At 38.1% G+C, this 69,436-nt stretch overlaps 1 protein-coding gene across 5 annotated transcripts; it reads left to right on the top strand.

Moving 5' to 3' along the window:
• Positions 1 to 12,446: 12,446 nt before the first annotated feature.
• TRAPPC8 (trafficking protein particle complex 8) lies at positions 12,447 to 60,124 on the top strand. Of its 5 annotated transcripts, none has more exons than XM_015855462.2 (31): positions 12,447 to 12,809; positions 18,322 to 18,516; positions 21,490 to 21,573; positions 24,610 to 24,699; positions 25,759 to 25,933; positions 26,328 to 26,481; positions 27,978 to 28,065; positions 28,810 to 29,057; positions 30,550 to 30,665; positions 31,768 to 31,918; positions 33,156 to 33,256; positions 34,573 to 34,678; positions 36,155 to 36,286; positions 37,349 to 37,573; positions 39,569 to 39,677; positions 40,484 to 40,678; positions 40,859 to 40,989; positions 41,949 to 42,023; positions 42,650 to 42,776; positions 43,766 to 43,923; positions 44,379 to 44,821; positions 45,729 to 45,876; positions 47,090 to 47,186; positions 47,950 to 48,018; positions 48,126 to 48,166; positions 49,463 to 49,648; positions 50,201 to 50,302; positions 55,731 to 55,778; positions 57,076 to 57,221; positions 58,629 to 58,718; positions 59,072 to 60,124. In XM_015855462.2, the coding sequence occupies exons 1-31, from the start codon at positions 12,488 to 12,490 to the stop codon at positions 59,304 to 59,306; spliced, it is 4,587 nt and encodes a 1,528-aa protein (XP_015710948.1). In that variant the 5' UTR covers positions 12,447 to 12,487; the 3' UTR covers positions 59,307 to 60,124. The 5 variants fall into 5 exon arrangements, with proteins under 5 accessions (XP_015710948.1, XP_015710950.1, XP_015710949.1 ...); XM_032442696.1 differs by lacking the exon at positions 12,447 to 12,809 and adding an exon at positions 13,236 to 13,259; XM_015855464.2 differs by lacking the exon at positions 21,490 to 21,573 and having other exon boundaries at positions 12,448 to 12,809.
• The last annotated feature ends 9,312 nt before the right edge of the window (positions 60,125 to 69,436 follow it).

The following is a 69,436-nucleotide window of genomic DNA, read 5'->3' as shown; positions in this document are numbered from 1 at the left end:
TGCCAGTTATCAGGAACAATATACAAAGATGCATTCTGCAAAACCTGATTTTTAACATACTGAAATTAAAATCAGTATTTAACTACTGTTAATATCAAGGTGTTCATGCAATTTATTGTTAATTTTTAAGCAAATCTTACCTGATTACAAAATCTATGGCAGAAAAAAAAATTTAAGAAAAGGTAAAGAACCAACAGCGTTAACAACAAAAACCATTTTAGCTGCTTTTCTTATGCTCTAATTCACGACTCTGCAAATAGCAGCCTTCCAGTAGTTCACACATTTGCTGGTGGTTTACATTTCATGGTATTTTCACTGATAGACTATCAAGATTGGAGGGTATTGCTTAGCAGTTAGCCAGACAAATAAAGTGATATAAGCCAGATGTGAATACAGTCAGAGGTAAAATGAGTCAGATCTAAGCAGTACAAAAAACCATGAGTGTGTAAAAATATGGGGAAACAAGAGGACTGAAAAGAGTTCATTACACAGAGGGAGGCACAGAAGTATATATTCAGAGATTCAAAGTACTCAATATGGGGCCTCACAAGAGCTGAGTAGAGGGGGACAATCGCATCCTTCTCCCTGTTGGCCACCCCTTTTTTAATGCAGCCCAGAACACAGTTGGCCTTCTGGGCTGCAAGCACACACTGCTGGCTCATGTCCAGCTTCTTGTCCACCAGGACCCCCAGGTCCTTCTTCACAGGGCTGCTCTTAAGAAACAAAACCATACCAGTTTCCCATCCAGGCAAAAGTCCTTACACCTCTGTGATAAACCTGCATGCGTGCCCCTCTGCCAAATATTACCACCCTGAAGCAAATACAGCAGGAGCAAAACTTGTCTGCAACTCCAGCCGCACAAAACTTCACTTAAGTGAGCTGCTGGCATTGCACTGAAACAAGTAAAAAGTTGGGATATCTGTATAGGCACTTCTGCTTGGTGATCTAAATGCTTAGAGAGAGAGACAATAATTCACATAAATCACCAGTTGTCACATTGAGTTAATTTTGAATGCTGCCGTTCTCACCCTTCTTTGCTGCACCTCATGGAAGACCACTCACCTTTTCAGTCTCCTATCCAGAAACACATTTCAGCTTTAACCTTTAGCAAAGGTGAACATTTTAACCTTTGCACCAGAGCTGCTAAGTCAAAGGTCCGCATTCCCCCATTACTATGCAGACAGTAACTCCAGCAGAGAACTGGAGCTGGAAGCAAAACCTTCTTTCAGCCACTATGAAACAGCCTGCCAAATTTGCCTGCCAATTTCCAATATGCCCAAGAACGTGATCCATCTACAAGAGGGTTCTAGATGTGATCTCTCCTTTGGAAGCCTTCTTCAGCTTCCCATGGAGCTCTTCAAAAGACAACCAAATCCCCAGTGAGACAGGTGATGTTTTTTTGTAGTTATTTTACAGGAGTACAAATTATTGCACTAAGTGCAAAGAGAGTACAGCCAAGACCCAACATGCTCTCTGTCCAAGGATAAACTCTGAATTGAAATACATGATTTGCCTGCAGGCAGGTTTTAACTTGGATTAGTCCTCTACTTTAGATGGGGCTGAAAAGGTTTCTTTGTGTTCTCTAAATATTCTATACAAGGACCACACTTGCTGTCTGAGAGCTTTCCCCTTTTAATGTCTCAAAACATAAAGACTACCCTAGGCAGTTTGTTAGCCATCCCCCTAAACTGTCAGTAGCAAGAAAATAAAGGTAATGTAAAGGATGCACAGGAAGATGCTTACACCTGAGTGCTGTCTGTTGTTAATCAATGATTTGTTCTACTGACTGTAAAAACAATTAGGATGTATTTCAGGTTCAACAACAGAAGATAACCACCCAGTTTATTTCTGTGCTTTATTTGCTCCAGTGAAAACCTAAAGAGGTAAAAAAAAAACCAAACCAAGCCAACAAACAGAAAGCCTTAAAACAGTTACAGAAGAAAAACCAAAAACTTTGTTTCAGGATATAATCCCTGACCTATACTTAATTTTTCCCCTTTTGTATTGCCTCCAAGCAACTGACCCAAGGCTCTAGTTAGAGGCTGCACAGACTCTTTGTAAATCCAACAAAAGCTAATGCCCTAGCTCTTGAAGACACTGAAGGTGCTATAGATATCTGCATTTAGACATACAGAAGTGTGCATGTCACAGTGCAGGAGCACACCAAACTTCATGAAATGGGGCCTGCAATAAATATTAAAACAAGCCTCCTCAGATGAACAGCAGAGAAAGTGGAGCTTAGCTAGGTTTCAATGGAGAAGGAGTTCTGCAAAGATGTCTGTCACTTCTGAGAGAAAGAAGTGGCTGTGGAAACTGGGATGGGGCACAGGAACACAATAATATGCCCTTTATCATTTTAGAGGGGAAAATTATTTTCTATACACTTGCTTACATCATATTTCTGACTGCTGTCACCACTAGAAGGATGGTTGTGCCAAGACCATGACTGTAAAGGGAGCCAGTTGTGAATGATTTTGCTGAAAAGAGTCTGGCTCTGTCCTCTCTGCATCCTGGCTTCAATTATTTACAAACACTGATGAGGTGCACTTGGGCCTCCTCTCCTCCAGGATGATCAGGCCCAGCACCCTCCCACAGCCCAGAAGCAGTAAAATGACTGCCAAGGGTGAATCCTGGCAGGAGCTAAACATACAAACATTACTTAGAGGCCGTAATGCAGCTGTCAAAGCAGCCTGCCAAAGAAACTGCTGGGTTATATTTGCCTCTCATAAGTAAAAGTAAGAACACATTCCTTTTAAGTATCCTCAATTATGTGAGCACCTGAAGAACATAAGTAGCATTGCCAACTATTTCTACAAGGACTGGAAATGTTACGATACATTTGGTGATGCATACAGCGGAGTTGGAATCTGTCTAGGTTTTCCTCACTTGACTGAAGGTTACACTTGCTCTAATAGGTACAGTTGGAATGTGTTTCAATATCTTTGGGGCAGTGTATCATTTATTATGAAAATATTTTTCTTTTATACTGGGAAAATTTGAACGCGGTATCACAGAGAATGACTAATACTCATACGTGTCTCAGTATATATTTTCCAGAATCCAATGCATATTTTGTTACTTAAATGCTTTCACTGAAGCAAAATTTGGTATGACCCACTTTTGAGTGGGTTTTGAGTGAGAAAGCAGAAAGGAAATGCAGTAGATTTGGCAACTCCGAGAAGAAAGCATCTGCATGTTCTGTATCTCTCGGTTTATATCATGCCTGCAGTAAAACTTGTAATCTCCTGTCAAGTGAGCTGCATGGAAATTTCCATCACAGATTTGCTTCTGGAGGAAGATATCACCCTTTTCTGAGCCCAGACTCTATAGTGATGATTATCTCTGCTGAACATTTAAATATAAACAGCTTTGACAGTCACGTTATTAACACACCAAATCAAATCCGAAATAACAACAGAAGGATAGCAATATTTCCTGTGCACTTTCTGTTTACTCACATTCTACCCGCTGAAGAACAACAAAAGCAAATGTAGGAACATCTTAGAATATCTTAAGTAAAACAAAAAATAATCTTTAACAAAAGTTAAACAACAGTATCCAATTTTTACAGAAACTGCAACAAAATGTGTTCCAGCATATGTGAAACCCTGTCAGCTGGAATCGAGTCAATGATTTTTCTTTGTCAGTTACTGCTTATCTTTATCACCAAATGCAACATGAAGAAAATTGTATTACCAAGGCTGAACTCTTATCTTGTCTATTGCTATGTTACTTTTGGTGCCACTTGGTTAAGATTTAGATTTCAGTTACACACAAATTTAATCTGTATCACTGCATTAATAATATGATGCAATAAAATATTATTAACCATTGAAAGAAAATGAAACACAAAAGCTATGAAAGAAAATCAATCAGTGACCAAAACTGTAGCTTTTCCGGTATATCACATACTTACAGTTTGATGCAACATAAATATGAATAGTGTATGGAAAGCATTTAGTCATCAATGCTAAAAGCAAAATGTTTTAAAAAAAAAACCACATAAATATAGCAAATAAGCCCTTAAGTGCCAGTCAGTGGTATGTGAAAATATAACTGGCATTATCACCGCTGATTTATGAAGAATGGAAGTGTCATGAAGGCAGTGGTAAAACTGCATTAGAGTTTTCAGGAGTTACCAACAATAATTTTTTAGCACAAAATAGGTACCGATCACACAGACCTGAGTGTGGTGGGTAGAGGTAGAACAATTGCAAGGCTGGAAGCTTGTGATGGCCTGAAGAAAAGTGGTCACAGCTAATTACATCAAACAAGGGCAGACAAAGCACAGGCTCAGCCAAGCCCTTTCACATGTGCATGTGATTATGTATGAGTAGGCATTACCTGTGTATTTGTACTTTTTGAGTGTAGCAATTGGACAGAACAATATGATGGGAAAGGTGCTATATCAGAGGTGTAATGAGGAAAGGGTAAACACAATAAAAAAGTTCTATAAGGGAAGAAGATTCCTCACTTGCATCAGAAGATTCTAGATTCACAGAGACAAGCTCCACCAAGGAGGGATCTTCAAAAAGAAATCCTATCCCTGTGGCAGTCAGCCCTTAAATGAAGTTTAAGAGAGGTGCAGCCAGGCTCCACCCCTCCTGGTCACACAGGAGAATTGCCTTCACCTGTGCTCCCAGGGCTGATTGAGTCCTTCCCCCATTTGCTCAGTCAGTGGTTCAGGCTGTAACTCAACAGTTACTATACACTGAGATACACACAAGCAGATAAACTGTCTACATCTCCCTGATTTATTTATTTATTTATTTTATTTATTAAGAGAAAACAAAGTTAAAAGCCATCATGGTATTAACAAAAATCAGGATGTACATCAGAAGATTTAATTATATGGTTCTACAATATTTTAGATATTACAAAACACTATTTTATTAAAAGCTCTTTCTGGAAAAGAAAGGAATGTCAATAATTAAAAGTAGATAGCAATCATAAGCACGACAATAAAAAACACCCAAATGAAGCCAAAGAAAATTCAAGTCTAGTAAAACTAGAGACAACAGAAGGAAACCTAAAGTATAAACACAATATACTTCTTTAATGGTGGGGTGATGAAGCACTGGAAAAGGCTGCCCAGAGAGGTGGTGGAGTCTCCTTCTCTGGAGATATTCAAGACCCGACTGGACGCCTACCTGTGCGATGTGGTGTAGGGAACCTGCTTTGGCAGGGGGGTTGGACTCGATGATCTCTAGAGGTCCCTTCCAACCCCTACAATTCTGTGATTCTGTGATATTGTTCAGTCAATAACTGTAGATCTAGCTGAGGAGTTTGCTGCCTTGCTGAGCGTACAGTGGAAATCCTTCAAAGCTGAGCTCAAACAACATGGTTGATCTCAAAATTTATAAAATGAAAAAGATGAAGTTCAGTCAATAAAAGCAGATTAACACCCACTAACAGTTTTGGAAAAAGGCCTTGTCAGCTGAACTCAGGTTCCTCTCTGATGAACTTAAAAATATATTGATGTTTGCAGCCGTGCTGAGGTAACACATTCAGGAACAGTATTCCACTTGATACTTTGTGGCCTTCAAACTAAAACAAATTAGTATTGTATAATTTTAATAAGGCACGTGGGAAAAAAAGAAATGCTACATTACAGATCTTAACAAGATAGCATCAAAACCTTAAAAACCCGATAACAAGTAATAATGTTATAAATAATCTGGAAACAAATTTTAAAAAATCAAATAATGTTTTGGCTTTTTTTCTGGTCTCTTTTTGCAGAGCCAAAAGCGCAGATGAAGTAATAAATGGTAATAGCAATAAACATTACAGAGTGAAATCCGGTTTCCAGGATAAACTGGGCTCATTCAACTAACATGCCAGATGCAAGCTCATATACTTTCGTTCTAGAAGAGTAAGAAGTGTCCAAACACAATGAAGCAGCAGAGTGGAGAAGTAGCGTGTGCTTCCATGGTAGTACTGCTACCAATGAAAGCAGATGTGTTCCAATGGGGATAACAGACACACACACAAAACACACACAAAAAAGAAGGGGGGGGGGGGAATTAGGGAATAAGAGAAAGACAAATGAGTCAAGAGATGGAACTAAACCCTTTGGCTTAAATGTTGTTTATCGGATACTGAGCTTGCATAGGTTTCCTCCTGCTGTGTATGGGAAGGATGCATATGGTAAAATTCCAACAAGAAATCTGATAAGAGGACATTCTGCATCCCCAGAAAAAGGCCTACAAAAAAGAGTAGAAAAAAACAGGGTGATGAAGCAGTGCTGCCCTTTCTAGAGCCTCCACAGAATCACAGAGCTGCTCTAATGTCTCAGGGAACACCTCGTTGCACTCTACAACTTCCTGAAGGGAGGCTGTGATGAAGAGGGCCTCTTCTCCCAGGCAACAAACAGGACCCAAGGAAATGGCCACAAGTTGTACCAGAGGAGGTTTAGATTAGACATAAGGAAAAACTTCTCTCAGAGAGTGGTCAGGCAGTGGAAGGGCTGCCCAGGGAGGTGGCGGAGTCGCCGTCCCTGGCAGTGTTCAAGAGGCATCTGGATGAAGAGTTACAAGATATGGTTTAGTAGCTTGTGGTAGCAAAGGTAATGAGAGGACGGTTGGACTAGATGATCTTGTAGGTCCTTTCCAACCTTGTGATTCTATGATTCTCTGAGCAATATTGAGTCTCCTCCCATATCTCCCCCAGAAATGGTCCCAGCTCCTGTGAGGTGAATTGTATCTGCTCCTATTGACACTCCTTCAGCATCCTCTGATGGGAGACCAGACACATTCACCCAGTGCTGAGAGCTGGAAGGGTGTCTTCCAGGTTGCAGATGGGCAGGTCTAGGGAAAGAGACAGAAAGAAAGGGTGAGAAGGTTCTAGCAGGCAGTAGCTTGAAGGTACTGATATTTGCCTTCTAGGATGACATCAACAACGGTTATCAGAACCATGATATTTACAGAATGTAGTCTCCTGTGAAGGTATATGAGTATCACCTTGACAGAGAAGAACTGGAAACATCATAACAACACAGAGCTGCATGAAAAAACACATTTTTCCCTCTTGATCCTAAATGTGACTTCACAAGTCCCTTCAGTCAAGGACTAGAATACTTCACTCAGCCTATGACCACAGACTGTCTGACTAAAATTGCATTAAGGAAACAGGGATAACAAAAGGGGACTGGATACAGAGAGACTGCTCCATAGCAAAGGCTCTGGAATAAATTTTCCTTTGCATACCTTGAACATGTATATAGTGAATACTGCTTCTGAACCACCGCACATTTTCCAACCCAGGTGAAATTACCTGTTGAAGTTCAAATATTTGTTGACAGGCCTATGAAGAGCACACTGAGCTGCCCTTCCTTCTTTTCCCTGTCATGCTTAAAAATGCTAAAATTGTAAAGGAGTTTCTCACTTGAGTTTATTGTCATTTATACAAGTCAAAATAAGGCAAGTATTTACCACTCCAAAAACATATATATGTAAGACAGTAATGCTGCTGCTTTGGAATAGGATATTCAGTTTCAGTGAGCTTCCTGACGGGATGACTCTTCCTCTATTTATCTGCTTTTAATGAAGCAATTATGTGAGAAAGTAATCTCCAACAATGAGATTACTCAGCATAGCCTTCTAAAACATTAATGTCTTAACCTTCGCTAAACCAAGTCATAAAATTAAGTAATTGAGTAAGATCAATTAGACGCATACTGCCAGGTGACGTGTGTTTCCATTACACTGGTTTTATAAAATAACTGTGCAATCTCTAATATGCCCTTGTACCTTGACAAACTACGGAGTTACCCTAGGGAAAATCCTGCTATATATTTTTTAATTGTTAGCATTTTAAGTATAAAATCTTTTTTGTTAATTCATGAAATTACTTTATTACCGTGCTTCTTTCGTGAAGAAGAGCAATGAAAAAAAAGCAGTACCTGAAATTTATTTTTGGTTGTCAGCATATAGAAAAATAATCTATTGAAAGCCAAATACCTTTAAAAACCTCCTTTAGTACTTTCTAAGTTCCTTTTGTCCAATGCAGAATGTATCTGGGGCTTCCACATAGAACCACCCAACATCCCACCTCAGCCACAAGGACTTCCCATCTGGTTCACTCTTTTTAACCTGAAACCATTACTATGCCCTGTCCATCTAATGGGAGATTTGGATCCAATGCTTTTTCCTGGCAGTACTGCCAAGATACAGCTTTATACATTGTTTTGTTGTTGTTGCTATTGTTTTAGCTTCCTATGTTGTCTCCTACTATTTTATTTATTGCCTGATCAGTAACAATCATTGCTTTCTTGATCAACTTGTAGAATAAATGATTTGTAACAAATCACTTGGTTTACTTTAGGACTTCGCCTTGCCATATCTAGTACAAAAAAACAAGAAGTGGAAGAAAGGTTACATCCTGTGGTTATGGTTTTCCAGTTTAGAAGCCAGCACTATCAGACTCCATCTAACATACTTTTCCTTCCTCTGTTTCCTTTCTTTCCCAAACAGAAAAATAATAATTATCTGTTCAGTTCTAGCTCCTAACAGTGTACATGACTCTCCTAAAGGCACCGTGCTATCTGGAAGCTGCTGAAAGAGGACACTGACTCTTTCTCCCTGCCTTCCATCTCTTCTCTAGCTGAGGACTACATCCCTACAAACACCAGAGACAAAATAATTCAGATCAGAATTAATTCCTTAATGCTTCAGATGATGACGCATCTCCAGAACTTGAATAGTACAGCAGAATATAAGTAATATTTCCTTCATGCAGCAGGTACACTTATGGGGAAAGATAAATATTTAATAAACAGTGTTACACACATTCTGCCTCTCTGTTGTCAGCTTTTTGGCTGAGCAAACTGCAGTAGTGCTTTCAGTGCAGACAGCAGTAAATGACTGAAGTTACCACCAGAATGGAAGTTATAGCTTTGTCTGTATTGGTAATTAGATAAGCCTGGGAGTGAATTTTGTGGACTGTATCAGCTGATGCTTTTTGGCTTTTGGTCTGAGTGAACACAATGTCTGCACCCATAGAAATCACTTATTAGTTCAGTTACATCTAAAATCATTCCTTCACATTAACCTAAAGCATGCATGCTTCTCATTCAAACCAAAGCAGTGACAAAGGTATATCCTCTGTGTTGTCGCTGTGTGCCCATTTCATGCCAAGTAAGGCTACATCAGCTCCCTGGTGTTTCTGCAGATGGCTGAGGTCGCTCACAGCCCAAGTTTCCTTTGCAAGGCCCTGTCCTAGCTCCTGCCCTGAGCCACCGCTTTCTTCTGTTGGTGAAACTCTGCTCAAGCAGTAAGCTGGAATACCTTTTAAAAACATGGTTTATTTTCAGATGCCTTAGTTCTTTCCACCAGCTGATGTTGCACTGTACATCCACTTGAGAAGCGGAGCCAGATTTATGGAAGTAAAAAGAGGACAGAGGTTTTGTTTTGTTTTATTTTCTTATATCAGTAAATGAGGCTTAAGTTGGTTTGAATTCCATTGTGAATCCACTCCTTAAGTAGATATGCACATGGTGGCTACTAAGATAAACAGGAACACCCTGTAGTTACTTTTGTTGTTGATTTAATTCAGCTACAACTAGGGCTGAAAGAATTATTAAACAGGATATAGCTCAAAGGTTTTACGTGCTATTTGGGCTGTTTCAGGCTTTCCCTTAACTCTCCAGACACACAAAATACAGGGAACACGGGACTTAGAAGAACTTTTTCCAAGAGAAGTGGGATCACGCCCTTAATCTGAAAAAGCTCCATGTTTTTCTTTCTCTTTTCTCATTTTTCTCCCCCGAGAAGTAATGATTCACACTTACAAGGAGTCTAAATACAGTGCTTTCAAGGAATGGTGCAAACTCAAGTAACAAAATGGTGACTTGAAAATATTACTTGTCCCATCTTTTGCATACAATAGAGGCTATTTTTTTGTTTTGTTTTGTTTTAATTTGTATTTCTTCCTCCTCAGTTGCCCTGAGGTGTGATAGATGAATTGCATCTGCCTGACTGTTAGGACTATTAAATACTGGTAATCTTGAGATGATCTTTCTGTGGCTGTTCAGTTGCTCGCAGTGTATTAAGATATGTTTTGCAGTCAAAAATTCCCCACTGCTTTAAATATAGATTTTTATATATTTATTTTAATGATAAGGAAAAGTTTGTTTAATCTGTTTGCTAGATTTGGTCTATTTTATTGATTGATTGATTTGTAATGCTGTGAAAAGTAATCTGTTTGTGGCCAGAAAGGAGATTCTTATCATACAAAACACAGGAAATCACAGATTGATTTTATCCCCAGGAGTAAAATCTGGTGAACAATAGAAAACTGCTGGTATTGTTCTGAGGCATTTATTATTACTGTAGGACTTTGCACTACACAGAGCTTTATTTACACAACTAAATACCTACAAAAATACCCTTTGTGATCCAGGAAATAGTTGATTGTTAAATGAGAATCTACTGTTTGAATCATTTTTGTCTTCTCCTTGTGCCTCCAACAGTACTTACTTAAATAAGCAGAAAAGGAGAACTAGAAAATCTGTTTCAGTAAAACAATAGTGAGATGCTGCTCCCTTTTCAGGGAAGGATTACTGTTAAGAAACCTTTGAAAGTTCCACTGTATTAAGCACATTACTGTCTTACTCAGAATATTAAAATTTAAATGAATAGCAAAAATTTGTAAGTTCAGCATCTCAAATCTTTAAACAAAGTTCACACAAATAACATGAAAATTTTCAGCTTCCCCTTGGACTGGAGTAGCAACAACGCAAATGCTACAAATACTATATCTGGTCTTAAACCACAATCAAAACTGACTATATTAACAACTACAGCATGTAGCCCAAGGAAATTATTTCTGCTGTCTGTCAAGGCACAGTGTGTCAAACTTAATTTTTGTCCCTGGGTGACAGGCACAAAGTCAGGATCCTGTATATGTGTGTTGCTACCTTCCTAAAGAGAAAGTGAGGCTGTAGTGCTGTATCTGAAATTCATCCCCACCGAGATGTGTCGATAGAACTGTTACGTCTCCTACAGAGGGCAGCAGGCTTATTGATAGTGGTTGCTCCAGACTGGCTGGGGTTTGTAGTTCTGCTTTGTCTTGAAGTAAAATACAAAACAAAGCAAAACCAAAACAAACTCCAACCAGCCTCCCCCTCCCAAATAAACTAACAACAAGCTTTACCTCTTCCTCTGTCTCACCTTTACAGTTGAGGGAGCTGGGATTGTTCAGCCTGGAGGAGGCTCAGGGGAGACCTTATAGCTCTCTATAACTTCCTGAAGGGAGGCTGTAGTGAGCTGGGGGTCAGCCTTTTCTCTCGTGTAGACAGTGATAGAACTGGAGGCAATGGATTCAAGCTGCGCCAGGGGAGATTCAGGCTGGACATTAGGAAGTATTACTTCTCGGAAAGGGTAGTCAGGCATTGGAATGCACTGCCCAGGGAGGTGGTGGAGTCACTGACCATGGGAGTGTTCAAGAAACGTCTGGATGTTGTGTTGAGGAATATGATTTAGCTGGGAAGTATTGGTAATGGTTGGACTGGATGATCTTCTGGGTCTTTTCCAACCTTGATAATTCTGTGATTCTGTGATTTATGTTTGCATGAGCTGTATCGGTTTCTTACCCAAATACTCATAAGACATATTGTCCTTTCTTGTCCCATCTCTAAACCTACAGACTCTTCAATATGAGGATGTGATTTTGAATGACTAGTCACGTACCCATGTGTATGCAAGACCTGCAGGTGCTGGGGCAGTGGCTTTGGCCCCAGCTTCGGCAGGGAGCAAATCCACAGTCCAAGCTACTGGCCCAGCTGCCTGATGGGGACTTGCTTGCAAAAGCACCTTCTAATGACTTCTGTCAAGTATGCTAAAGTGTGTTATCCACACCTGGCATAGTAGGGTGGAAGGGAGTGAGAAATCAAACAAGCGGCAGCAAAACAGTAGAGCTTATTGCACTTCAAGACTAATTTTTTCAGTAATGCTTTGTTTGTTTGTTTTTACAGTTGAGATTGGACCATGGGCACCATAGGAAATCATGGGATGTAAAACCGAATCTCTGCTAAAAAGGCTTCAGGATGTTCAATATTTAAAAACAGCTTTTAATGTCAAATCAGTTGTGATCAGGATTGGGGCTTGTTCCTTCAATGTCAATCTACCAGACGTAGTCTGTGCGCTGTTCAGAAGCACAGGACTAAGCGGAATGGGGGAAGTCTCCGCCCCATCGGAGCTCAGCCCCATCCCGGCTGTGTGGGGGTGAGATTAACCACCCCATCGGAGCTCAGCCCCATCCCGGCTGTGTGGGGCTGAGATTAACCACCCCATCGGAGCTCAGCCCCATCCCGGCTGTGTGGGGGTGAGACTAACCACCCCATCGGAGCTCAGCCCCATCCCGGCTGTGTGGGGGTGAGATTAACCACCCCATCAGAGCTTAGCCCCATCCCGGCTGTGTGGGGGTGAGATTAACCACTCTTCGGCCACCGTCGCTTCCCCCTCCGGCCCCGCCCCTCGCGGCCGATCACATGAGCGATCGCAGGGGCAGCCGGGACGGGCGCTACCCGAGGGGCTCGGCGGAGGCGCGACATGGCGGTGCGGGCCGCCTGCTGAGCGTTAGGCCGGCGAGAGGAAGCGGAATTCAGCGGAACGAGGTGACGGGTCCGGCTCGGGCTCCTCGACTGTCGGAGGCGATGGCACAGTGCGTGCAGTCGGTGCAGGAGTTCATCCAGGACTCGTTCGTGCCCTTGGTGGCCGCGCTGTGCAGCGAGGAGGCGGAGCGGCTGACCCGCAGGAACAACCTGAGCTTCGCCGAGCTGGTGAAGCCCTTCTGCCGCCTCACCTCGGAAGGTCGGTGCCGGCCGTGGGGGCGGGGAAGGCGGACGCGGCTCTCCCTTCCTCCCGCGGGGGCGAGAGAGGCAGGGCGGGGAGGATCAGCATTACCCTGCCTGCCGGTGCGGGGCTTGGGCGTACTGGGCTGGCCGGGTTGTCTTTTGGCTGTTCTGCATCCGTTTGTTTGTCGTTTTGTTTTGTTTTTCTGTTCTGTGTGCTCTTGGAAGTTAGGCGTCTTGGAGACATCGCAAAAGGCGGCAGGGTCGAGAGGAATGGTGCCTTTAAAGTGTGTTCGTCCAGGCTGCTGTCTGCCTTGTGTTTGGAGATAGCGCTCTGACCGTGTGCCTTCTTGCTACCCAGCTTCAGAAAGAGTGGGTGTTCTTGCAGCTGGAATCACAACCAGCGTTCTGGAAGGCGTTTACACGGGTAGACAGTGTTAGGAAAAGAGGGAACGATTTTAAACTGAAGGTAGGGAGATTTAGATGAGATGCTGGGGGGAAGCTTTTTACTGGGAGTGGTGTGGATATCCTGCCTCTAGGGGAGTTTAAGGCCAGGGGTTGGATGGGGCCCTGGACTAGAATTGGTCTAGTACTTGATTTGATGGAGCACTGGAACAGGCTGCCCAGGGGGGTTGTGCAGTCTCCTTCTCTGGAGATATTCAAGTCCTGCTTGGATGCCTACCTGTGTGACCTGGCGTAGGGAACCTGCTTTGGCAGGGGAGTTGGACTCGATGATCTCTAGAGGTCCCTTCAAACCCCTACAGTTCTGTGATTTAACAGCTGACAGCCCTGCCTGTGGTAGGGTGGCTGGAACTTGATGATCCCTTGAGTCCTTTCCAGCCCAAGCCATTCTATGATTCTCTCACCTGTTGTTTTGTCATATGTTCTTTGTTGATGCTCCTGTGAGTGGGAGCTGTGTAAACAGAAGGGGAGAACTGAATTGGTTATATACCATGGATAAAAACAACCATATAGAATCCCAGTAAAACTAGGAATTGACCACTTTGAAGCAAAAATCAGGTTCCTTAATACGCAAAACAGGCAATAACTTAATCTAATCTGTGCTTTCTAGTCCACTGTTTATCAGAAAAGTACTGCAGAACCGCTCATCAGTGCAGCAATGCAGTGGCTTTTGTCAGATTAGGTTTTTGGCAGACACTTGGCTCAGAGAGACTTCAGGTTTGTGTTGAGAAGGCAGCAAGATGATGAGGCTTGTGCTGTCCCTCAAGCTATGTGTTTTGCATTGTTTGAGTGAATGGCAACAACTTGAAAGCCAGTATATGTGATATTTTGCGTTTATTTTCTGGAAAGCCTTGAAAACGTTATATTTAAGCACTACTTCTCTATAAATGCGGGGTTTTTTTTTTCATGAGCTATATGGAATGCAGCACAGATTAAATAAAAACAAAACCACAAAGGCAGAAGCTAAGGCCCTTGAAGTCTTGAAGTTCCTGAAATTACTTAAACATCTGTTTTGGTTCTTTGATAATAAGTAGTGCATGTAGAAAACAAAACTGGGCATACCGCTCAAAGCAAAGCATTCATTCTGAAGGACACTTAGTTTTCTTGTTGCTCAGTTGTAACTGTTTTTGTTCGGACTCTTGTTGTAGCAGTTAAGGAGCTTTCAAACCTCGATCGCCCTCAGTATTTCAGTGTAAGTGCAGATCCCTATGCCATATCAGTACCTATAAATTGAACCATTGTCATAAGGAATTTGTGAGAAGGGAAATCCTTACTGTTCTCTCTAAGCTACCAAACCGACAGCGACAAATACCCTTTTCAAGGCCTCACCCAGGCTAGGAGAACCGATACATTGAAGCTGGGTGCAGAGAGGTTTGTGGCCACCCTACTGTATGTGCTCTCACAGCTTTCAGCACGCTGCTGGCTGGATTGCAGTTACTCGCTCCAAGTGTTACTTCCTGTACCAGCTTAGTGGAAAATGCTTTGCTGTGTGCAGTAAGCAGCTTCTCGTGGTGAAAGGTGGTGTGCATGAGGGTAGGGAGATTGGTACTAAGTGCTGTCTTCAGACAGAGAGCTAGTTAAGTGCAGTAAAGTTGTTGTAGAGTTTGCACAATGGTAAACAATTTCTCTTATCTTCTAAATACAAGGTTGCCAGTGACAGGGAAGCATGATTGTTGCAGTCTGCACAATCGCTATTGCATGAATGCTGCTAATTGTATCAACATATGGGACTCTGGAAACAGTAGATATTTTTGAATTGCTGTGTGATAGTAGGTTTGGCCAGGCATTATCATTTTCCCATGTTGCTTTTCATTGCCAATTGAGAGAGAGAGGCGACATATAGCATATGGGATTGTGTGCATGTGTACTTGACTGTTTTACTACCTATGATTGTTTTGCTATCTTCAGTTTTAAGCACTTATTTTCTTAATAAGGAAGGAAATAGGATGTAGTTTTCTTATTAGTCCTTTACCTGGTGGTGAATTCACTGCATTTCTAACATAAACTCTCTTGTATCCATGCACGTTGTCAGTGCACCTATATTAATTCTTGCACTCTTCTGTTATTTGAAAAGGATCTTCAGTGCTTTGCTATTGTGTTCTTAGTCCAGTTATAGTATGGATTCTCTGTAGTCTGTGATTTCTGTAATTTACCAAAGACTGCATGTTCATCAGAGCTCTCCCTTAGAGAAGGAAATGAAACTCCTGATCAATGGGCAAAGTAGTTTCTGTTCATCAGAACTAAGTTGGACTTTTTGCTGCATACTTGTTGCTCATTCCTCAAACATTAAGAGATGTGAAGGCCTCGACTGCTGTTTGGCTCTTCAGGTGGTACTGAACCATTTGCTTCTTGCTGTTGCTGAGCCCGAGGAGATCAGCTGATTTCAAACGGAAACCCACAAACAGGAGATAGATGCAGTGGGCCTCTGTGCTAAGTACTGGTCAGCACTAATCTACTGGTGAACTTCTGCCCCCGAATGACTTGATAGATTGCAAGGGTATTTTTGGCGACATCAGCATAAGCAAGTAGAGGTGTTAGGAAATCCTGAGTGCAAGTTAAGAGCACTTCTAAGCGTCATAGTGTAGATGCTGGTAATTAAATTACATATTGAATGATAAATGAGAGAACGACTTAATTTTTCCAGTTAAATTTTAACTTTGGACAAAAACAACATTCCAAATTTGCTTTCTTGTAAATAATAAAGCGTGTTTTAGATTTTATACCATCACATTTATTCTGAAAGCAGCAGTATTTTTATCTGCCTTGTTTGTTGGTGGTAGTTGCTGCTGGATTCAATAAATGCGTTTTGTATAGGCAAGTGTAGTTCCACATTGCACCTCTTTTTTTTTTTTTTTTAATGGTGAAAATGTGATAGGAACTAATGCTGTCGTGCTGGAAGAAATAGTGTATACTTCAAGGAGCAAGTGTCACTTCAAGATAGCTTTGGTTACTCTTTAACCAAAGCATTTTTTGCCCTTGAAGTATAAGGGGGGATCTTCTCATAGCTGTCTGATTCTAAGCCTTTATTAGGGAAGTGCTGTGGGAAGGTTGTCTGTTTGGTGAGCTTAGTTTGATGTTAAAGTTCTTTTCATGTGCATTTTAGCCAGTGCTGGAGTTTTCTCAGGTTCTGATAGGAAAGATATTCTAGTGCATGTTATTACCTTGAATAAAAGATTTTCTGAGATCTTGTTATATATTTCCTTCAGTAGTCCACAGTATATTGTAATAGATTGTAATATTATAGATGAAATATTGTAATTGATTTTTATTAGGGATTAAGGCAAGAATTCTGAATGTCCAGTTATGTTCTTTCTGTTAGTCCTTAGTGTTGTATGTATGCCAAAAGAATCTATATCTTTTATGTGCACTTTTATGTTTCCCATGTCTGTGCCTATAGGATGGGACAGCAGGGATGAGTTTTCTTATATCTGTGCTGATAAAGACAAACTGGTCTCTTAGTCCTGTGTCACTGTTGGTACCTCCTGCATTTAATCTTTTCAGCAGTCGTGTGCTGTAGTGTAAGTAATTTGAGTATTAATAATTCATCTATCTGATACAACTGGGGGGGAAAGTGTACAATTCTATAAATGGAGTTCTGCATTTACAAGCCATATGAAGCTCAAACTATTGCTTCTGGTAAAATGTAGAGCTATCTATAATATAGAGGAGAGACTGTAGGTCATTTTTCAGGAAGGAATCAAAGAGCTAGACCTTAGACTGGAAGGTTGGCTGGTACGAGTAAGTGTAAAAATTAAATGCCTTGTGAATTGATTTTCTTGCTTTTCAGGACTCTGGGAGGTCTTCTGATGCCTACTCCCATATTCTCCCCTCCCCCAAACAAATAAAAAAGGAAACAAATGACAACAAAAAAACAAACAGAAAACAACAAAACTAAAACAGGGATGTGGGGATTAAAAGTAATTCCGTATTATTAGAGGAAGCAAGTGTGATCTTTGCCTGTGATATTTTAGCTTTTAATATGTGGAAAACAAAGAAAACTATGTATATATGTTTGTGTGCAATTTCAACGTTAACATTCCGTGCAGTATTCCTGTTTGTTAACCATTTTGTTGAACTTTGATGACTTGTCCTTTGGGCTTGGTGCTGGAATTCAGATGCTTGTTTCCTGTGGATTTGGGACTATTTCTTTCACAATATTCTCTGTCTGGTGGATTTGTTAGGGAAGTACCTCTTAAAAAGAGGAAATTATTTTGGGTTTAAGTAACACAAAGCCCAGGCAACATAAACCATGGTATGATGTTAACATAAGGCTCGTTTTAATAGTGAATCCAATTATCTTTTGGAGTACTGTTTATTGGCAAGCATCTACTTAACTTTCTCTAGTCAAGCAATCTCTGAACTAACTTGTCATTTCTTTGTGGTTCTTGCACAAACATTATGTCCATGGATTCTTTACCTGTGGTGTTTTTGTGGCTGCGTGCTGTAATCCACTACTTCATGCAGACTTCTGCATAATTTTGAAACCGATATTTAATGTTCATATCATTTCCTTCTGATTTTAATCTAGCACTTAAAGGTGAGTCATGCTGTTGTTGCTACTGTTGAGTTTGTTTTCAGTTGACCTACCAAAAGTTTACCACTCAGGAAATTTAACTTTCAATAATGCTTTCTTGAAGTTAATCAATTATGTGATGTCACTTGAAGAATAGTAGAGTTCTAAAATTGTTATTTAAAACAAACGATAACCTACAAGATGATCATAATGAGCATTAATTCCACTCCTTGGAATGTGAGGTGCGCATTCCACTTATATCTACTAAAAGCTTTCAGTGCAAGTCAGGTATATTCCACAAGGGAGTGTGCAGCAGTGTAGGCATGTTCCGCTTACCTTTTTGTCAGCTTGTCTAAATGAACTTGATGTTGACCATTAAGTAACTTCTTCCTTCTCCCTAATCCCTACTCTGTTCTCTGATGCTTGGTTATCATCAACTGAGTTATTAAATTGATATTGAAGTTTAATGGGGAAAACTTTGAGGAAGTTTGCTGGAGAAATGCTAGTTTATATTAAATATTCTAACAACCGTACTCTTTATCTTTTTTTCTTTCAGTGCACATGAGAGATCCTAATAATCAGCTTCACATAATTAAAAATCTGAAGATTGCTGTCAACAACATTATTACTCACCCACCTCAGCATGGTGCCATTCGAAAGCTTCTGAATGATGTTGTGTCTGTCAGTCAGCCTGCTGAAGGACTGGTAGCTAACGTAATCACAGCTGGAGATTATGATCTCAACATTAGTGGTAAGTAATGATATCATATTTTGATATAATGATATCATATTTTTCAGCATTCAAATTGGATTGTACTGTAAGGTTTCTAATCTTGCTTTCACATTTGTAGCATACATTAAAGTTGCTTTCAGGATTGATCAGTTCTGATCAAGTACAGTTTTCAGTACAACAATTCTCAGCTTTTTTTTTTTTAATATATACACATCAGCAGAATAGTTTAATACAATTAATAATTCCATAGTTAAATTTGTTTTCCACTGTTGTAGTTCTTGTGAACTTCTGTGAAAGTGCCATGCTGTAGAAAATGATCTGTTTGGTTTATTAATTAGCTTATCAGGTTAGAGAATCTTTACTTCTTTGATGAATCTGAGATACTAACCTGTTGCCCTTGATTGGGTGAATAGATTAATAGTAATATATGAATTTCCTTTGAAGTTAGACCTCCTGGCTTATTTTGTTGGTCCCATCCTGCTTAATGCTTACAGTTCATAGAGACATCATAAACAGCTGATGGGAAAAGAACTTCTTAGGAAAAATGAGTGAATCTTTACCTCACACTTTTTGTTTCTGTTGAACCCAGTGCTTTGTATTTCACTGTCAAAATGATTAGAAGAATGGTTTAGCAGTGATTTTTTATTTATTTATTTTTTCCCCCAATCTCCAAGGGTAAGACATAATGAATAACAGCAATTGAGATCTGATCCTGAGAGCTGAGAAGATTAAACTTCTCCCAATTAGCACCCTAATCCATCAAAGCCTTTGAGTACATACCTAATTTGAAGCATGTATGCGTTGCACTATTTAAACATAAGTCATTTGTTGTACATGATTTGAAGTTGTACATAGTTTGGCATGCAGTGAGGAAGCTGAGTCTTATAGGAAAAGACAGTTTTCATGCTTTCTCTTTAACAGCAAATTCATGAAGATTAGTAACTGGTGTTGTATTTTTTAATGTTAATCATGAAAAATGCATAATTCTACAACTTCAGTTCCTAACGTGATAAGATACATTTTCAACTTGATTTCATGTATCAGTAGTTAGACTTGGCTCTGAAAACTCACAGAATCACAGTAGGGGTTGTTGGAAGGGACCTCTAGAGGTCATTGAGTCCAACCCCCCCGCCAAAGCAGGTTCCCTACACCGAACTAACTCTTATTTTTGAGAGCTGTTTTCAGGTTTTCATGCCTCCTTCTCTGAGAAGTTGGTTTATTTTCTTACTGTTTTAATACAGAAATTTTTGTCTGTTGGAATTCTGGAGACTGGAAGACTCTAAAGAAAGCAAAATAATTGTTTTAGTGCAGAGAATTAGTCTTAATATTTCTGTTAGCCTCTGTTTTGAAGTAGGGGGAGAGAGTGATTGTGGCTTTATCATGCCATTTTTTGTAGTGTTGGGAGAAAATGCCTTTCCAATTGTTTTCCATATCACATCTGAGGCTCCAGCAGTAAATAAGTCTCACATATTGTCTCTCAATGGTTAGGTTCTTATTTCCATTCAGACAGACTCTATGCTTGGTTGTCAAAAAGAAGAGAGGGTATCATCTGTTGAGTATCATACAGAAATACAGAAGCAGAGTTGTTGTCAATGGTTTATGGGCTAGTTCAGCCTGGTTCCGTGACTAGTAGGGTGGAGGGATCCAAGATCTGCATCTCTGGAAAGGGGGAAGAGGGGACCCCAAAATAATTAAAAACAGCAGCAATTATATGAGGAGAAACAACTAATTTACTGCATATGGTATCGGCATGTAAGGTAACACACTATAATACAATATAATTAGAATTGAAGCTAATAAATATAATGAGAAAGTGTCTGAGAACTGATGGCCTCACCATAATGCTGAGGTGTGAAGTACAGTCATGTTGAGCAGCAGGGAGGAGAGCCAAGAAAATAAAAAGGGAAGGTCTTGTGACTTTTCCAGGGGTTTTATCTCCTGAATGCAAAGTGTTCTGGGGAATGTAGTTCTTCTTTCCTTCTGGACAGGTGCCTGGAACTGGAGCGTTAACTGTATAATTCCCAGTGTACTACATGATGTTATGATGTGGAAAACCAAAAATCATAAAACCGTAAAGGTTTTGTAGTTGTGTGGTACACTTCCTCAGGGCTTCAGCACAAAACATGAGCAAGAATTTCCCCATGGAAATGTGACATACTCTGATCAAATTTGCTGCTCTTTTTCTTCTGGTAAATTAGTTTTCTAGGATGGTAGTACTGAAATATATTTACTTGATCTTTAATAATGATCAAGTGTAACATATTAAGAAAGAGTATAAAAAGAGATGGTCTAACAAAGCCAGGTATGAGTATTTCCTGTGCTAGGATCACTGGAGTTAAAAAATAAATAAAAAAAAAATTAAAAATTGGAACTGTTGTGGTGAATTATTTCAGTTATCTACAACTCTTTGTTGCATTTGTTAATAGTTTAATTCCTAATTCCACGATCTTGTACTGATGGATCTGGTTCATTGCTGAAAAGGGGCTTGCTTTCAGTCACTTAAGCCTCTCCCATATACTGGTGCATGTGAAGAATGGAGGAAAGTGATCCCACTAAAGGCTGAATCCTTTTTCTTCCAAATAAGCTTTCAGCTGCATCGTTTCCATGGCTGTGTTTGTTTAGGGCATCATGATGCTAACTCTGGCATTAGGCATTTCAAGGATATGACAGATAGAAGGGAGAATGTTGAGGCAAATATCCAGCAGCAAACCTTTTAACTGTATTATCACAGGCTGAGAGGTCTCAGAAATTGGTGGCTTGCTCCTACTAGAAAGATAGAATTGTTTACATATAACTCCATTTCACATTGTGAGATGTGGACAAACCTGAAATGTTTGTGACTTAAGCTATCAAGAATTAAATGTCTTCAGTCCCTGATGGTCCTGAACGATATAGATTTTTTTTCTTCTTCATGCTACCAGAGCGTAAAAACCAATAGCATGCTTGAACGTGACCTATTTTAGTGTAATAATACCGTGTTTTTTCTATCAGATCGCTCAGTTAAAGCTAGTGTCCCCTGGTACAATAATTGGAAAGAGACTTTGATGGAACTGAACACATCCACGGTTTATTCAGGTATCTTTTGTGGTTGGTGCCAAATTGCCCTTTATTACTTTCTCTATGTGCTCCATCCACCTCTTCTTATCATCTTCTACAACTGTTTAGCACTTATCTTGATGTATATGTGCATTCCTCCATTTTTTTTTTCCTAAAATAAATAAATTAAATAAATTAATGCTGGTGGTGGTTGATTGATTTTTCTTTTAACTGAATTTCTGCTGCTGTTAACCTAAATCATTTGGCCTTTCCATAGAGTCCTATGAGTGCGTAGTGGTGGGGTGAGGGAAGTGATTTGATACTATGAAAGCACTGCCTTGTTTGGTCCTATGAAAATGTGTATGGTCAATAATTCTGTATTTCAAACATGTTTTCCTGCTTCTCCATAGAACTTTTTTTTTCTCCCCTCTTTCCAGATAGTGGTGCTATGCGAACTGAAGCTGAACTATTAACTGTACCAGAGCACATGTGTCTCTGCTATGTTGATATTCTTTCTGGCATATGACTTCCTTACAAACAGAAAGTTTTGTGGCACATCTTTAAGACTTGTTTCTACAAGCTGTGCATTGCTGTAATGATAAATAATACTATGTATGAAGTTTTTCTCTAATGCGGTTTTTATTTTGAGTAAGGTGCATGTTTATTTAAATATCTAATATTAATGGCTACAGCACTGAGTAAATACTCTTTATTGTGAATATGCTGAGGGAATTCAGTTGTATTTACTAGACTGAATTTGAAAGGATGAGAAATAGGTTTAGTGCATTCCTGTTTGTGGATCTGTCATATTTCTTAAACTTCTGTGCTTGAATTCAACAGAAAGAGAAAACTGAAATTAGAGCTTGAAATGAAAATGCAGTTAACATTTGGATTAACTCAGAATGCGAGTTAGAGAAGCTGTGGATGCCTCATCCCTGAAGGCACTCAAGGCCTGGGCAGCTGAGCTGGTGGGGTGGCAGCCCTGCCGATGACATGGGGCTGAAACTGGATGGGCTTTTAAGGTCTCTCCCAACTCAAGGCATCCTGTGATTCTGTAATTTTTATCCTAATCATAGAACTGCTCAGGTTGGAAAAGACCTTAAAGATCATTAAGTCCAACCACAATCTAACCATACTACCATAACAACCCTCTGCTAAGTCATGGCCATGAGTACCACATCCAAATGGTTTTTAAACACATCCAGGGATGGTGACTCAACCACCTCCCTGGGGAGCCTATTCCAGTACTTAACAATCCTTTCTGTAACGAAGTTTTTCCTGATATCCAACCTAGACCACCCCTGGTGCAACTTGAGGCCATTTCCCCTTGCCCTGTCACCAGTGAGAAGAGACCAACCCAGCTCTCACTGTAATCGCCTTTCAGGTATTGGAAGAGAGCAATAAGGTCTCCCCTCAGCCTCCCTTTCCCCAGACTAAACAGCCCCAGTTCCTTCAGTCTCTCTTCATAGGGCACATTCTCAAAGCCCTTCACATACCTTTTGCTCTTCTCTGGACCTGCTCCAGCACCTCCATGTCCTTTTTGTATTGATGTGCTCAAAACTGAACACAGTACTCAAGGTGGGGCCTGGTTTAACTTTGATTTGAACCCTGATTCCTGTATACTGTTGAAAAACATGCACGAGTCATTTTCTCGTGGCTTGTTTTAGTAACAAACTGTATTTTTCTTTATTCAAATAGCAGGGGGTGGGGAGAAAATGTATGTATGTATCTGTTTACATACATACATTAGGCTTAGTAAAACCAGATTTTTTTTAATACTGTAAATCAAAGAGAAGTTAGTTAGAAAGATGATACGTGAACACTAGAAATTTGCCTTCTCTTGGTCTACTTGCAATGTGAGATGTGCTGAATAGTAGACTGTGTTCTACTATTGGTTGGGAGTATACCTGACTCTTCTGTGGATGAAGCTGATAGAAGATGGCTGGACAACATACAGTGAAGCAAAAAGCATTAACTTAGTGACCTAGAAGATAATTGCAACAAACAAATTGAATGCAGTTTGTTGAAGTCTGCCAGAAAACTAAGGGTTTGGGAGGTGACAGGAGGAGGTTAGTGGTTGAATCAAGCAATATGTATTCTTGGTGTCCTATGAGAAGAACAAATATCTTCAGAAATTAAATGCATTTTTCTGTACCAGCTATTGTTTTCTAGTTTGCAGGTGAGTTTACTCTGGATTCTAACCTTTCCGTGTAAGGTCAGGTCATTAAAAATGTATTTGTTTATCTCTAGGGTCTTTTTTTCTGCATAGGCAAAGGAGATGCAGAATTAAGGTAACAGTAAAACAGTTCTGAAAGGAGTGTTTCATGGCTACATTGTTGTGAGAAGAATCAGACAAGATTCTTAAGCTTATGTTCTTTGAATATCCCAGACATGCTTCACTTCCTTTGAGCTGGTATTCTTAAACGTTAAAGTCTCTGTTATGAAAGGTTGTTTACACGTGCCGTGTTAATGTAATAAGGCACTCGTGGCACAATGTATACCTGAACTTTTTAGCTTTTGGGATCTTGGTTGGGTCAGCTGACAATTAAACTGTTACTGTTTATTTTAGCCAGGAGGAGGAAGAGGACTGCTGTCAAGCCAAGTCACGATGCTTTCAAAAAGCTTCAGAAAAACTGTCAGGATAGGGCTTTGGTAATTCTTGCTTCCTTTACACAGTTAATTTTTAACTTTGCTTCTCAGTTGTTAACATTCCTACTGTAGGCAAATACAATGGTAGAAAAACTTTTTTACTTTCCCAAGCCTCTGTTTTTAGAGGAGTGGTAAGGAGTTCTTACAAGAATTGAGTAGGTGAGCCTAAATACTGAAGAAGCTGGTACTTAAGATGCTGTTCAGTTTCACAGGATTTGATTCAAAGAGTTAATTTTTTATCCTTGTGTATATTTTGAAATCTCTTTTAGATTGTTCTCTTCATTTATTTGCCATGCAGACTCTGACTGTTACAGTGTGCAGGTTTTACTTTCACGTGTAGTATTTCATGTTTCCTTTTTTTATAAATGACTAAACAGAAGTTTGGCTAAATAATTACACTTGGTATTACTTTATTGTGTATTTCAGCTACTACTCCTTGGTTTGAGTCTTACAGAGAGTGCTTTCTTCAGTCCATGCCTGCATCAGATCATGAGTTCCTAAACCACTATGTTGCATGTATCCTTTGAGTGTTACACGGGCCTTGGCTCCAGTAATGCAGGAGACTTAGAAATTTTAGTACTGCTTTTTTTGCCACAGTGCTTTGAAATATACCCTTTTTGATGTGTCTGAGTGAACAGGATAATTTTGTTGAGTCTGGGGTTTTCTTTGTAATAAAACCCACATTTCTTTATATTTCAAACTGAACTCTAAGCTTATATGTGTAACTTAAACTTACTCATCCCAAAATATTTTCTGCTATAGCTCTTTAGGTATCTGCTGGTTAACACAAGTAAGACCTGCATGTTGGGATGTACCTGTAGCCTTTTATAGCATTGCTAGTGCTAGAAGATTGGAAAGGGTGTGCTTAAAAAAAAAAAAAAAAAGCAACTTTCAGCTGCTTGGAGAAAAAGTTGCTGTTTGAGAGAATCTTATACAGAATTAATTTGGCAAAAAAAATGATTCTGACCCTTGACTACTACGTTGTGGTAGTGTTTAAACTGCAACTTGCTTCTTGTCATCTTTGATTTAAAGTCTTTGGTTTGGTGAACAGATGTGGCAGAGCAATTTGTTCCTTATTAGTGCTAATGGAATTGCATTAAGGTAAAAATTGGAACGCATCTGCTTTTTATGCAGCAGGTGTTGAATGTTTATGAATACTGGCTGTTACTGTAGCTCAGGTGATACCGTAAGGAAATTACATTATCTTTCAGCATTTGAAAATGAAGTGTGCTAGAAGTGAACATCTGTTGTATTTGTACAAGAAGCAGGTTTCATGTTTGATCTGGATTTGAAATATTAAGTAAAGTATTAGCTGATGTTTATCAGATTAAAAACAGGGTTCTGTTTCAGAGCTGGAACAGAGTTCTTGTTTCATTTACAAATGTTAGCTAAATGACTGTTTAAATACTGCTTCTGTTGAGGTTTAGGTTGAATTCAAGTTGCACGTGTTATGGTATTGTGTTTTACTGGCCTAAGACAAATAGGATGTGTCAATGTTTATTTTATCCACTGCCTATTTTATCATCATTAACTGTTCCTGAGTTCTTTTGGTTAATGTCCTTAACGTGAGTTTAGGTATGCTTGTAGTTTCTTCGAGTGAACCAGAGCCTGTGGAGCAATTTCTTAAGCTGTCACAAGAACAACACCGAATTCAGCATAGTAGTGAATACTCTTATCCAAAATGGTTTATACCAAACACACTCAAGTACTATGTGTTATTGCATGATGTAAGCTCAGGTGAAGAGCAAAGGTAGGTGGTCTGTTTTCAGGTAAACTATTTGACTCAAATGCTTGTATTTATAAATTCCTTCTAGCATTAGAAGCAATTACATACATGTAGCATAGTCTGTTAATCTGTATGCTGTAATCAAGACAGTCTTCTTTAAGTAGTATTTTTTTAATCTGATTTTTCTGTTATATAAGATAAAAGTAATTAGTCTTGGCTTCTTGAAGTAGAAACTTTCTTCACTGGCTCACTGAATTAGTTCTGAGATTGTTGGTTTTATTCTTGTGTAAGGCAACGGTTTAAAAACATGAATTTTTATTCTAAATCCTGTGGATAACTAGTCTAGGGTAGCTTGTTGTGGTAAAATAGAATTGGTTGCATATCAAGACAGTCTAGATGGTTTTGTTTCTTTTTTCAGAGCTGACTCCATTTATGAAGAGATGAAGCAAAGGTATGGAACTCAGGGTTGCTATTTGCTGAAAATAAATTCTCGAGTATCTAACAGAGGAACAGATGAACAGATACCAGACCCTTGGAGCCAGTACCTTCAGAAAAACTCCATCCAGAACCAGGTATTGCAGTGTTTCAAAAACGACTTGTAAGGTGCATACAGTTGCCCATGGGATTGTTTCTTCTGGAGAAGAGAAGGTTCAGGGGAGACCTTATCACTCTCTACAGTGACCTGAAAGGAGGTTGTGGTGAGGCGGAGGTTGGCTTCCCACATAACTAGTGACAGGACAAGAAGGAATGGTCTTAAGTTGATCTAGGGGAGATTCAGGTTGGGTGTTAGGAAAAAAATCTCTTCTCTGAAAGTGGTCATGTTCTGGAACAGGCTTCTTAGGAATGTAATGGAGTTACCACCCCTGGAGGTGTTCAAGAAACATCTAGATGTGAAACATCTAGATGTTATACTGAGGGACGTGTGGAGGTATTGGTGGTGGATGGACAGTTGTACTAGATGAACTTAGAGGTCTATTCTAATCTTGGTGATTTTATGATTTTAGTTGTGTTAAATTTTCCTTTAGTTTTATGTACGTGGTCCTACAAAGTAGATTAATAGGTAGTCAAGCTATGTAGTTTTTCTTTTTTTTAACTTGACCTTTGAGTGAGAATGTAAGGTGAGTCCTCTTCCAGAGAGCTGTTCTCTACTCCTTAAAGTCACTGCAATGGATGCAGAAGTAGTAGAGTACCTGCAATAACAGAATGAAAGGAAAACTGAAGTAATAAATGCCTAAGGTTGCCTGTAGTTGATAAAGCAGAAGTGTCCCTTTGTTCCTTCATTTTGATGAATTTCTTCAGTTTCAATATTTTTGTTTTTCCTACTGTCCTGTTGTTTATGTGGCTCTTCTTGTGGTAATTTCTTGCAGTCAAGTCTAATCTGTCATTTGCAAGAGTGGCAAATGATAGTGTATACTAGATCAGAGTGTTGCTTTTTGTTTGTCATAAGTCTGTATTTTTGACTTCAAGACCAAAAATATTCCTTCTAAATTTTACTTTTGACTGTCTTGCTTTTCTAACTGTATATGACTAAAAAATGTGTGACTCAGTTCCTTACCAAATCTAGTTGGCACTGGTAAGTCATAGCTATTTGCATTCTGTAAGCTGTTAAGAGGGCCAGTAAGTAATGTTCCACCATAAATTAGTTTTGTTTTTTTCCATGTCAACTGTACCACGTTCTGTTGGTTTGGTTTTTTTTTGTTTTTGTTTTTTTTTTTCCTTTTGAGCTTGTTTTCAGTTGTTGTTTTAGGGAGCATATATTTACTGCTGTAGGCATTACTATGTAAGGGGCTCCAGTCAGTTACTGAAGCTACTTGCTGTAGTTGATGGTGTTGCTGTTTTGAGCAAACTAGAAGATACTTGCTTTATCTGCTGTTGATTATAACTTATATTTGTACAATAGGATGGCATCCTGAGGACTCAATAAACTGATTCAGTGAATATATATGAATATCTGAGTATACTTTCTTACTTAGTGAAATTAATGTTAACAGCTACTATTTATTCATTATTTTTTTTAAAGGACGTTCTTACATTGTGTTAGTCCTAACTTCTTTTTCTCTTCTGGTAGGATTGCTATGAAGGCTGTCCGTATTCTGTCATTTCAAACAAGAATACTGATCACTTGATATCAGATGGCTTAGATAATGAAATAAAAGGTACTTTTATAACTTCCTTCCAAACTTTAATGTGATAGCTTTTATGGAGCTGCCTTGCATGCAATAGGAATCACTACTGAGTGGCGGTGAAGTTAGGATGATCGCTTAAATGTAGTGCTACGTTACAAGTGTTAAACTTTGAAACTTCATGAATAATTTTTGAAAGTAATTTAATATATTGTTTCAAGTCTAGAAGCTTAATCAAGGTATAGAATAAATGTAATTAGTCTATAAACTGAAATTGAAAAAAAAGATAAAATATGCAATGTTTGTAGTTATTAAGTAATTACAAAGTCATTTTCTAAATGCATAAAGCATAACCTCATGTCCACAAAGCTGAACAGTCATTTATCTACTAGATTGTTTATTTTGAGTGGACCTCATGAGATGCTTCATTAAAACGAGATGATATGATGTGTTAGGCTTGTCCAGACTTGTATACTGTGATGTCAGTTGAATTTTTTTCATTCTTTATAAAGGAAAAGAAAAGCGTGGAAAATTCAAGTTTTCAATAGGAATACAGAAGTGATTGGTTCCAGTGTATCTACTGTAGCAGTTGCTGCATTTGTCTTTGCATGTGAATGTTTGACTTTGAATTTAATGCTTTCATTGTTTTCCTAGCAGAATTTCGAATAGTGAAAGCACTAAATGAAGTTTAAAAATGTGACGTTTAAAACCACAAAAGAAATATGAATGAAGTAGCATAATATTTATGAGGGTTTTGATGTTTCAATCTTTTCATAGATGGCCTGTCAAATAACTTCAAGACTCATCCCCTTCAACTGGATCATCCCAGCAGCAGTTTGGATAGCACTGATTATGTGAAGGCTACCACGTCATTGCAGGAATCAAAGAAATCAAACTCTGGAACACCTCATGGTGCTTGTTTAACGCTCACGGATCACGATCGAATTAGGCAGTTCATACAGGAATTCACATTTAGGGGACTTTTGCCCCATATAGAGAAGACAATTCGGCAACTTAACGATCAGGTCAGCATTTAGTCTTGGAATAATCAAAATCAATAGTGGTATAACTCCAGCTATCCAACAGCCTCTTCTGAAATTATTACTTCCTTGTGCATCTAATGATTCAGTGATCTTAGCAAAAGCTGTAAGAAAATTGAAGAGAAATAGACTCAAGTTTTTGTTTGTTTGGCTTTCTTTAAAGACAAAAGGCACACTGCTGAAAACAACATCTGCACCAACAGAACTTAATTGCAAGGTGGCTCATTTTGAAAGCCTGCCTGAGCTGTTGCAGGATTACTTCTTTGTTTCTACTGGACTTACCCTAGCATGAGGACCAAAATGTATTTTTTGTTTCAACATTTGAACATGCCACCAAAGCTAGGATGTGTTTCTCCATCAATAATTGTCTCTAGAAAAGCTGCAGGCTTTAATTTCCAAGAGAAATTCATGGATCATCCTAAATCGTGCAATTCTGTTCAGATATCAGTAGCTGAGAGTTAATCTTTCAAACTATGCTTTTTGGAAGTGTGGTACCTAGAAGTCTGTCTTTGGAGGTGTGGTTTCTTAACTAATATCGTGCCTATATTAAGGCAAGGACATGCATTAAAATTGTTCTCATTGAAGTAAGATCCTTTCTTTTGTATGTATTTCACTTTTATTTGGTCTTAAAAGGCTGGAGCAACTGATTGACTTAAATTAGTACAGTCAAATTAGTGCATTTAGCAGTGGACTTGTACCCAAATATCAGCCTGTTAACTGAACTCTCAGTTTTAACTGAATTGTCTGTCTAGTATCTTGCTGATACTACACAGCTGTCCTGATTAGAGTTCTGGGATTTTGTTTATGCTGGCTGCTATCTTACACTATGGAAGTTTTAGAATGAAACAAAGCATAGGAAATGGCTTTACAGGTAGGAATGTAGTAATATATTCCTAGTAACTGCAGGAAAAAACATGATGTTCATGTTTCATGTTTTTAAATTACCTTTTTAAGAGATGTAGCTTTATTAGGTAAGGGAAGTGGTAATTCCCTGTTTGCAGTGTGGTGGTAGGTACTTCACATGATAATGGGAAGGATGTTCTCTTTTGACATATAATATTTAGTGTAGATTTCAGATTAAACCAATACCAAAAATTGATTCTATTGATGTATTTTCTAGAATCTACATCTTTGCTATTTTGCTTGATTGAAATGTTGTAGAGTCAAAAAATGGTTTGGTTTGGAGAGGGCCTTTAAGATCATCTAGATTTGAGATCTTTATGCCTGGAGTTTACAGCAACAATAGTCAGTTTTAGACAGCAGCGGTTCATTACGTCTGTGAATTGCAGCTTCAGTCTGTGTTGGTGATTCACTTGCTCAGTGTGGTGTGTTTTATTGATTTTTATTTTCTTTTGCTTTTTAAGGAGAAAAAACACAATTTGGGAAAACACAATAAGTTTTGGGTTTGTAGTTGGGCTTAACTTTATGTTAGTATTTCTTTGCAGTATAGTACTTTTAATTCATTGTCTCTTTGCAGCTAATATCCAGGAAAGGCTTGAGTCGATCATTGTTTTCTGCAACTAAAAAATGGTTTAGTGGAAGTAAGGTTCCAGAGAAAAGCATAAATGAACTGAAGAATACTTCTGGTTTGCTGTAAGTTGTTTCAGTCATTACCCTTAAATCTAAAATGGAAATGCCACCCTTTCTTGTTAGGGAAAGCCTGTAATAATGGCGTTTTGCAAAGTAAACTGAAGCAGTAATACTGTAGAAGGCTTGGGATGGTGGTGAAGTCATAAAAAGTGCCAAGGCTATATTTGAATAATGAAGGTGTAGCAAGAACTTAAAGGGGATAAGACGAAATGTTTACTGAGCCATCTTTCTGCTATATTTACAGTGAGCCTCTCTAAGGTACAAAGTACATATTTTTTCAGAGTAATACTAATAAACAGAAGAATGTGGCCTCCTATAAGAGATTTAAATATCTGTGTAATTATTTTCTGTTTAAGCCAAACACCAAGCAATAGGTGTTCTTAGGCTTGTTCACATGGTTATGCAACTTAACCCAGTGGAGTATTGAATCTGTTACTTCTGCAGGTACATTTTAGTGGTAGATTAAGGGGCATATCACACTTTATACAGCTGTTTTTGCACTAAATACATGTCTTAAATTTTACTAGAATATTCATTCTGTGTGTTTTCTAATATAATTCTCTTTATGAATGACTATTTCTAATCATGGCAAGAAATCTTTTTTGCTCTCTGATCTTAACCACCAAAATCTCAATAGCTCTTGGGCACTACCTAGCCAAACTCAGCATTCCTGAAACTTGGATACAACTTTAAATTTGCGTGCTTTGACTTAAAGCTCACAAACAAATTATTGTTAATTTCAAAGACTGTAAAGTTCTATTCTTTTGTCTTTTACAGATTGCCTTAGCTCTAGCAGCTAATAATACTAAGCAGTTTCAGTGATAACTGAATATTTGTTTTAGTGTTTCATTCAGAGGAATGAATCTTTAAAAGTTAGTGGGATAGCAAACCTTGTTTCACTGCTTACTTGCTGAATAACCAGGTAACCAGTTAATATAGCAGAAAGGAAGTAGCTTTACTCTTCTTAATATGTTACTTTTGTGTAATGTTGAAGCAATGCTGAACTTATTCCTTTTCTTTGAATAGAAGTCAAGATGAGAATCAGAGTGTATCTTGCTCTATTTTATGCAATTATGACTTCAAATTCAAATATTTGTATTCATAGGTATCCCCCGGAAGCGCCTGAGCTTCAAATCCGGAAGATGGCGGACTTATGCTTTTTGGTGCAACACTATGAACTTGCTTATAGCTGTTACCATACAGCAAAGAAGGACTTCTTAAATGATCAGGCAATGCTTTATGCAGCTGGAGCACTGGTTGGTACTTCATATAACCTAAATTTATTTTCATAGTTGCATCTACTACTTGTCTGAAAGTAACAAAGTGAAATCCCTTCTGTCCACCTCCAGTTCTTTAAGGGTTTTGCTAAATGTGCTATATCTTCAGCAAGTCCTAAGGTGCTCTCAAGACTGATAGCTGTTATTTTATGATGGGAAAAATTGGAGATTTAATTCTTAAAATGTGAAATATGGAGAGGAGAATATCTGTAATGCAGCGTTCAGGAAAAATAGATCTTATTCTTGAGTAATTAGACAAGAGACAAGTTTAAGTGGGAAATAATTTTATAGTGCTGCTTTTAGACTTTGTCAAAACATTGACTTCTTGGCAAATACATCTCTCACTGTGGTAGTGTACTTTTTTTTAATTACTGAATTTTGTTGGATATATTTTGGGTGTATCTTTACAATGTAGTTTATCAGCAGTAGCGTTCTCATTCATGAATTCTCCTTGTGAGTGGAGGTATGAGACTAGAATAATTAACTGTATGAAAAGTCAGAACACTAGGGAAAGTAAGAAACTTGTTTTTTAACAGTTTTGAGAAGCTGTTATCTGGCACTTCAGTCTGGTTAACTCCGATTTTACTTAGTAGATCTGTGAAAGCATTCTTTTCACAGTCCTACACATGTAGATTTGTATCTTTTCAGCACAGGAAGTTGCACTGCATTTTGCTAATCCCAGAGGTTATATTAATTTTTTAATGAATGGTTGATAGAACTCTTAATTATTAAATCTTGAAACTTGAAATCTTTAGTTGCTGTAGAAGAACTTTACTATTATGTCCCTGTAAGAAGGGAGCTATTAGAGTATAATAAAACTACAATTTCCTTGGAAACAGAATTTAATGTTTTTTAAGGAAACATTTTAAAACATTTTAAAAGAGGTGCAGTGTTATCAGAAAAATTATTCCTGCAATAAGAAATTGACTCTTGGGCTTATAGTGCTTAATCATTGTTTCTTCATACTGTTGTGTGCTATCAACTGAAAATCTTCTGTAAGTGTGCATGACTTATACTGCAGTCTGGTTAATTCCAAGCAGAGACATAAATAGACTGTTGCATTAAACATTTTATCAGCTATAAAAGTGCACCCTACGCAGTGAATGTCAGCAATTGATTAGATATTTTGAGCTAGTAGCTGTTAATGCTTCTCAGCGTTTCGATATTTACAGTTTGTTGAAAACAGCCGTAGTGACTATGCTACTTGTCTTTGTAGGAAATGGCAGCAGTATCAGCGTTTCTTCAGCCAGGAGCTCCTAGGCCTTATCCTGCTCATTATATGGAAACAGCAATTCAGACTTATCGAGATATCTGCAAGTATGTTGTTTACTTTTATACCAGCCTAAGAAAAGATGAAATTCCTGGTGGCTTAGCTTTCTTTCCCTAAACAGTGGTAGTGCCAGATAAATCATATCATAAAATCATAGAATAGCTTGGGTTGGAAGGGAAATCAAGGGTCATCAAGCAGGGCTGCCAACTTCTATATCCTAGTACTAGGCCAGGCTGCCCAGGATCCCATCCAACCCGGCTTTAAACACCTCCATGGACAGAGCATTCACAGCCTCTCTGGGCAGCCTGTTCCAGCACCTCACCACTCTTGTGATAAAGAACTTTCCCCTGATTTTTGATGTGAATCTTCCCTCCCTCAACTTAAAAACCATTTCCCCTTGTCCTGCTATCATAGAATCATAGAATTACCCAGGTTGGAAAAGACATCAAAGATCATCATATCCAACCGCAGCCTAACCATAGTACCCTAACTCTAAAAACCCTCTGCTAAATCATATCTCTGAGCACCACATCCAAACGGCTCTTAAACATATCCAGGGATGGTGACTCAGCCACCTCCCTGGGGAGCCTATTCCAGTGTTTAACTACCCTTTCTGTAAAGAAGTACTTCCTAACATCCAACCTAAACTTACCGTGGCACAACTTGAGGCCATGTCCCCTTGTCCTGTCACTTGTCACAAGTGAGAAGAGACTTGCCCCACTCTCACTGTAAGCACCTTTAAGGTACTGGAAGAGGGCGATAAGGTCTCCCCTCAGCCTCCTTTTCCCCAGACCTAAGAGCCCCAGCTTCCTTAGCCTCTCCTTGTAGGGTTGATAATTATTATCTATTATCTACTATTATCTACCCTTGAAAAGAGTTGACTCCCTTCCTGTTTATAGGAGTATCCCTATTTACGTATATCCCTTTAGGTACTGAAAGGCTGCAATGAGGTCATCCCACAGCCTTCTCCAGGCTGAACAAGCCCAGCTCCCTCAACCTGTCTTCATAGAGGAGGTGCTCCAGCCCTAAAATAAATAAATAATCAGAGGATGATAACCTCTTAGAGTAAGATATGTTAGCTTATCTGGGAAGGAGATGTATGGTGTTTATAGCAGACTACTTATTAAACTTGTTTTTTATGGTTTGATTTCTTGTCAGATTATTTAGTTGGCTGGGTTATATATATTACATAGTGCATCCAAAAACACTCCCTGTCTTTGACATGGAAAAAGAAATAAATGCCCCTTTTATAGTAGGATCATGAACTTAATGGTACAAGTGTCAATATGTGTTTCACAGGGGCAAAGTTTTTCATAGTTTCTTTTTGAGATATATTTATTAACGTTATTGTTTTCTGCTTCAGGAACATTGTTCTGGCTGAACGCTGCGTACTACTTAGTGCTGAAATCTTAAAAAGTCAAAGCAAATATTCAGAAGCAGCTGCTCTTCTGATTCGTTTAACCAGTGAGGTAAAACAGTAGCTTATTCCACTTTTTTTTACCCCCACTCTTGTCTTCCTCCTACCCAAGTGCTTCTTGGTGACATTTTAATTCTTGTTGATTAGGTATAAAGCTGAAGTGAAGAAAATTACTTATTCACCTTCCTGATGAAGGAACTAATACTTGGATTTTTTTTCTCTCACACTGTGGTTTGCTTGAACTCTTTAAACACCTGCTAAATATGCATTTGTCATCTGCTTATGTTTTGTATGTATTAAGTTCAGTTTAAGAACTCGTTGGTTAAAAATGTTAGTGTGGCTTACTAGACCTCTCATGAATACGATTCCACATGTAATCACATGTTCCCAGTAGTTTAAGTGGCAAAGCTAAAACTGCAGCTTGGTTGCTATGAGTCTTTCATTTTACTGTGTAGATGAAAGTTAGCCTGAATGATTCTGTAGTATTAGTTGGTTTATAGTAAGCATGGAAATAGCTCTGAATTGTCCACAAAGAGTCTTGCTATTCTATTACTGGTATCACATTTGTTTTGCACTTTTTTCAAGCATCTTCTGTGTAGGCTGGAGGGGAAAGTCTTAACTGGCAGTTAATTCTGACTTTGTAGCCAGCTGCACCAAATGTGGTACTTCTGAGACTTTCTCTGGAATTCATTAAGCTTGGAATAAATTTGCTTAGTTCTGTAAGTCATTCTCTCAAGTGTCTTTGTAGTAGCTGTATTTTGGCACTTCCGACTTAAATTTGGTACCAAAAATTCTATGTGAGCACAGATGTTATTTAAGTAAGGAAAGTAAATACTGCAAGTTGCATGCAGCCATTTTACTACTTTAAATTTTTTGTGGTATGCTTGCATTGCTGTTTGGCAGAAACAAGGGAAATCTTTATAGGATACTGTAAAGCTGTCTCCAAGTGTATTTGTAGTCCAGACACGTACTTGGACATTGTTGTTAACAGTAGTAAAGTTCAGTCATGATAAGTAGATCCTGATTGGATTGGTTAGAGTAATGTAGCTTTGTCTCAGCATGGGAGGAGAAAGTGGTAATGGTAAGAAGTGTGGTACACTATAAGAAGGAATTCTTGTAATTTAAATTCACAGCTACATTTCATCCTCTGTTTTTGTTTCTAGTGTCTCTAGAGGGAGGGTAAAAGGTGGAATGCTTTGGGTTAGAAACTGTAGCATGAGTAACTGAAGAGGAAGAAAGTTTTGTCTTGCCATTCATAAAGAAGCAGGTTGATAAATTCCTTTGGAGAAGAAGTAGAAGCACATTTGGTTATGACAATGGTTATACTTGTAACAAAGGGAAAAATACTTTTAGTCTTAATTTCTTTTATATGCGTATATAGAATGTTCAAATATAAAATGCTTCTCAATTTTATAGCAGTTACTGCTTTTTCTTTTTTTTTTTTTTTTTCCTGTTAGCATTAGAACAACACCACAGATATGTTTATGTTTTTATTTGTCTTTGAGGCTAATTCTCCTCTTTTTAACAGGATTCAGATCTTCGTAATGCACTTCTGTTAGAGCAGGCAGCACATTGCTTTATAAACATGAAGAGTCCCATGGTCAGAAAGTTTGCATTTCATATGATTTTGGCTGGACATTGGTTTAGTAAAGCAGGACAGGTGAGTAATATCTTTCCATATGGAAAATATCATTTTTTTTGTACTTCTTCTGAACTGCATGTTGTTATAGGAAAAGATGTGTGGCTTTTGGTGTTTTTATGTTTGTTAGATGTGTTGAGCTCAGTAATCAGGTAAAAATGATGTCTGCATTGATCTTTTGCATCTGTATTTTTGAAGTGATGCTGAGGATCATTGACTTGAAATTTCGAGATTTGTTTTTGATATCTGGGTTACATTTTTACACTTAAATAAGAAAATCACATATCATACCCTATGAAGTAGCATCTCATGAAACAAATGAGTTGTAGAAGTTAGGGTTTTGCTAACAGCTATTGGAATAATAACAAAATTTAGCATGTTTTCCTGGTGTCTTAGCTATGTGCAGTGGAGAGGTCAGTGTGTATGAATAGTTAGCACACAACAAACTGGCATCTAGTTACAACTGCTTAGACTCAATTAACAATTAAACCAATGCAAATTGTTTCTGCTTTCACTCATATTACTGTGTACGCAGCTTTAACTCTGTGATAAACTCAACGCATAATATACTCTACAGGCAACTTGTTTGATTTCTACTGAGATTAGTTGCTAGAGTTCAGTGATGGAGCTGTAATCTTTTGTATGTACTGCGGGACTATTGCTTAACTTGCTTTGGATTTTCTTACTTTTCTTAGAAGAATGTTAGTTGGATGAAAATGGAAGTTCAGTTAGCTATATTTAATACATTTCATAACTGTCTTGAAGCTTGGCAATAGAGCTCTGCTCCCTCTAGCAGCCTATGCTAAAGCAATACAGAACACTTCTATTAAGTAGTCTTCTATTATTGTTAACTTGCTGCCTGTTACTACTATTTAAAAACATGAACTTTGTGCAAGGTAGGCAGTTTACTGTAGGAACCAACAATACTTTTGTGTTTAAGTTAACAATGACCAGATACTTTAAGGTACAGTTCTGCAAACACTATGCTTAGCATAGTGTGGTTGGTAATACTTTTGACTTGCTGTTTGGTCCTCCTGGCACTACAATTACAATGTTTGATTAATAATCTTATTTTTCTTGTAGCAAAAACATGCCTTACGTTGCTACTGCCAAGCCATGCAGGTTTATAAAGGAAAAGGCTGGTCTCTTGCAGAAGATCATATTAACTTCATTATTGGTCGTCAGTCATTTACACTTCACCAGCTTGATAATGCTGTGTCTGCCTTCAGGCATATTTTGATCAATGATAGCAAACAACCTCCAGCTCAGCAAGGAGCATTTTTAAGAGAGTATCTCAATGTTTATAAGGTAAATAACTTTTTCTTTTTTTAATTCCTAGAGTGGTCAGCAATTCTGTTTACAGCAGTACTGTATTATGTTATTGAATGATGTTCTGTCATACCTGTGTTGTGCAAGGGTCATTTTTTTTCCTCCAGTTAGTATGTTCTTTTTTTCCTTTAGATTTCAAACAACTTGCTGTATCTGATGTGTGCATTAACTTAATTTCCATTGGATTGCTAGTGTGACTCCTCAGATGTGTTTTTATTCACTTAATGTTTCATGGCTGAATTGCAACTTGTGACAGATCTCCCTTAGAGGAATGGGTTCTGTTTTGTTTTGATCTCCTTATAAAAGTTTTAGTTTTTTGATAGTATATCTTTGCTAAAGACTAGATAGGTGTGTTATGTGCTGAAGCCACTGATAAAATACTTGGTTTTGGTTCCTGATAGATCTTGTGGTGCCTGTTATCCCCTATTCCTCCCATGTTTAGTGTTAAGCTTCACATCAGTAGCAGGTTTTTTGAATTATAAACTACCTTTCAGTTATTTATCACATAGCATAATTTTAATTGGTACTGAAAATTGGGAAAAGTGGATCTTCTTAAAGCTGCTGCATTTTGATTGTTTGCTTAAGGAAAACAATTTCTGACGTATTTTCTGAGTAGATTTAAAAAAAAAAAAACAACTAAGAATTGAGAATTGCTTTTCCTACAGGTAAATGTAAATTCATTTTTTTTTCTCTAACAAATTCATAGGCAGTAGTCTTGCTTTCTTTTTCCTCTCAAAGAAGTGTAGCCTCAGCAGGAGGATGCCACCTTTTTATTGCATTGGTATAAGCTGGATTTTTTGGTATCTTGAATTTTTACCTGACAGGCTACAAAATTGTTGCAAATGCTGGTAATAACAAAAACCTGCACTTGGGATAGGTGTTTGTTACAGACACAGTTATTTGTCCACAAACATGCTTTATGGCAGCCCCTTCCCAGTTCAGCAGCAAGAGATTAGAGTGCATATTGCTGTAGAAAACTGAGTTGAATCCAGCCAACCTCCTCTGGTACTACCAAGTGCTCCATATCCATGTTGTAGTGAAATTAATCTATCTTAAACTGTTAAGTAAATCACAGAATCGTAGAATTACTCAAGTTGGAAAAGACATCAAAGATCATCAAGTCCAAATGCAGCCTTAACCATAGCACCCTAACTCTAACAACCCTCAGCAAAACCATATCACTGAGCACCACATCCAAACAGCTCTTAAACACATCCAGGGATGGTGACTCAACCACCTCCCTGGGGAGCCTATTCCAGTGTTTAACTACCCTTCCTGTAAAGAAGTATTTCCTAACATCCAACCTAAACTTACCTTGGCACAACTTGAGGTCATTTCCCCTCATCCTGTCACCTGTCACCAGTGAGAAGAGAAATAACTGAGTTAATGTGGAAGTTCCTGGGTGATTCTGTGTTGCAGCATAAAGCACATACCTTTATAGGGTGTTTAGTAGAGGCAGCTTCACACAACTTGTAGCCTTGTAGCTACTCTGTCTTTTAAACCTTATAGATAGCAAACATGACATAAATTCTAACTTGTAGTAGGCCCTTTTTGAGATACCCTTTTTGGATATTTAAAGCCTGCAAGTCAACTTTGCTCAGAATCTGTGTAATGGTGGAGGTATAGTAACGTAGCTTTTCCAGTCTGGTGTTAGTAAAGCCTCACATCATTAAGCTTGCAAAAGCCATGGACCTGCAATAATGATTAGACTGGACAGATTCAGATTTTTTTTTTTTTTTTTGGTGAAGACTTCGTGAGCTTTAAGATACTATTGAGAGAAAATATTACTTAAGAGTGTCAAGGCAGAATGAGCTCTCAAAGCTGTTAATATGAAATGATTCAATTAAAAGTATTACTACTTAAATGTCAACTGCATAAAACTCAGTCTCCTTATCATTCAAACACTGCTAACGTGCAGCATGTACATCAGGTATATATGTAATGATATGACACTGTTTTCCTCCTTTACTCCAGAATGTAACCCAGCTGTCACCTGATGGTCCCTTACCACAACTTCCTTTGCCATATATTAACAGCTCAGCAACACGTGTTTTCTTTGGGCATGATCGAAGACCAGCAGAAGGTTAGAAAATTTTGTTAACAGCTTTAAATCTCTTATCTATGGAGGTACACATATGCAAGATCTTAAAAATATATGTATCTGTTGTTACGTTAAGAACAAATGTAGCTTGGTAACTTAAGTAGGGTTTCAAAACCAAAAGCTTCAGCTCAGTGACTGCTCTGTTACTACTTTCCAATTGTCTTCAGACTTCTCATATGGGTATGAAATCTAGATAGGCAAATGTGCTGAATGCCATTATTTTTCTCACCTTCAATGCAAGTTTTTGATGAACTTCATGAAAGGGATTTATAATGTTGAGCAAATGTTAAGTGCTAGTGCCGGTACTAGAAATGAGCTTTCAAGTCTGGGTTTCATAGTTTCATAGTTTTGTGCGGGTTGGAAGGGACCTTAGAGATCATAGAGTCCAACCCCCCGGGATTCAAGCCTCTGTGTAGCAGAGCGGCACTTCTACCACTTGTTGAAGTGTTTAAAATGCTGATTCCTGAATGTATAATATCTTGAGTAGGAATTCTTATTTAGACTGTGGGACTGAATGCTGGCCAAAGCTGAGAATTAACTGTAAGCTGAGTATGCCACATAGCATGCTAAAATCATGGGATGAATGGGAATGAAAATATACTCAAAAAATCATCAGTATTGTCTTCTGTATGTGCATTTCAAAATATCTGTCAGTCCAATGAGTAGTTGAATAATCTGGGAAATGATAGTGACTGAGAAAATAATTATTTTTTAACAACACCTACCAGATTGTTAGTACAGTCATTTTTGCAACTGTTGAGTGCCACCACTTGCCTTATTCTTCCTAGGTGAAAAGCAAGCAGCAACGCATGTAAGTCTGGATCAGGAATATGACTCAGAATCATCACAACAGTGGAAGGAGCTTGAGGAGCAGGTTGTGTCTGTGTCCAACAAAGGAGCAATACCTTCAAACTTTCAACCGACACAGTTTTGTTTAAACCGCTACTCAGATAACTCCAGATTTCCACTTGCTGTGGTAGAAGGTAAAGCTGGAATTTATTCATTTAACTCACTTTATCTCTGGATTATATTTGTACAGTGTTTACTATAGTGCTGTAGATTGAAACCAAAGTTTTTATGCAGTTGGCCCTTTGAGTTTATTGAACTTTCAGATTGTGATGGGGAAAGTTCATTTTCATTATTTTCTCTCACTCCTTTAATAGAACCTATAACTGTAGAAGTCTCCTTCCGAAACCCACTGAAGATTCCACTTCTGTTGACTGACCTTTCACTGCTGTGGAAGTTTCAGCCAAGGGACTCAAGTGCTAAACATGAGGGAGCAGTAAAAGATCCGGTAAGGAAAAGAATTTTGTCTTTTTCAACCTAAACTAGACAACTACATTTATGCAGTTTACTTTTTCAAATTCTCTTAGTGTAAGAACAGCTGACTTCAGTGTAGATATAATAAAAGAGGGGAAGGAGGGAAGTTAACTACTATGAATCTTTATGAATCACTTAAATTTTCCTATATCCATGGGGCACAAAGCATTGTAATGAGTATTGTAGGGCCTAATGCAAAGCAAAATACTTCAACATCTTGTTCTATGTGCGGCATACCTAATGAGCCAAAATAGGCACCTTGACCACCAGAAATGACTGGCAGAATTAAGGAACATTTTGTCTAATCTTTCTTACGCTCGATGCATGGAATGTAGCATTGACTGTGTTCTGAGGAATGGTGCTGGTGTAACTCAGGAACATGTAGATACCTCTACTGGAATTTAAAATTAATATTTTCAATATTTTGGGTGCTCTGCTAATTACTGATATTGCTAAAACATCTCTTTTCAGGACTCTTCTAAATACCATATTTTTAAGATTTTAATGTATTTTAATATGGAGTATTACAGTAAAATTGTTAATAATGTGGGTTGTTAAACAAAATTTTTTACAATGTAGTGATTGTAGACATGCTGCAGGTTAGACACATGAGGTTTCACATGAATAAGTCTCAATGATTACCATACGTCTGCCCTTCTATCTGGTCTACACTATTACTGTAATGATACAATAAATACTCGTGTATCAGTGAAAATATAAATTTGAGCCATTTCTAATCACCAGGAAGTCTTGAATTTCTCTCTTAAGTGTTTGCTGCACTCTCAGTTGCTACTTCAATTCGGAAAGCCAGTCTGCTGTCTGAAATAGAAAGGCTTTCTTTTTCCTTGAATGTTCTAGGAACACTGCAAGAAATAGTATTTAATGACACTTTTTCTGCTCAGGAGTAATATCTGAAAAGGTTTTTCTTTTCAGGGGTCATGTGATGATGATATGATAGGAACAGAGGCAATAGCAGAATTTCTAATTAATAGTGAGGAGACAAAAATGGTAAGTAGTATACTTTGTTCACTACTGAAAAAGCTGTTTTTAAAACTTTGAAATAGGGTAGAGTACAGACTCGCAACCTGAACTCATGGTAAACTTTAGGAAATGTTACTGATGTGTGAACAACTGGATCTTTTAAACCTTATCCATGTGTATAAATATCCAAAAGGAAAGTGTAATAGAATAAGAGGCATTGGGCATGAGCTGAAATGTGGAATTTCTGTCTGAACATTAGAAAATACCCTTTACTGTGCAGGTGACAGAGCACTGGCACGGGCTACCCAGAGAGATTGTGGAGTCTCCCTCAGAGATGTTCAAAACCTAACTGGGCAAGCAGCTTTAGGGGGCCCTGCTTAAGCAGAGTTGTTGGGCAAGGTGACTTCCAGAGGTCCCTTCCAACCAAACCAATTCTGATTTTCTGCCTCTTTTCAAGTTCATTTTTGTTACAACTTAGGATTCTTTCCTAATGTAACAGATACTTCCCAATAAATGACTTATTGTCTGTGGTTGCATCTAATGCAACTATAAATGATCAAAAGTAGCCATGATTCGCTTAAATAATTGGACGTTTAAATGTAATAATACTTTTTTAGTAGCAACAACAACAAAAATTTAACATATCTCCACAGGCGAGACTAAAGCTCTTTCCCCATCAAACAGGGGAGCTACATATTCTGGGAGTCGTTTATAATCTTGGCACTGTTCAGGGTACTGTGACATTAGATGGGATAGATCCTGCTATTGGATTACAGTCAGGTAAGTACATTGTTCCCTTGAGTGTGTCTCTGGAAAGGGGAGATTGTGGATTCCAAGAAGTAGAACTAAATCCTGTTTAATGTTCGACTATTATGTTGCAAGGTCTGTCTTCAGATAAAGAAATGGGAAATAACTGGAATAGAAAAGTAATAAGTTGACACCTGTAGGAATCCCATGAGAAAGGAAGTAACTTCTGCCAGATGCGTTCTTGTGCTACTTTTAAATCTGTGGAAATTCTGAAACTTTTAAATCAAACTGCAAAGATTCTATCTGGCATATCTGTTACAACTTTTCACTCCATTGTCATTTATTTATCTTTTTTCCCCCCTGCTTTTTCAACTTCTGTCTCAATATGGCACTGAAGTTCTTGGTATAAATAGCCACATGTAAATTTAACTGATAGTAGTTCTTTTTGTTTTTATTTTCTTTCATTTATATTAATGTATAAAGGCTTTAATTGCATGCTGCTTAATCTGCTTTAAAGACGTTCATCTGACGTTTTAGGAAATTTAGTTTTGGATTAAAAGAGAATTAAAGTACCTACTTGAAAGTGTCTGAAAAATAATAAAGCTTGATTAGCTATCTCTGAAGTGGAAATCTTATGGCTAAAACTCTGGAATAAAAATCATTTGAAGAATGGTGGTCTGTTTTTGAAAGGAAATGGTTGATGCTATTTTTTTTCTAGCTTGGAAATTAGAAAATTAAATTAATTAATCGCATTCACTCAGCAATTTTCCCACTCAATCTGGTGTTCCTATTTTCTAAGCTGCTGGGATTGTAAGCAATTATAGAGGGCAGAGTTAGTTTACAACATGTATTTGGCGCTCTTAACTTGCAGTAATAATGCATGCTGTGTCACTGTAGTTCTTTGTTAGTAATGATGCTTAATCAGCCCACAGTGACAAAAAAAAAGGAAATTTTGATCACTTTTTAGAAAAAGTTACTTGAGGTATTAAAAAAAAAAAAAAGGCTTATAAAAATTCTTTCAGGGAAATTTGTCTCCAATGGGTTATCTGTACGAGGACGACAAGACTTAGAAATCCAAGGGCCTCGACTGAATAACACAAAAGAAGAGAAAACATCTATTAAGTATGGACCTGACCGACGTTTAGATCCCATTATTACAGAAGAAATGCCTTTATTGGAGGTACGCAGTAATTTTTCTATTCACAGGTTTGAACAAATGGCTGAATCTAGAGCTACAGTGTTTCAAACAACAAATTCATAAACCATGTTAACATTTAAGTTTTTCATGCTAATTTATGACCTGTTAGTTCCAAGTCTGTGTTTTGTTTCCCAAGAGAAACTTGAAGCCTTCCAATCGTTGTTGTTCTGAAGTTGTCCCTTTAGAATGTTTAGTTTGTGACTTTTATAGCCAAATTACTACTGGATATATGCAAGGGGCAAATATGTTATTTTTGTTTGTTTGCTGTAAGTCCAGAATACTTCAAGTTGGTTAATTAAAACTGTGATTTTTCTTAAAGTGATCTACCTGGTTAATGACAGCACTTAAACTATAAGTGTTTTAGTTGTTTTTTTTAATGCCTGTTTGTAATTTGGTTCGTTGCTCAGAATCTTTTCCTCCTGTTCTCTCCAATACAGGTGTTCTTTATAAACTTTCCTACAGGACTTCTCTGTGGAGAAATCAGAAAAGCGTATGTAGAGTTTGTGAATGTAAGCAAGTGTCCTCTTACAGCGCTGAAAGTTGTGTCCAAGCATCCGGAATTTTTTACTTTTGGTGCAAATACTGCTGTTCTAACGCCACTAAGTCCTTCAGCTTCTGAGAACTGTAGTGCTTACAAGACTGTTGTGACAGATCCTACCTCTGTGCGTACAGCACTACTATCTTCAGCTTCTTCTGTAGACTTTGGGGTTGGCACGGGAGGTCAGCCTGAGGTAATACATGTCCCACTTCCTGATTCGATTCTTCTTCCTGGGGCATCAGTGCAGTTGCCAATGTGGTTACGGGGACCAGATGAAGAAGGAGTTCATGAAATAAACTTCTTATTTTACTATGAAAGTATTAAAAGACACTCAAAGATGTGGTAAGTTTTGTACTTTTCTTTCTCGTCCTTCTCATTGAGCTGTTAATAAGCACATAAACTTGAGCTTTAAACTTACTGAGATGTTCAAGTGGCTTGTCTGTAATTTTAAAATAATATTTATACAGTGTTATCTGATTTCTATGTGGAGTTATACGTGAAGTTTGATTTACACTCTGTTTTATGGCTCCTTTATGGAATACTCTTGGGACAATGGGCATTTGAGTTTGATATCACAAGCTAACAGCATTTTCAATGTATTGAAGTTCACTTATTCTAGTTCCGCCCTTGTCCCAGGCTATAAAGGCTCAGGAGAACTTTTCTGAGGAACTAGTTCTCCAAAGATTCTGGAATAAATAGTTAATTGGTCTGAAAAGTGAAGACCAAAGAGGCCATAGCATAGTTTTAGCAAACAGATAAATTAAGAAACGAAGAGTCTCTTCCTCCCTTCTTAACCCTTCTATACTGTTCTTACAAGACTACCTTACAGTTGTTATGGTTCAAAGCTACAGCTGAAGTTTAAACAGGCTTTATTTAGTTTTCAGCCTTCTAAGAAAACACGTTGCAGACTTAATAAATGTAATTATATATTTTTCTGGGGGTAATTCTGCTACAGAGATGAATGTTAGATTTGTTTGTTGGGAGAAATGTTCCTTAGCCTGCATTAAGTAGCAGCACGGACTAGAAGGAATGCAACTGTGGGTCAGGATGGGGAATGTCATAGAATACAGTTTCAGGATGATGGTGCTTGAGGTGTGTAATAGAAGAATGTCGTCTTGATGATTGAGGAAATAAATTGTCTAACAATGTTAATATTAATGAGAAATGTGAAAGGTGGACTTGATGAGGTGCTCTGGACATCAGTCTTGGTTCTTCAGAATGTCTTTCTCCTCTCTTTCCTGTTTCCTAGTCATAGAGTACTAAGGCACACTGCAGTTATTTGTACTAGCCGGTCTCTGCATATTCGAGCTACTGTCTGCAGAAGTAATGCACTTGAAGATGAAGAAGGCAGAGGGGATAACATGTTGGTGTTTGTGGATGTAGAAAATATCAATACTGTAAGTTCTTAATTTTAATAGTGATAGTGTTCTTAAGTTCAGTGTATGTGTAAATGTCTCCAGTGGAACCAATGTTTAAAGCTTTTTTTGAACTATTGCTTTGACTGGAAATATTAAGTAAGCCTTTCATACTTAATCATTCCAGTTAATGTTAGTGCGTTCTTTCCAACAGTAAAGCTATGTATCAGAGCACTCTGGGAATCTGCTGTATAACTGTCTCTACCCCTAAATGTATGTGATCTCAAGCCTTTTTCTTTCAGTACCTTTTGGAAGATTATTCCAAAGTCATGGATGTTTTTGACGTTCATGACTTTGAAAATAGACCTGAATGAGACAGTCTGTATTGCTGCCCTGTGTGCCACACCCTCAGTAGAATTAGTGACATCTGAGGGAACATTCTGTGTTTGTATTTAGTAGAACTCCTGAACAAATTTTTGCAGGTATAATGGAAGCGCAGACATATCTGTTGTTGTCTGTTGACTTAGCAGAGCAGATAACAGTGTTTTAGTTTTTCTTACCATGCTAACTCAAGTGTACTCAACGTTTTTTAGTTAAAGTTTGTTTCGATTTTTCAACCATAAAGCAAGGTAATCAAATGTCCTGCTTATTAGAATTCCTGAATGTGTAAACGGTGGTAGAATCATGGAGCTGATTTGTCATTTTGTGTTGTGTATGCTGTTTTTAATTCAGCTACTAAGGTGAGGAGGAAGAATGTGCATTTGTCTAATTTGCAGATCGCACTGTGGAACTTAATTTTCTGCTGTTGACTCCTCCTTTCCATGAAAGAAAAACAACCCTGAATGTTGTTTATCCTCATATGTGTATATATGTAATAAAAATCCTGAACTCCTGGGTTTTAGGATCTTGCAAGAAGGCTGAAGTAATCTTAGAAACTAAATGCCCTTTCAGGCAGTGGTTTCTGTTGGAGGTTTTTTGTATCTAAAATGCCACCTTGGGGGAATTTTTCTTTGGGATTTTCTTTCTTTGTGTAGTTTTATTCACTAGAATTAAATTTCTTGGATTGTTCTACGTCATAGTGGGTCTTTGATCCCCCCTTATCTCTCCTCTGTATTATATTGCACATGGTTTGAAATGAGGAGTTAAATGGATTTTCTTGCCATGCCTGTTTGTGACAAATGCTTACTTTGCAATGAAGAACTTGACAACTATGACTGCTCTTATCTGACTTTTTTTTTTTTTATTTCCTTCTTAGAGTGAGACTGGTGTTAAAGAATTTCACGTAGTACAGGTTTCAAGTAATAGTAAGCACTGGAAACTTCAAAAATCTGTAAACATCTCTGAAGACAAAGGTGTGTATCCCTATTATCTGAAGGACAGCAAGTCCAGTTTCTGCCTGATGAGGAAACTAGTTTTACAAGGAGCTGAACTTCAAGAATAACTCAGTTGTAAAAGTTGTATGTCCCTTTTGAACATATTAAAGTGAAAAAGCTAAACCTTAATTTTAAACAATGAGCTTAGTTTACAAGTAAATTATTTAGGTGGTGTAGAGAAGTACATGTCTAGATTGTCTTGATAAGCAGCCACTCAGGAGTAATGTTTCACAGCATTCCTTTCATTTGTTTATAATCATCATTGCATTTAACTGATCAGTAGAATATTTGACAAGCACTTCTATTACTAGAAATACTCCACAATTGCTAGTACTGTGTATCCTGCCTTAGCTAATATAATTGTTTCCTGTTGAAAAGACAAAAGTAGGCAACAAAAGTCAGCTTCTAACTGTTATCTAACAGGGTATCTTCACATGTATGCTGCTTAAAAATGAGTCTAGATGTGTTGTCTTAATGCATTAACAATGAAGGTGAACTAGATGAACTAGACATACTTTTTGTCATTTTTCATTTCTTTTTCTGTCTGTCTCCTTTATATATTACAGCATGCATTTGCTCTACAATAGGTGAGATAGGTTAGCAGAAGATTATTTGCTTGAGTAGATACAGTACTTCAGTGTGATCAGTGTGGTTCTGTGATGTTCAAAGGCTGACTTGTTAATGAGTGATTCCGTGTGATTATGTTGACGGGCAAAAAAAAAAGTGCTGCTTTTTCTTTCAGACACTAAACTTGCTAGCAGAGAGAAAGCAAAGTTGTGCTTTAAAGCAGTGAGATGCAAAAACTCAGAAGGTAGGTGATCCTGAATATGATAGCATTTCTGAAAAAATAGTCAATGTTATATTGAAATTGAGACTTGTCATGATGCTGAGAGGATGCTTTCTTTTCTTATCCCTTAGAAAATTACACATTTGCAGACATCGTCTTTGGAAATGAACAGGCAAGTGAACTGGTGCAACTACATACTTGTACAACTACCCTAGTGAAAGCCTCTTCTTAGATGTAGAAGCATGCACAGCTAGCTCTCCTTTTATGAAGAAGATTATAGGATAATCTGATATTTTTGGTCGCTGACTCAACAGTTGAAGTCTTTTATGAGTGCACTTAGGAGTGCTAGCTTTTTTCCTTCTTTTCCAACTCTTAAGAGCAGCTATCTAGTAGAAATCTGAATTTTGTTTTTCTTAATTATCTCATTACTTATAAGTTAAAGCTTCAGGTTACTCTTGATACACAGAATGCTTTTCCAAGACTTGAGAAAACAGAGCACTGGTATCAGTTCAGAAATCTACACTGGTGGTTGTGGATGTGGTTAGGCGGATGTCAGTACTAGATTGCTTGTTTTCTATATATACATCTGCCTTTTTGAAAGTCAAAGAAAAACTGCTCACTACAATTTAATTTATAAGCATACAGATTTTGGAGTTCAGGACTACAGAGATTGGGACTAAAAAATGTGGTTAAGCTTTTCTAATGGATTTCAACTTTCTTCTAAGAGAAGGTTCTCTCCTGGGGCATTGTGGAGGGGTCCCTCCTTTCTAGCAAGTTATGTCAAAAGTAGTTAATTTTCTCATTAAATGCAACTATTCTGCTGAAATTAACAGCTTTACAACAGTATATTCTTGAACACCGTACACTTTCTAAATGGAGGGATTAGGAACCTAAAGTTTACTCAGTGTGTTTTGTCCAAGTAACATTGCTGTTAATTTTAAAACCACCAGCTCCGTAGTGAGCTTTTGGTGTTTGGAAATGCTTGGCACAAGAGATGACCCAGTACTATTTGCTGCACTACTTACAGTGTGGAATATATTCTTCAGTCTCTGGTCTTTGTTATTGTTAGCTGAATGTGCATTCCTAACTCTGGTAAATTTATCTAGTTAACTAACCTGAGGAAAGTATTACAGCAATAATGATTTGCGTGTGAGTTAGCCTAGAAGTGACATGCCAACTCTCTTTGCCATACTTGATCATGTAGTGGCATTTCTGGTGGAATTAAGTGAAGACCTTATTTTTAAGTTCAGTCCTTGTGGTTTTAGGCCTGTAGCTGTATTCCATTATGTTTCCTTGGAGGTGTTTCTATGTAGGAAGAAGGGTGGACATAGTAACCAAAATGTGTGGCATCCTCTCAGTTTGCGGAGAACTGCTTGATAATGGAACTGAAATACTGTGATTACTGTTAAAGAATAAACTCGCATCAGCTTGCATCCCATTCTGAGACCTTTTTCTTTTTTTCTTGCAGATAATAAGTTCAGCCAGTCCATGTGCAGACTTCTTTTTTCAAAGTTTATCCTCTGAATTGAGAAGAACTCATGTGCAATCTCAAACTCATGCTTCTCAAAGGGCTGTGAAGCAGTCATTTGATGAGGCAGTCAGATTGATACAAAGATGCAGTGAAGTGGACTTGAACATTGTAGTACTATGGAAGGTATGTTGTTTTTTAAGTTTTACAGAAGTAGGTTATGGAAGTAGGGAGAAAATGATGTAGAAAACAGTATAATATGGCACCCTGAATGTTCAAGCATGCTTAGTTATATGAAGTTTTGTATAAAGTCAGACTAATGAACTGAAGTGTTGGTAAGGAGAGGTAGTCTTAATACTTGTTATTTTAGTAACCGTACTTAAATGATTTTTCCAGTGTCCTAAATGTATCCAGTTCTTAATGTTCTGCTTTTAAAAGCAGAATCTTGAAAACTGTGAATTGTTAAGCTTGCTTCTATCAAAGGATTGTAAGAATGTGACACAGTTTGCTTTAAAGAGGAGGACACATTACTGAGAAGGTGAATAATACCTATGGCAGTTAGTAATCTGAACCTGAGTCTTTGTGTATGCTTGGAAAGTCAGAAGTGTAAACATAAATATTTAAGTCATTCTAGCATTTGAACAACTCATCTTCCACTTCTGGTGAAAGTCAGTAGTTCTGTATTAAGAAGCTTATCGTTTGTAAAAGTTTTTTTTTTTTGTCTTTTATATTTTGTAGGCATATGTTGTAGAAGATAACAAGCAGCTTATCTTGGAAGGCCAACATCATATTGCCCTTAACACAATTGGGAAGGAGGCGTTTTCATTTCCCCAGAAGCAGGTAATCTATTTTTTTCATAGAGTGCTTTTTTCATTCCAAATGGGCTTGATGTGCTTTCTTGTAAATGGAAATACGTGGAGCCACTTCTTGTAAAATATAACATAAGGCTTGAGTAAGTTGCAACTATTCAGTTGCTATGTTAACTGTTGTCTGTTATTTCAGGCTAGATCTAAAAAGTTATTAATGGTTTTATGTCAAGTTAATAGAGAAATGATGGAATTATTTTAAGAGTTACAAAACTAAAATTATTCTACACAACTTCTGATTTAATATCTTTGTTGTAGTACCTTAAACAGAAGAGCGGAAACAGTGGGGCAAGTAGCAAGGCATTGGGAGTTTCATCGCATATATCAACTAATAGTTTACTATTTCATGTTAAATTTTTATAGCCTATTTGCTTATGTATGGAAATTAACATCTGTAAGAAACTTGTGGGTATCTCGGTATGTGAAATAGTAATAAATGTGGGAGTTAAAAATAGGTTGGTGTAAAAATATGTATGTTAGATACAATTTTTGCATTAAGATGACTAATATGCAGAAGAAAATGTCTAGTGTTCTGCTCTCCAGTATAATGCTGTGTTTTCTTGCTTTGGTATCTTTACCAGCATTGCAAGATTTTCCTTTTGGTCCTTTTGTACTATGGAATAAATGGGATGGGACATGTAGTTTGAGCTCAATTTCTATTGAGTATAAAAGGAAAATCAAGGTGGAATTTCTGAGGAGGATTTTTTTCTCTTGCAAAAGGATCAGCAAAAGCCTTTTTATGTGTGAACTCAAGCTGTGCTGAACATTATTTTACTATACTAGTCTAATTACATCTGCTCTTTCTGGTGTGTTCTTTCCTCTCTTAAGATGTACATAGGACAAACAATAACATTAAGTATCTGAAGTTAGGAAGTAGAATGCTGTGAACTTCGGCTCCTGATCTCACTGAGGTCTGATTCTAGCAAGTGATTAGGGAGAGAAGCAATAGGAATGAATTGCATCCTAAAGCAAACATGGCACTGAACATTAGACATGCTAGGGATAGGGATTTGCATTTCTTTTTGTTGTTGCTGACTGTATTTAAATACTAGATGTCTTAATTGAATTCAGTTGCTTCAGAGTAAGTGAAATAAATCCTGCCACCAGCAACAAAAACGGTCGGGATGTATTCGCAGCTCATTTTGAGGGTTGAATGCTACTGTTTTACAGATTATAGAGAACCTTACAACCATCTAGGTTGAAAAAGATTTTCAGGGTTCAATCATAAACCTGACCTACCAAGTCCCATCACTAAACCATGTCCCTTGTTGCCCTAATCATGCATCACTCAAATAGCCCCAGGGATAGAGATGGCACCTGTTCCCTAGGCAGCCTGTTCCAGTCCTCGGTCACCCTCTCCATTAAGAAATTCTTTCTGACTGATAATCTAAAGCTTCCCTTGTACAACTTGAGATCACTTACTGTCATTTCTCACTAGAGAAAACAGACTGACACCCTCCTTACTAAATCTTCCTTTCAAGTAATTGTGGTTAGTGGTGAGGTGTCGCCTCAGCTGCTGTTTCTCCAGACTAAACAATCCCAGTTCCTACCTCCACTCCTAATAGTTTTTCTAGTCTTTTCATCAGCTTTCCTTTTCTCTGTAGACATTTGAGTAATTTCTTACACTTCTTGTAGTGAGGGGCCCGAAACTCTACACAGTTTGCAGACTTTGGTCTCTCTAGTGTGTTGTATGAGGGGATAATTGCTTTACTAGTCTTTCTGGCCAAGCTATTTCTGAATGAAGGTCAGGATTCCATTGGCCTTCTTAGCCACCTGGGTGCACTGCTGGCTTATAATTAGTTTGCTGTTGTCCAGAACCTACAGATTCTTTTCTGTTGTCCAACTGTTTAGCCATTCTTACCAAGCATATGCTGCTAGTGGTATGACCCAACTGTGGGACCCAGCATTTTAGCAATGTTAAGTGGCCAGTCGCATGGCAACTCCTCAGTTTAGATTGTCTATGCCTATCTGCGAAACCCTCCTACACTGAAGCAGATCAGCAGTCCTAACTTAACTACCTGGGAACTTACTGAGGGTGCCCTTGATCACATCATCCAGGTCATTGATAAAAATGTTAAACTAGCCCCAAGTCTGAGCTTTGGGGAATGCTGCTGGTGACTGGCAAGTGGTTGAACTGAGCTCTGTTTACTATGACTCTGAGCCTGGCCATCCAGCCACTAATTTGCCTAGGAAACTACACGCTTATTCAAGTTGTGAGCAGACAGTTTTTCCTGAAGGAGAAACTGGGGGCAATTGTTCCAAATGTGTTGCTAATATCCGGATAATATCCTTAACCTTTCCCTCATCTACTGAGCAGTTCAGCTTTTCATAGGGAATTAGATAAGACAGGCAGGACTTGTCTTTTATAGACCCATGCCAGTTGCTTCTGATCAGTTGATTCTCTTGTATTATAAATGATGGGAACTTTGCAGCAGTTAAATATGTGGAGTAAGGAGTTTAAAGAATCTCTCAAATGGGATTAAATTGGTCTATACAGAGGAAATAACATACTTATCTATTAGTGTTTGCATATTTTCTTTGAAATACTTTTCTCTTGAATTAAGGTCACCCAAGCAGTGAAAAGGGATGAGGGAAATCCCAAATTCAAACTGTACTTCTAAGTTAATGTTTTCAGACTTCCAACAGTCAAACAGCATCTTTGTAAATCTGCATTTATTACATACTAGTCATCGGGCTTAGTTTGTTCCTAGATTGTTCCTGGGTGTCTTGGACTGACATCGAAATAATCTGTTTTTTGAGGATTAGACAGTAGAGGGAGATAGAGAGGCGTGTTTTTTACTACTACTTTGTACAGTTCAATACAGAGCTGCTCAGTTCTGCAGAGTAGATCTGCAGATTCTGAACAGTGGAGTCAACTAGGGTGCAAGTGTCACTGCTCTGCATTTCTTGTTGTATTTTCCTTTGTTATTGTTGCTCTTCGACTCTTTTTATTCTTTACTCGGGGAAGATTTTTCTTCATGCTTTAGTAACCAGCAAAAGAACTGTTGCTTCTGGCAGTGCAGCAATTGCCAATGGTCCCATAATATATTTGGAGAAAATATAAGACAATACCCGCTTCCCTTGTTCTAGTTTATTTTAGCCCTCTGAGCAATTACTCCAATCTTAACTAAATTCTTCAAGTAACTTGCTCTTAATTTTGTGGGGAGTTTGTTTCTGTGTACTTACTGACTTCTGCTTTGTCAATTATTGTCTCTCTGAGACTAATTCTTTGCCTGCCCCTAAGGGTTTGGTTTGAATCTGTATGAACTTCTAGGACCTGTCAGAGAAAAAAGCTTCAGTAAACATCTGTAGTAGAGAAGCATTAGATTTTTTTTCTTTGACGTATTCCTCAAGTTCTTCGGACTGGTGGATTGGTAATTGGTGTGCTGATACACAACCATCTTAAGGTTTCTAAGCTAAGATGTTAAGACTGAGATGCAAGGACAGGTAACTTCTGTTTGGTTTTTGTGGAACATATTAATGCATACAACCAGAGACGTGGAATAGGCAACAGGATGTGGTTATTTGCATTCCATAACAGCATTACATGTCAGAGTACTTGATTAAAGACAAGATAAAACCACTGGTTTCCATAACACACAAGATAGTGGGGTTAAGGGAAGGATTAAAATGTTTCCAGCTAAAATTTCTGTTGGTATCTGCATTAAAAACTGTAAAAGTAAAGTGAAATTCTGTAAACACTCTACCTGCAAGCTCAAATGCACGTTTTGTTTTATTCCCATAGGAATCATAGAACGATTTGGATTGGAAGGGGCCTTTAAGATCATCCTTCTGCAATAGGCAGGGATTTTCTTGACCCAGATGTTGGACCTTATACTTGGCCTTGTTGAACTTCATGAAGTTGATATGGGGCTACCTCTCAAGCCTGTCTAGGTCACTCTGGGTAGATGCCCTTCCCTCTATCTTGTCAGCTAGGAATTCAGTGTGAAGTTATATTGAACAAGGTGTTCAGTATATAATTATAATGTTAACCTCTTTCCTTCTGATAATGGCAGTGATAACTATGCCTTTGGAGATCACTGATTTTCTGTCATTGGATACAGATATGTTTTCAAAACTGCAAGGTTTTTATCTGTTTAGGTGGATGAGTTTGGTTTTCAATTTCTATACTTGAAAACATTATTTAATGCTTTGTTTTCTTCTGATCATGTTTAAAAGCACATTGACCTAGTTATGGCATGGATTATATTTGAAATAAAAAAGTTTAGGCTATCTGATATTCCTAACACTCTTCAGAATGATTACATGTGAATATACCATTTCCATTTCTACTTGGAACAGCGACCTTGTGTTTTATTTTAGGTGCATATGTTTGAATTATGGCCTTCATAGATGATGGCTGTGGGCAACAAAGAGCTTTCTAAAAACAGCTTTACTAGCACAAATTGTACAGTTTGTAGCCACTGGGAGACTACTGTGGGAACAGTGTGGTTCTGTTGTTACTGTCTGTTTCATACTTCCAATTAAGAAATGCACAAACTTGAATGCTGCTGTATATCTTGACATTCCAGTCAAACTTGTCTGTGCCACTACCTTTATGTATGGATGAGATTTTCCAATTACATCTAAACTATTTTTAAAGGAAATATCTTGAACATTGTTATGGACTTCTTATATGGAATATGTGGTGCTTGCTGTCTCCTTGCTAAGCCTCCATGGACCTAAGTAACTGGTCAAGGGGCTGGCTTTAGGTCTCAGAACTTTTTTTTTAGCATATATTTTTAAAGGCAAAACTTAATTTGGTGTTCTAGGAACTGAGCAACCCGTTCAAGTTTTAGTTTAGCTTTACTTCTAAGTGTAAATGGATGAATATCTTGAGGTTTTTACTTGATGCATTTTTGAAGGGAGGGTACAAGTCCCCCAGTAGAGATGGGCATCTTTTTTGTAGCCCTGATTCAATTTGTGAAACTCCAAAGTAGGGAAGGAATTTAATGCATTTTTAAACTTAGCGTTTTATTAGATGTCTGTAAGTAGCTATTTGATCTGTTCACAGATCTTGGTTACCATTTGAAAGTGCTTAATTCTCTCCTGAAGTATTAGGTGAGAGAATCATGTGTTAAATGTCTTATTGTAGTCCTCATTCCAGATTCAAAATAAATAAATAAATTACAAAAAACTAGACATCGAGCAGCTCAAATTGGAGAAAGAGACATTGTTAGCTGACTCTGACACATGGAGGGTGACTGGAAGTAAAATTCAGACCTGTTACAGTAAATGGTTAATCTTTCTACCTTCCAGTCCTTCAGTAGAGAAGTAGCGTTAGAACTAAAGGCTGTGAAATATCAGTAGCATTTTGCACTTTCACCAGTGAATGTTCCTGTTGTGTTTCATGATGTCTTTGTATATTTGTAGAGATAAACCTTCGTATTTGTCTCTTGTAGGGTTTAAAAAAAATACTCGGGAGTTCTGATTGGGAGGACTTGGAACAGGTAATTCACTCTAGGGCACATTACAGTGTGTAGGATGTTGGCATGTGGTTGAAGTGGGAGTTTGAGTTAAATTAAAAAAAACAACAAACAAACACACAACTGATGTGACCTCTAGAAGCCAGTGTTTGTCATTTGTTAATTTTCATTAAATTAGGTACCCATAAGGTAGGGAGGAAATATCAAATTTATTAAAACATTAAAGTAATATGAATTGGGTTGGAGAAAATGTATTTCATACATTTCAAACTAATCTTCTTTTCAATAGCAAAGAATTGCAGGGGTGATTGGAAACCTGATTGGTTTAGTTTCCTGGCAAAGGTTTACAGATTGTTTGCTGATTTCATTGAGTCCAGTGTATGTTAAGAGTCATGTTTTGTCGTCTGTACAATTTATCTTCAACTTACAGGGTACAATATGGCGGTGTTAACTGAAAAATATCACTTTGTGCAATGTACTGACTTATTGGTGTGTTTAAGCCTTCCTTCGCTCTCTTTGATAGTAGTGCTGATTGCTGAGGTTTTTTTTTCCTAAAGGTGGACTTTTTGCAGAATAGGTTCATAAGACTTTTTCCTCAGTAAATCCTGCTTGAAAAATAGGTTATGTTGAACACTGTTCAACAGAGTAATGCTGTAATGTTGGACCAAATGCAGCCTGATTGACTCATTTGGTGTTGCATCTTTCTGCCATTGATTTCTTCTGCTTCAGAGATTGGTTTCATCCTCATCTTACAAGCAGAATCAAAGTAGTGTCTGTGCTTTACTTGGGCTTTCAGCTGGGGATGAGGAAAGGCAACTTGTTTAGCACACTCTTGCAAATCTAATTTGTAAGATAGTCTGCCTTTTACAATCCTTCTGTCATTTTTAGCATGTTGTCATAAATCTTTTGTTTTTTTGTTTGTTTTCCTGTTGATCTGTCTAGAAACCTTGGCTATTAGCTTCCGTTTTATTAACTTCCCAGTGTAGGTAATAGACTTTTTAAGATACAGTGTTGAATTGGGGAGCTGTCTAAATGCTATCCCTGTTTCTTAAAAACAAAACAAATCCCAGCAAATCACTAAAATTCTGTGATATATGCAACTGTGAAACCTCTCAAAAAAGAAGGTAACAGAAGTCATATCACTTCTCATTTAGCATGCTTAAATACAAAATAAACTGGAAAAAATATAGGCTTTATGAAGTTTATGTTCCTGGAGTTGCAGTTCATAATTAAAAACTTGTAAATTCTGAGACTGGATTTCCTGTCTTGTTTCATAGTGTCTTGTTTCAGTGTTTTAAGTGTCATTCTGAATTTCTTCCAGGAATTACCAGAAACAGCACTCCTAAAGTTTTTTCGACCTGAAAGTGCACCAGCACCTGCAAGACCGACACCAGAGCAGCTTTCCAATCTTATCAAGACGAGTCTTCATTACCCAGAGTCTTTCAATCACTCTTTCCACCAAAAAAGGTTAGCAGGGTGTTCTATTTATAGTCTTTTGGAATATTATTAATTTGACACAAATCCTACTGAGAGATGCAACGTAGATCATAATGCATAAGATAAAACATTATGGATGCCTCAGTTCAAGAAAGGCAGGGAGCTATTGGGGATTGTTAAGTGGAGGGCTGCAGTGATGGTGAGGGCCCTGGACCACGTCCCTTATAAAGAAAGGCTGAGAGACCTGGGACTGTTCAGCGTGGGGAAGACTGGGGGGATGGACTCGTATCAGTGCTTCTAAAGAGCTAAAGGACAGGTATCAAGTAGATGGGGACATATTCTTTTCTGTGGTGCCCAACAACAGAACAGTGGGCACAAACTGGAGCACAGGAAGTTTCTGTAGGTGCGTGAGTAAGAACGTCTTTACTTTGAATGTGACAGAGCACTGGAACAAGATGCCGAGAGTTTGTGGAGTTTCCTCATTGAAGTGTTCAGTAGTTGACTGAATAATTTCCTAGGGATTCTGTGATAGGGAGCCTGTGTTAATACCTGTTGCAGTATTACAGTTTGCGGTTGCAGTTTTAACTACAACTGTTATCAGACTTAGTGAAAGCAAAATAAATGTTCTGAGTTTGTGTGTATTTTCACAGAGTTTCAAAGGAAGAGGCAGTGTAACTACTTTGAACAGCCAGGCAGAACACTAGCAGGTTAAGAACTGTTACGTCTGTAGTACCAGACTTGATAATTGGACCTATGGCTGGAACTTCATTTAGAAATGAAAGTGATAGCAGTTTAAGTTCCTTGGGTCTTGTCTCTTGGAAGAATCTCAGAACTGACCTGTTGAAAAGTAGACTGCTAGAATGAATCAGGTTCAACCTGTAAAATCATGGACTCTTCTAAAAATAAAATATGCACAAACTCTCAAGTTCCAGACATGAAATGAATTATACTTAAAATTATAGTTGTTTAGATTTGAGTTGTTTTTCTGAGAACTCTGCTGCATTACACTTGCATTTACTTAAATTTCTGACAATATAAGTTGTGAACAGAGGAGTTTTTTTAACAGAATCTTAACATTTTCAACATTTTATAAGGTGGAATGATTTAATGACGGTTATGAAGTATGCATCATTCCAGAAACAAGTTCATGTCTTATTTTCTAGTAGCTCTTTTTATTTTGGTCAAATTTAGAATATGTAAGTGTTCAGCAATGGTAAGGGCTTCCAGTGAAACTAATCACTTGTTGCATAAATAACTATTTCAGCTGCAACAATACAGCTGTCTGTAAATACCTTGGATTGTTCTTTCTACTGGGTTATTTATAAAAACAGTCATACTAATTGTAGACAAGCATATCTATCAACTCTACTCAGGATGAGGGCTTAAATTAACACTAAACATATGTACTGTTTGATGTGTAACTACTTCTCTTTACAGCCTGTGTCTGGTACCTGTTACTCTCCTACTTTCCAATTGTTCCCAGGCTGTTGTAGATGTGATGATTGATTTGCGGCATAAAACAACAAGGTAAATGCATTTATGTTGATAAAACCTTTTTTTTTTTCCTTAGTTCTAGGAAGTCTTTCAAGTTTTAATGGAAATTATTGTAGACAGGCATTCAAAAAGACTCGGTAGCTTTCAGGATTCCAGAGGTGGCTGACAGTTCGCACTCTTGAATCTGAAGACTGCTGGAGTAGTAACTTAGTTTTGTAATTCCTGGCTTTTGGGAAGTTTTCAGAGAATGTAAACAAGCTTCTGTAAGGAGCTGATGATGGGCACAAAGTACCCTCTGAAATTTTGCAATGAGGTTAAATAAAGGGTTTGTATAAAGTGCTGTTATGTTTCAGATGCTGAGAAATAATGTTTATCTTGTTTTTCAGCCCCGAGGCACTAGAAATCCATGGATCTTTCACATGGCTTGGGCAAACACAGTATAAGCTTCAACTGAAAAGCCAGGAGGTCTATAGCTTGCAGCTAAAAGCTTGCTTCGTTCATACCGGTGTTTATAACCTTGGAACCCCCAGAGTATTTGCCAAGCTAGTGGACCAAGTTACCTTGTTTGAAACAAGTCAGCAGAACTCTATGCCTGCACTGATTATTATCAATAATATTTGACCACTTCCTGAAAAAAAAACATACTAAAAGACAAAATAAATGGGATTCTTTTCTTATATCGCTGGTTGACATTTTGCTGCAGTTTTTTGAAATAGCACCTCGAACATCTAACTTGTTACTAGAGATTGTGTAGAAAAGAAAATAGCGAAATACTCAGACTTGTCAATTTGTTTCTCAATGCAACGCACGTTGGACTGAAAATACGTTTATCCTTTTGTATAATGTATTTCTTCTCTGGTAATTAAGATATTCATAATGCAAAGTAATCTTCAACTCCAGATCTGAACATAATTCTATGTCCTATGCCCTATCAAAAACGCAGCTTGGCTGCTGCTACAACTTCCAGCATGGCGTGTTTAATATTTGTGGCTGTATTAGGATATGGTTCAGGAAGGAACCCCTCTCTGGCTTTTTCCTGTCAAAAGCCGTTAGTCATAATAAATCCCAACCTTACTGTGAAGTTCAATAGGGTGTCTCCAAGCTGTTTCTCAATTCTTTAGTTTAAAAACTTGTTTTGAGTTTTCACATTTATGAAAACTGGTGATCATTTGAGGTTTACATACAAGTCCCACCTAGAGTGCTTCAAAAAGAATTTCTTCAGCCAGTTTGAGTATTTTTTTTTCTCACTCATCTCAGCACAGAATGCACTATTTCACAACCATGAGATTGTCATTTAAATTGTCACTTGCTTTATTATGTAACTATAACAATTGATCTGTTTTAAAAAAAATAAAATCTACTCAAGATTTTCAAGAAATGTATTATATTTATAACAAATGTACTGTAAATAGAATAAAACATACATCATATTCACTGTATGGACTGTTGCCTTTGGATTTTTTGCTTCCCTTTTATACGGCTGTTGTGATCTACAGGTGCTGATTTTGTATGAGAATTCAGTTGTGTACTATTTTATCCTCATCCTTTTTGCTCAGGTGAAATTCTTTTCCTGTTGTAATTGTAGCATTGGTGTACATGGGGAAGTTGTGGAAGTTGCTGTGTTTGCCTTTTGAGTTCTTAGTTGCTGGGAGCAAATCTCAATTCTGCTTGGGTAACATCAGTTGGCATGTGACGGGCATGTTTAGTTTGAGTAATAGTTGCTGTGTGAAACAATCAAATGCAGCAAAACCAGTGAAGAGTTAGGAGATGTGGCTTATGATGGATTACCTGAGTACAAGCAAATCTGAAGTACCTAATAAAGCCTAAACTTCAGGCTGTCTACCATATCTTGCAGCTGAAGAAGATTCCATCGTAGGACAACAGTGATGTCTGGAGGCACACTGACTGTTTCATAAAAGCTTTCTAGACACTTTTTTCAACTCTTATCCAGTCCTACTATTTGACTGTCTCCTGGATTTAAAACTTCCTGAGAAGTCTTTGAAGCTGGTCATGGCTGGTGACCTTCTGTAGTCATACTTAACAACTCTGGATTATACTGACTCTTTAGCAGAATAGGTAGATATTGTATAACAGCAAAGGTTGCAATGTTTTAAATCAAAGCTGATGTGTTTTCGGCACTTCTTCAAAATACTTCAGTGGCAGAAATAGCATTATTCATACTACTCAGCTTGGCAAAGCTCAGTAGTACAAGCTGATTCAACCTTGCAGGTTTTGCAATATATTCAATAGGCCGTGAATGGGACTTAGCATGCAACTTTTCAAGGCATAGTTTGGGAATGGAGAGAACATCAGACCATGTATTTGATGGGTTTTATGCTTTGCATCGCTTCCTTTTTCCATCACTTCCCTCTAGAGGGAACACTAGTATTTGGGTCTGTTGTGTATATGAATAAATGGCATTCACAGCATTGCCACTAACCAATTCACTTACAGGCTTCTCCTCACTTTCCTCAGTAATTCAGGCAGCAGGTTCTGTATTCCTGATTCTCTTGTAAAGCAGTTAAAACCTCATAGCAGTGATTATAAAAGAGAAGATGTGGGTGATTGCTGTCAGTCAGGCAAGGCATGTGGGAGTGAACAAGTGTGCCAGAGAAAAAAGCAGGGGCAAGTTTAGTGAAACCAAGTAAAAAGAAAGAAACTGAGCAGCATGAGGGCAAGGTGAAGGGAGACAACATGCAATACATTTTCTCAATAAAAAAATAGTTTCAAAGTTTGTTTTCATATTGGAGATCTATTAAATTTGTTGTTCAAGCTGTCAGATGCCAGTTCTGGAGTTGGTTCATTATAGTTGGTGCTTACTACAAAATAAAACCTTTTAACTATTCTGTGAGCAAGCGAAGGCTGTTCAGATGCAACTAGACTGGCTGGTAGCATAATGGGAAGAATGTCCTATGTAAGCTTCACGAAGAGGCTCCATTCTATGCTGCAGTTACAGTGTTCACCTGAAGGAGGAGTTCCTAGATTTTACTGATAAAGAAAGCATCACTGTGAAGGCACAGGGAAGTGATCATTCTTCTATAGCTCTGGTGAGGCTGCGGCTTGAGTACTGCATTCAGTTTTGGCCCCTTCGCTATGAAGAAGTTGTTAGGAATCTGGAGTACGTCCAGAGTAGGGTAACAGAGATAGTAAGGAGTTTGGAGCAGAAATCTTATGAGGATCTTATGAGGAGCAGCTGAGAGAACTGGGGTTGTTCAGTATGGAGAAGAGGATGCTCAGGGGAGACCTTATCACTTTCTACAGCAGCCTGAAAAGAGGTTCTGATGAGGTGGGGGGTTGGCCTCTTCTGTGTAGCTAGCGAGAGGATGAGAGGGAATGGCCTTAAGTTGCACCAGGGAAGACTCAGGTTGGATGCTAGGAAAAATTTCTTCTCAGAAAGAGAGGCATTGCATTGGAACAGGCTGACCAGGAAAGTGGTTGGGTCGCTGTCCTTGGAGGTGTTCAAGAAGCATTTAGATGTTGTACTGAGGGGCGTGGATCAGTGAGGAAAATGGTGGTAGGTGGATGACTGGACTGGATTATCTTAGAGGTCTTTTCTGACCTTGGTGATTCTTTGATTCTATGGGATTAGAGCAAGGTGCAGAGTATTTTCTGTTGTCGAGCATCAATCCCTTGTCAAATAGTAGAAATAATGCTGAGTATAATATTTTCCTTGAACTCCGTATTTGTTTAATTACTAATAGCAACACAAAATTCCCACCAAACAAAGGAAAAATAACCTAACAAAAAGCAATGACAGTGTTGATATAGTTATGGAATTTCAGAACTGATTGCCTCATTTTAACTTTTTAATTAAGCTCTCATACATTAAAACAAGAAAAATAGCCTGCTTTAAATTGCAATCTAAATTGCTTGTAATGGAAGCACACTCTTAATATCTGTATTTTCAAGTATGTTACTTAAATCTTCTTTGAACATGTAATTTAATAGAGTAAGGCTTTAACTAGCAATAAATGCCAAAAAGTCATATTTTACAAACTCATAGCGATAATTAGCTGATTTAGAGGCAAAATGGCTTTTTTAGACCATTTCATATTTTCTACCAATTTCCTTTAAGTACGTTAAGTCCATCTGTATGATGGATTTAGAAATTGTACCAAATGCTTTCACGGTACATTTATTAAACATGTGATGTTCTGCCACTGAGCGCAAGTGAAAAGCTGTATTCTCTGAGTGAGTTGGTTACAACTTCGAGTTTGGAAGTTTGGAGACAATTGATCTGCCACACAGAGCCTTCATTCTTACCAATGTGTTATATTTCTGAAGTCATATGCTTGCATTGGAAAGTCTTTTATACTGTCTCTGTGGTGAAGCGGTAGGACTACACTTGGTCAGGGACAAGTTTAGGATGATGAATAAGAGGGGGGAAAATGGAGAAGACTGATTAACAAATTAAAAACAAGAAATGAACTCTTTTTACAGCTTCAAAACAATGAAAGTTGATCTTAGTGATTAGCAAAGGAATGCTGGACTGGTTTCTCCATGAGGTACGTATAATGACAACAAAGCTGACTTAAACAAAAGGGAACTTTGTAATTAGATGCCTCAGAACCTTAAAACAAAGAAATATTAAAACTACTTTGGCTTTTTTGCCCTTTTGTGGCTCTCATTTTTTTTTAGGCTGATCAATGCTGTATGTAGTATCTTGTCAAAATCGCAAATAAAATCAGATTGCCTGCCAGCGCTGCCTAAAATTGTTGATAGCTTATGGGAAAAACACTGTGTGCATATACTGAGAAGGCTATGGATAAATCATAGTGACTGTAAGAAGCATCCACTAAAATGGCTTTAAAAATATGCAAAGCGTTATGTGGAGGGAAAATGCTCTTACTTTTATCACAAAGAATCTGATATTTGACCGAGGGCCACTTCTCAGGCCTGCTCCTATTCTTACAGCTCACATAGTTTCTTCTGGTGCTTGCAGTACGTGCATCTGCCAACTCTTGTTCTGCTAGCAAAGAAATCCAGTTTTGAGGTTGAGGGGAAACATTTGGCATCGTATGCAGTCAGAAGATAATCATAGTTATGCGCTCCGTGCATTTCAAACATAATGAAGTCAGCAGTGACACCATCCTGATATTTACCATTTTCTTATAGCTCAAGAATAAGCACCCAAGGATTTTTATAATATGCCAGAAGAGATTTGTCCCAGGTTTGTAAAGTTGTATTTTATCTGTTCATCCTGTTGTACGTTTTATGTAACGAGAAATTGTGGCCCATATGTGCAACATCTGATTGTATAACTGAAGTTATTTCTGAGTGCCTCTTCCTGAAAGATGCCTTTTCCACGTGTGGTTGGAGTTTTAAAGTTTGAATTTGCTTTGTAGGTGGGCAGGACGCTGCAATAAGCACAGTCATGGCAACCGCATCAAAACAGCCATCAGTATTGGAGGTCCCACAGCAACAGAGGACAGCTCTCCCTTGACCATATCATCATGGAAACCAACCTCATCAAACACAGAGAAATGATGCTGCTCCAGACTTATATGAAATCTGATGTATCAACATATGTCTGATGTTTCCGTCATATGTAAGTCTCATTTCTGTTGTATATACATTGAAAGCTACCAGATGGGAATTGCTGACTGTCACCAAAGGCATTATTATTATTACTACTTATTTGACCTCAAATTCTTCTGGGAGAGGCTGCTCTCAAAAGCATTGATACTGATGAAAACATGATTCACCTGGTACACAGATACCTTTGACTCCCTACCAGAACCAAGTGATTCACAGGGGTGCTGCTGGATAAAGGGGGCTGTCACTGTGGTAGCTCATGTGGGTGCTGCTTACCAGCTTCCACTGGAGGCCAAGATGTACCGAGTACATCTGATGCCAGTGGCTGCAATTCAAAGCTTCCTATCTGTCCCACAGGCAGAACAACAGCCCAGCCCCCAGTGCCCACCAGGGCCAACATGCCATGTCCCTGGTAGTTGTTGGGCTAAGGGCTGCCTCAAGTGACAGTCAAGTGGTGACAGGCCTGGCATTTGGAGTGGGAATGGCTGGCTGGTTTCAGGTGAGGATGTGCTGAGGAAAGGAGCTCTTAAAGGAAGAGGAGGTTTTCTTCAGTAGCATGGTTTCCTCCGTTACTTCTCTGTCATAGTCTGAGTACAGCTGCAGCGTACAACTTCACTTCTGGGTGTTGATTTTCTTTATGTACAATTAAATTAGCATAAAGAAGGATGTGATACAGACAAGTTGGAGTGCAGCATCACTGTCTTCTTTTAGGAGAGCCTCCAACCGTAGTGCTGTGAGTCTGAGTTTCGTGTCTCATGAGGTGACTAGGGGCGAATCCCTTGCATTTGCTGATGTTCAGAGGGCAGCAGCATGGCGGCTTTGAAGTCTGCCTGCAGACCAGCTTACCTGAAAGAAGATGCCTCGATAGATTTAGAAATGAATGTATAAATAGCATGATGAAAATGAAAAAATAGTGTCCCTTGGGTTGTCATCTTTTTAAGTTACAGTAGGTGCGGTACACCCCACATCCTTCTCTACTCTGTGTCCACCAGAACAATGATAATCCTGCTAAAAAAAAACCCACAAAATCCCAAAAACCAACCCTAAATTCAGACTTTTACTTTCAGGAGGAAGTAACGAGGTGACAGTCCTTAAATGTCTCTCAAGAGCTAGGTATATTGAAGCCCTAGGATTCCAAACATACATTGTGTGTGTTGGGGAGGTTGCTGGGAAAGTCAAAGCCACTTATGAGCAAGAAAATAAATACTTACACTTGAAAACACGATGAGAGTGTACCAAAAGTTCTGTGGCTACAAGACAAATTAAAAGCAAACAAGCAAACAAACAAAACTGCTGCATCTCCCCCTGCTGCACAGCCCTGGGCAACCAAAGGGAGCTGCTGTAGAAGGCAAAGGGCAGTGGTGGCCCAAAGCACTTCTGCTTCTGCCTGGGAGAAAGAATAGGAGGAAAGAGGACCCCAGAATGTTTTCTTGTTATGACAGAAGGGATTGAATGCATCACTCGTGTTCAAGGGACGTGGCTCAGGAATCACAACTAATACAGTTTTTCTTCTTTACATCTGTCCTTAAAGATCATAGTTTTGTTCTCCAGACCACAGGGGGAGATGCCTCAGAGGTTCATGTTCTGCTTCTGGCTGCTTTTCAAATCCACTCTGATTATCTATAGGTCAAGAGAGCCCTAAGCATTCAGAATGAACTCTGTTCTCAGCTACACTATATGCACTATTAAACTGCTTTATTTTTGTGTAGATGTAAATTAAAGCAGATCTTGTTGAAATGCCATTTAGTTAGATATATAGATTGAAATATTATGAAAATTTGTTCAATAATGAGGCCTTAAAAGATTACAAGGTAACAGGGAATATTAATTGTTTTTCATTGGTTTTTTTTTGTTTGTTTTTTTTTTTCTTCTACAGGTAAAGATTTTTTTTCCTCTGCAACCTGGAATTAATGAATAAATGAATAGAGAATCAGATGTTTAAACTCCTTTCACTGAAGACCTTTGCAAGCTGATATGCCTCTGCTACACACATTGCTGTCTTTCTCCTCACTTTGACTGCTAGGTGTTCAGAGAAAATGAGGGGCATTTGAGAAAAAGAGGCCTTTTTGGCCTATTTTCTTTTGTCTTGAATGTAATATATACAATGCAAATCTGTAAATTTAAGTGCATAGATTTAAAACTAACAGATTTTTATCTGAGGTGATGCTGTGCCTGAGCTGTCAGTGCTCTGAATCTCAGTGTGATTAAGAATACCGAGTGACAGGAAGATGCTTGCTTTGCAGAAGCACCACTGCAGTGCCAAGCAGCATTTAACCAGAGCATGAAAACAAGAGCTCAAGATCTTGATCTTATATTCAGCCAATATTGAAATGAGCCGGCTGTATCCACCAACACACCATCTTTACGATGCTTGGGAGCATATGGGACAGCAGTCCTGGGACCCATGCTTGCTAGAAGAGCTTATAGAATCACTGAAGCTGGAAAAGATCATCTAGTCCACCCATCATGCAATCATCACCATGCCCACCGACCTGTCCTGCAGCTGCTACTATGACTGGTGGTAAATGACAAGGGGAATGTACTCTCCATAATCTCAATTAGTTTGAGCAGTTTACTTTATAAAACTGTCTCCTGAAAATATGTATGGCTCTGTTTATTATGAATGTCCTACACCACATATATTAGCAAAAAAATCCTGTACTTTGCAGTAGGCTGTTAAGTTAGTTAAATAGGTAATTATTCTTGTTAGGAGGATTTAGTCAGGTCTGGCTTCTTAGGAATGATGATTCAATTTCAGCACTCTAATACTTACACAGCAGCCACATGATAGATGCATCCATCAGTGTAGCGTTTCCAAAGACACAGAAAAGAGAAATAGATCCAACCCTGACAGCCCTGCAGTGGACACTGCCCTCCAGCTGAGGAGAATAAATGTCAGTAACATCATTTCAAAGTCCTATTTTTCTGCATGAATCATGGAAGCACAAAGGGTGGGAAAGACCTCCAAGATCATCTGGTCCAACTGTCAAGGAAAAACAACTCTGACAGACTACTGTGGTTTGACACTGGATGCCAATAACAGAGTCCCCGTGTTTATAAAATGGATTTGATATTTGTTGTATTTCTTCAAGCAACAAGAGGAGGAAATTCTGAGTCCTTTCTTTGGTTCAACTTTTTTCAAAGGGAGATTTGTCTCAATGAAAGTTGGTTAAAATATTCAAGGTTTGGAGCAATGTGCAGCCCTGGTAATTCTCTCCCTCTGGCAATTTCTTTCTTTCTTCTTAACATCTTGATTTTTTTATCTGCATGTAATTCTTCATTTTTGATATAATTTCCTTTTTTCTTTTGTGGGTTCCAATCCACGTGTTAAATGCTAAAGTGATGGTAACAACACTTGTTCTAGTCAAGGTGCAAGAAAGAGGCTGAGATTAACACCTTAATGAGCCAGGTATTTAGATTGTGCTGTAATTTTATCCCTAATTGCCTTTTTCCTTTTTTAAGAGACAATCCTGTGTTTTATTATGCTAAGAACATAGAGGTAGAGCTAATGACATGCAGTTTCTGAAAGAGAACTATCTTTAATAGATTCTTGTTATATATGTCATATTTGATTTTAATTGTTGGTACTTAGTATTATTTTTAGAGAAGGAACAGTACTATGAGTTGTTCTATGCTGAGCTCAAGATTTATTTGTATACAGAGATGTTATTGTTTAGAGGGTATGATGCAACATTGCTCAAAGCAAAATGAAAGGATCTATATATCACTCTGAGCTTCACTACAAAAGTAGAAACACATTTGAATGACTGCCTGAAATGATGATGCTCATTTTGATTCAGTCTTCTTGTGAAGAACATATGCATATGGATGTATACAACCTCTGATACGCAAAGAACCAGTCAGGTCCATTTCACGTTGTGTTTGTATGTGCAAGTTCAATAATGTCTTTAGCCAAAGAATGAAATTAAGGGCCTAGTAGCTAAATATAAATCAGTGAGTATGTACATGATCAATATGGGATCTGTATTTTCTGAGAAAGAATGAGAAAGCTATTAAGTTTAAATTTACAGAACAAAAGGGATCTTTAATTTTCTCCACACAGTAAAGCAAAATAAATTAAAATATATACATATATATATCCACAAAATTCCTTGTATTTACTAACACAATTGTCCAGTGAATGTTGTTTTTAATTGCAGATCTTTACAGCCTCTGGCAGTTAGTCTGGAAAAGGTGTTTTGCTATACCTGTTCTTCACAAGGAATGTATATTTCTCTATGACACTGTAGGTTCTGTTTGCTTGTGTGTCCTCTGGCATTAACTGGCCACCTAAATAATTAAAAATACTTAACTTATTATATTAATTAAATCTTAATATTTAATAACACATATTCCACAGGGAAATCTTCTAATCCTTGCCTGATGGTGCTCTCTTTCGTTTTGTCTGTGTGTTGTGGGCACAGAAGGAAGGTCCCGAATTAATAGTTCAGATCTCTGACTTTAAGATCATTGAACTGCTTCCAAAGATAGAGTACGCAGTGTTATTTTTGCTCTTCCTTGAGTAACGCGTTGTCGTTTGTTACAGTCTAATTATTCAAATCTGAAAATCGCCACTTCAGATGCCAGATGTCTCATCATTTGCTGCATTTGGCAGGAGATGGATCCTCAGCTGGCGAAAACTATGGTAAAATCATTCAAGTAAATGAAAGACTGTTCTGTTGAACATCTATGCATCCAGCAGAGGTAGATGATGAAAATAAAATGGCAGCATCATCAGTACATCTTAACAGCAGAAGAAAGGTGGATACCTCTTTGGTTTCTCTTTAAGGCCTCTTTTTAGCATTTGAAAAATGTAAATGTACTAAATGAGAGAAATCACATCAGAGTCTAAAACACAAAACATTTTGTGGTCTACGCCATCTTATTCTTGGAGGTTACAGAACACATGGATGGGAGATTTTGATCCTATTAGCACTGCATGAATGAAGTGGAAGTCAGCAAGAAAATGGAGCCTCAAGTTAGGACAATGGGAAAGTCAGTTATGTAAGTAATTATTTACAAACATAGGAAAAATACCCATTTAATTTACAAGGAAGTAAGGTTATCCATGGCCAACTGGAAGACCAGCAACAAACATCATCTTGTTGTTCAGATAAACCCAGCTCCAGTCTATCAGAATATGGAGTAGCTGTCCTGTGACATGAGCCACACTGGGGGATCTGATGTATCTTCTGTTTTCTCCTCTCTATCTGTAC

This window comes from Coturnix japonica, chromosome 2 (assembly GCF_001577835.2).
Source record: "Coturnix japonica isolate 7356 chromosome 2, Coturnix japonica 2.1, whole genome shotgun sequence".
Lineage (NCBI taxonomy): Eukaryota > Metazoa > Chordata > Aves > Galliformes > Phasianidae > Coturnix > Coturnix japonica.
This window is presented reverse-complemented; position numbering and strand designations above follow the sequence as displayed.

Excerpts from the sequence above, each read along its gene's own strand:
- TRAPPC8 (XM_015855462.2), top strand. The coding sequence starts at position 12,488 with ATGAGCGATCGCAGGGGCAGCCGGGACGGGCGCTACCCGAGGGGCTCG. Across the intron at positions 28,066-28,809 it reads CTTAGATAATGAAATAAAAG|ATGGCCTGTCAAATAACTTC; the intron begins GTACTTTTATAA and ends ATCTTTTCATAG. Across the intron at positions 40,990-41,948 it reads AGGGAGCAGTAAAAGATCCG|GGGTCATGTGATGATGATAT; the intron begins GTAAGGAAAAGA and ends TTTTCTTTTCAG.